The 72,089-nt window shown below is 37.5% G+C and overlaps 1 protein-coding gene across 3 annotated transcripts; it reads right to left on the reverse strand.

Moving 5' to 3' along the window:
• Positions 1-26,950: 26,950 nt before the first annotated feature.
• On the reverse strand, positions 26,951-46,869 carry LOC127129045 (transmembrane emp24 domain-containing protein p24beta3). Of its 3 annotated transcripts, none has more exons than XM_051058369.1 (4): positions 28,548-28,801; positions 28,275-28,461; positions 27,223-27,330; positions 26,951-27,135 (listed from the first exon to the last, which is right to left on the reverse strand). In XM_051058369.1, exons 1-4 carry the CDS (start codon positions 28,752-28,754, stop codon positions 27,002-27,004), a joined length of 636 nt encoding a protein of 211 aa, XP_050914326.1. In that variant the 5' UTR covers positions 28,755-28,801; the 3' UTR covers positions 26,951-27,001. The 3 variants fall into 3 exon arrangements, with proteins under 3 accessions (XP_050914326.1, XP_050914327.1, XP_050914325.1); XM_051058370.1 differs by lacking the exons at positions 27,223-27,330; positions 28,275-28,461; positions 28,548-28,801 and adding exons at positions 45,283-45,390; positions 46,334-46,520; positions 46,607-46,869 and having other exon boundaries at positions 26,966-27,135; XM_051058368.1 differs by lacking the exons at positions 26,951-27,135; positions 27,223-27,330; positions 28,275-28,461; positions 28,548-28,801 and adding exons at positions 45,052-45,195; positions 45,283-45,390; positions 46,334-46,520; positions 46,607-46,869.
• Positions 46,870-72,089: the final 25,220 nt, after the last annotated feature.

Here is a 72,089-nt window from a genome sequence, read left to right on the forward strand (position 1 = left end):
TTACGGCATGGATGCGGTACTCCCAGTAGAGGTGGAGATCCCATCAATGAGAGTTTTGATGGAAGCCAAGTTGACTGATGCTGAATGGGTTCAGAGTCGTTATGACCAGTTGAATTTGATAGAAGAAAAGAGATTGACTGCCATGTGCCATGGTCAGTTATATCAGCAAAGGATGAAGAAAGCCTTTGATAAGAAGGTCAAGCCTCGTGTGTTCCGAGAGGGTGACCTTGTGCTCAAGAAAGTCTTGTCTTTCGCGCCCGATTCCAAGGGGCAAGTGGACTCCAAACTATGAAGGTCCATACATTGTCAAGAGAGCCTTTTCAGGCGGTGTTTTGATACTTACAACTATGGATGGGGAGGATTTTACTCGTCCCGTGAATTCAGATGCAGTCAAGAAATACTTCGCCTAGAAATAAAAGCATAATAGCTCACTAAGTTGAAAACCCGAAAGGGCGGCTTAGGCAAAAATGAGCGTCTCGGTGGATTGAAAACCCGAAAGGGAGATCCAAGCAAAAGTTAGAGACATAAAAAAATGAATATATATCCCGCTAGATTGAGTACCTCATCCTGGGGGAATCTAGGCAAAAATTAGGGATTTGGCAAGTAACTGCATCCTGACAAGGCTGTGTTCTATAAACTGTCATCCGCCAGAGATTCTCGCTCAGTCATCATCAACCAAAGCTTCAAATACATCGGATTCAGAATTGGTGGAGAAATGGTCATTATGTTCAATGTAGCCCTTTTCCAATATATATCACAAATCTCAAATTTATAAAGATCTATGGAGTCTTGCGATTTGCAGACTACCACTCCATCAAATAAAATTGAGCCTTTATCCAATTATTTACACTCTTACTTGTTTCTATTCAACAAATGTTTTGCATGTTTTAATTGAGAAATATCATTGTTTTTAAATAATTAAACTTTTCACAAAAGTTTTTTAAACAAAGTGAACATTCACAATGATAAAAGGATACTGGGGATGTCTTCAGTGCTCTCCCAAGGATGGTAGGATTCTCGACAAGGTAAGACGATTGTTCGTATTCCTGGTTGTAACACCTCAAATTTGCACCTCCCATTTTGTACATTCATTTTCATTTTAGGTTATTAACATTAGCATTGTCCACTGCATAGCATTGCATTGTCCATTGCCCAAGTGCAAGTCACCAATCAAGATTGGTCAGGAGATCCAGTTGTGCAAGCAAGCAAGTGCAATTTCTATTGAGGCAAAGCCCTAAGGTTGGTTCAACAAGTTCATATGACTTAGGGGTCATTTTGAAATGGTTTGACCAGAGGTTGGATGTTCAGAAGTCATCAGTCATTGCCCAATGCATCTGAAACCCTAGAAAGTCAACCAAAGTTAACTATGCATGAAATCATGGATTTGAAGGTGGGAGATGGTTAGAGAGGCCTCATTCATGTCCATACAAGTCTCATTTGACATTGCAAACATCAACAATGAAGAATTTGAGGTCAGATGAAAAGTTTCCAAAAATAGTAAGTGACCTGTAATTGGAAATTGCCAAAAATAGAAAGGTTTTCTCCTCAAGTTTACATCATCAAGAAAGCTCCAAATGAAATTTTGTCCAACATGAAAGTTGAAGATCTTGTTCCCAGATTTCCAAAAAGTCCAAGAACATGAATTTCTCATGTGTGGTTGAAAAGATATGGATCAATCATTGCCAAGTCAATTTGAACTTCACAAGTGCATAACTTTCACACCAAAAGGCCAAATGGAGTGGTTCTTTTTTGTACATTCATGTCTTAACATATACTATCCAAATCATGCATCATAAGCCATGTATTTCCATCACATAAACATTTGATTTTTCACTTGATTTTTGGATGGAATTTTCAAATCTTAAAATAATGCATTGTTTACACTTGGCAACATTTCCATTGGCTTACCAACAGAATTTTGAGTGGATTTAGGCCCAATTTCGTGTACTGTTCCATTCATACCATGCATAGAGGTGGAAATATCAATTTTGCATAAACACTTGTTTTCACTAATTCCACTTACCACATGGCTGAACATGATTAAGAACTTGATTAACAGATGATATATAAATGAAACCCTAACAGATTTCAGCAGGGACAACTCATAATTTTCAGATCTAAAACTTTTTTCCACTTTGCTCTCAAACTTTTTCTTCATTTTTTCTGCAAATTTCTTCGAAGGCATTGCTTGGTTCTTGACTGATCTATGATCCATAAGCATTTCTAAAGAAGGTTGAGGCAATATTTCAAGGATTTCGTGCACATTTTGGAACTGTCAAAGCAAGCTTCATCAATGGCAAGTGAGGATTTGAGCTGCATTAAGCACAACTGAGCAACATTCCTTCATCCATTCATCTACTTGAGCATTGGAGAGCAACTGTTTCAACATCACAAGGCCTGAAAACTGCAAATCCGATTCTGCATCTCTTTGAAGGTTGGAATTCGAATCTTGAAATTCTTGAAATTATCATGTGTTTGTTGTAGATCTTTGATTATAGAACATGTTAAGCTTTGTTTCGATGATTTTCATTGAGAAATAAGGAAGTTATGTTGAAAATAAGATTGATGAGTGAAACTTATTTGACTCGATCCAAGCATGTTAGTGAGAGTTAGGGCAAATGGATGTTAGATTAGTGATGTGCTTGGAAAGACGAAGCTATTGGTATATTGGTTGTCAATTTCTGAGACATTTGTTCATAATCTGGAAATTGGTGAAGAACACATATGAACTTCTTAGGGTTTCGTTTTCCAGGCGCGTTTGATCTTGTAATATGAGTTTTGCATGAAATTTCCTGTTTACCGCCATGCATTGGTTGGTTTGAGTACAGCGTGGCAAATTGAGTGGCTGAGGGCGCATCATCCAGCCTTAAGTGAAACACAACGTTTCACTTAAGGGCGCCACTTTTAAAAACCAACACGGTTCGAATCCTGCTTGGGACGTTTTTAATAATTGCTTTGCATTTTCCATGTTACGCCATACTATGTTCACACCATGCCTTTCCATGTGATTTTTTTATTTTTTCACTCATTCCAAAATTCATAAGTCCATGAGTATTAATCCAATTGAGATGAGGTTTTTTGCATGATGTTCCTCATGATCTCTAGAATTTTTTGATGATTTTTCCAGAAATTGTGCATGCATGGATTTTTATTTTGGCTAGGGATTGTGTGTACATGTGTTTTCTTGACATGCCTTGCCATTTTGATTGTGAAATGATGAGATTTTATCCAACACTCTTGAAATTTTGTGTGCTTAAAATAGACATCTCAATGAACATTTTAGTATAGAGTTTGCGTTTTTCCCATTCCGGGTTGATGAGATATGATCTGTTGAATGTAGGTGTGACAATGTGTGTCACACCTTTGCTTTCTTGATTTGTTGATTTTCATTACCATGCCATATGAATGCCAATTAATCGGATTTTTTGCATGTTGATTCTTCTGGATGTTAAGTTTGATCATGAATGTTTATGTAATTTTTGGATGCATTTCCAATTTGTTTGAGATTTTCTTTGCTGATTGGTCATGTTTGGACTTTTTGATAGTCGTGAACTTCTAGGATTTGTGAAATTCTTGATGTTTATCATATGGACTTGGAATTTTGCACATGTGTTCTAGATACTTTGAAGTTTGCTATGGCTTTGGTTTGAGTCATTTATCATGTGTGGATTCTGTTTTATGCTTGTGTGAAGTTGATGCATCTATTTGTGCTTCATTTGAGTTGCTTTGTGCATACCTTGCCTTATGGATTTTATTTGCCATGCTTCCAATTTTCCATATGACTTGAATTTTGGTATGATGATCATGTGATGAATGCTGTTTAGCCATGATTTTTCTTGATATTTATTGAATTGTTTTTGAGTTGATGTGGATTGATTCATTCTGTTTGGTTCTATGAGCTTTGAACTTGCATGCTTTGCACTATCTGCTTTATGAAATGATTTTGGTTGATGCTATGGATATGAGACCACTTGGACATTGTTCTTATTTGATTAAGCTTGATTATTGTCAATTTTCATGTTCTATTTTGGTTTATTGCTCCCTCTTTGACCCTAGGCCTTGTCCTAGTGGTTTGCCTCTCACATTTGAGCTTTGTTTCAGGTTAAAAGCACAATTGCCATACTTGATGATGTCCACTCAATTGGAGTTGATCCATTGCTTGTTGATGACTAACCTTGGATTGTTTTGTAGGCTTTGAGACTTGTGCTTATGCCTTGTGGCTTGCACCTTTGTGCATTGATGCTTGTCTGTCTGTTTGTGTACAGTTGACTATTGGATTGTCTGTTTGACTTTTGTTTGAGTTGTGTACTGACTGAGTTGGATTGTTTTCAGGTACCTTAGTTGCTATAGTTCCTTTGTGAACTTGCTTTTTCTTTGCTTGATAGCTTAAGCATTGAGGTATAACATCTCTTCTCCATGTAGCCTGGAAGACCTGGCCTGTTATTTGGTCAGGCACTTGTCTGAAGTCCTCCTTAAGAGGCAATGCTTGTGATTGTTTACATTTGTGCCAAGCAGGAAAAGACCTTTGATAAGGCAATTGGCAGATACAAGAGATGTGCAATCCATCTCTTGCTATTCAGTTGAGTCATCCTTTTGCTCACACAACTGGTGTTGATGCATTGTGGATATTAACCCAAGATCTATGTTGAGTCAGTCATAAGTGTAGAAGGGTTCCAACTTTCTGAACCCACACTTTCATCTGTTTGAAGCTCTCCCAGGCCAGGGATAAGAGCTGTGAGATCTTACTCTCACTTCCCATTTCATCTGCTTCACCCTAACTCTCAATGTTAGGGTTAAGAGGTAACATCACCCGATTACAGTTGGTTTGTGTTTCATAGCCTAACCCTTGTGTGAGCCCACTTTGCTTGTATATAGTGTGTGCTATTTGTGTGATTGTTTTCTTTGCCTGTGCTATTTAGGATAGCTTGCTCCCTGTGCAAGTTAGATAGCAACCTTGACTTAGGGATGATTTTGCATGATAACATCTAGGCTCGAGTCATAGTCTCCCTAGTTGTGTCTCCCTTGGTATCTGGTTAGGCTAGTCCTTTGTCCCTGTGTAGGGGAACTACGTTGCCCTGATCCTCATACCAGATGAGGGACGTAGGCAGGAGATGAGCAGATCTCTCCGGGCGCCCTTTTGTTTTGTTTGTGTGAGTTGTTTCTCCTTTTCTGGTTGGAGTCCGATGTAAGTCCAGCGATTGGCATTCGGTTTCCGGTTTCTTTGTTGGAGTCTGACATAAGTCCAGCGATTGGCAGTTGGTTTCCTGTGTGTGTTTGTTGGTTCAAAGTCTGATGTAAGTCCAGCGATTGACATTCGGTTTCCATGTTTGCTTTTTTGTGTGGAGTCTGACGTAAGTCCAGCGATTGGCAGTCGGTTTCCTGTGTGGTTTTGTTTGGCGTGCGTTAGCCGAGCTACGAGTGCTCTGATTCTTCTTTAGTCCAAGAAGATACGTATGCATAGGATGCGACATCCTAGCGAGCACGTTTCCCCCTGTCCCGAACTACGTCGACTCTGATGTCTGTGCCTGACAGACTACGTAGGCCCAGGATGCGATATCCTGCCGAGTCAGTTTCTTTTGTTTTCTTGTGTCTCTTTCAGCCAATGTGTTTGTTTGTGAGCAGTGTTTAGCAACCATATTCCTTCCTTTTGTGCGTGGATCCCGTCGAGTACGACGGATGCGTAGGGGTGCTAATACCTTCCCTTTGCATAACCGACTCCCGATCCCATTCTCTTTGGTCGCAAGACCATGTCTTTTCAAGGTTTACTTCGAGCGTTTCCTTTCCCTCTTTTGGGATAAATAACGCATGGTGGCGGCTCTGTTGTTTTGTTTTCCCGCCGGTTTTTCGCGTAATGCGACACTGGCATGTTTGTATCCTCTTCCTCCGGAGCCTTTTATGGTTTTCCCTCCCGAGCAGAGTGTATGGTAAAGGTATTCAACCCTCCTTCCTCCTCAGTAGATGTGAGCTCTTGGTTAGATGACCTTGGAAGCTTCTGATTGGTGGTTGTTCCCAAGGGAAATCCATCCTCCACTTTGATAATTTCCCCGGTGGAGTGGCTTCCCCAGCGAAGCTTATGATCCTATACCCAGTTGGAATGGTTGTTGTTCATTCCCCTACGGAAGTCTTTGTCTCCGGGTACCCCTGATCCCTAGTAGATGGGATGTTCTCCACTGAGTCTGGCTTTATCTCACGAGATGTAGTACTGGATGTTTGTTCAATCAATCAGAGGACTTGTTTGTGTTAGATATGTCTGTTCTGTCAGCATTCATCATACATAAACCACGCATATATGCATAGTTTTAACATTCAGATATTCATGTTGCATTCTTTGCCATATATCTTTACTTGTTATCTGTTGCTAGTGGGTAATATGCTTCCCCAAGCAGGTTGTTTGTGTTTGATCTCCCCATGACGAGTCATCCCCATAAGCGAAAAATGTCTACACTTTCTTCCATATTCCCCACCGAGTTATGTCCTCGTGGATGATGGTTGTTTATGTTTCCTCCTAACACATATATTGGGATTGAACCCCCCATTGAGTTATATCCTCATAGGGATGAGTCTTGTTTCATTGCACATCTCTAGTTTGTTCCTAGATTTGGCTTCTGGGGATTATCCTTGTATTTCCCCCGTAGTTCGGATGAATGATTACTCAGTAACCAGTAATTATCCATCCTTTCCGCGGCGGAGTCTGTGGTTTTCTACCTTTATACCGGTGGTTGTAAACCCTATTTTTTTTATCCCCTTGGCAGAGTTAACCATTTTGTTCATCCTAACCGGTGACGGTTACTTTTCCGTGGTTTTCTACCCTGTATCTGGTAGATGTAATCCACTCCTTGACGGTTATCATTATCCAATATTCGGTATTGATAGTCCTTCACCATTTTTGAGTATATCTCCCGGATCATTGCCTTTGTCAATGTATCCCCAGCGAGTCGTCTTTCATTTGTCTGTTCGTCCGCAATGATCGTTTCTCCCTTTGATTAGGTCATCATTGTATACCCAGTATTTGGTATCCCAATGCCTTCTTTCTTTCGGATGATTTATCCTTCATTAACCTAGTAACCGGTTGTGGATAATCTTCCATGCGAGTATGTTATCTATGTTCTGACAGTAATAGATAATATATCTCATGCGCTCTTCAGTCGAAGTCTTTGTTTTTCCCCAGTCGAGTAAGATTCATACCCCTTTTGCGGAGTCGAATGTCCATCCTATAATCGAAGTTGGCTTTTCGGCCCTCCTTTGGATGATGAATGTCTTGGGAATATTCCCCAATTCATGCCTTGGTTGGTCACCTGTTATATGCCTAGTAACCGATATCCTTGGTGTTCCTTCCCTTCTGCTCCCTATTATGACCTTTGTCCCCTATGGAGTCAGATTTCCTTGAGTTGAAATATACCTTTCTAGGTTTTCCTCAGATGATTTTGGATGTTTGATATCTCTCACTTGTATACTGGTCTTAGATATTCATTCTCCCAGAGCATGTTGTTCTTTCACCCTTATACCGGTGTTTTGGTCACATGTCTCCTTGAGCTTATTACCTAGTAACCGGTAATACCTCGCCCTGGTGTTTCCCCGGAGGAGTCCCGTTTGGATGTTCCCCAACGAGATCCCTTAGTGGATTATCCCCATCTAAGTCCGGATTTTCATCTGAGGTATCCTTGGTAGATAATTCCGCCGTACTGGCATATCCCCTAATGCATGCATCTTTGAGTCAGCTCGAGTCCTTCCATTGATTTATTCTTTGGAATTCTGCTCATGTCTTTTACCAAGGTTTAAGTCGTGACCTGCTCACGCAATTTACCCCCTTTTCTATCCCCATAGGAGTCCAAGAGTCTCTGTCCCATGGAGTGAATTACTCATATGGATTGTCTTTTTCTCCGGATTTCTTTTCTCTTTGTGGATACATATCCCCACGAAGTATTACCCTTTTTGCATACATACATCTACATCATGAGGTCTCTTAGGGACCAAAATTCGTCTCTTTGTTATTATATAAGCCCATTCTACCTCGTCGAGACGAAGATTTTAATCTTCACTTATCCTGCTAGAATGACCTTAAATAGGGGCATCTGTAAGACCCCAATTTTGGCCCTAAGATTCCTCATGGCATCATAACATTGCATTTGCAAATCCTCAAGGATCATGAGCATCTTGGCTCCTTACCTTTGGGTGGGACCTCTTGTGAGTGGGTTTGAGATCACCAAGCATGCTTGAATTGTATATCATCGCTTTTCTCATTTTATTTACTAGCCAAAAGCACAAAAGTATGTCGCTAACATTTCTTGTTTGTAGCTTGAGCAGTCACAAGATCCAAAGCTTCTAGGAGATCCTTTGTGCAATGATAAGGTCAAGAGAAGATGAAAGCAAGCATGGTAATGGTCCCCAAAGCTCTCATCCATCAAATATGCATCCCAAGTATCTCAATTCATCATTTTGATCAAATCAAGTCAAGGGGTTTGAGGTTTGTTTCCCAAGGAAACCCTAATTCATTTGATCATCAACTGTGCCTTGCTCTTGAAGCAACCTCAACCCATGGTCAAATACAATCAAGGTAAGTTCTTTAGTTCATAATTTCATGCATATTTGAACTTATTTGAGTGCCCCCAATCATCAATTCATCAAGGTATGAGTTGTGGACATGAGAAGTTGATCAGTCAATTCATCTGACTATCTTGAAATGCACTGAGACCTAACGTTTTATGTGTTGGTCAAATGGAGATGACCCCAAGAGAAAAAAATGTTCTTAAAGACAATATGAACAAGTTTCATGTTCATCAAAATTTGATTTGAAGCTTGGAAGGTCATCTTCCATTCCAAGACATTTGGTGGGCTACAGACCCAAATGATCTGCCCAGTCAAAATTAGGGTAAACAAAGCAAAAAAGAAAAAATGAGGGGATCAATATCAAAATCCTCAGCTAAAGGAAATCTCTGTGTCTGCAAACAAAAGCAGAAGGTGAGTGCCTATTACTCGAAATTCTCATGGCTTCCTTAACCATCGTTGCTAATATTCAAAATCATTTTCCTTTCTTTCTAAAACCCTGAACCAGACCATGTTACAACTCTCAAAAGACCTAATTGAAGCAGGGTTTATTTTGAAATCTTACTATGGTAAGATTGTGTTAAGCTGACTCCTAAAGATTTGCTTATCAATTGTACTAATACTGATATGGCATTCTAATCGGTGATTTGTTCATTATATGTCATAATCTTAGTGAACACACTTGAGTTTCAAAACTTGCATGAGCATGACATTACAATTATCATTTTCAAAATGAACATTCTACCTGCGAACAGACATTTGACTTCAAGGAAGCTTACACAATGGGAAGATTGAATAACTTTTCTAGTATCCCATAGCTCAAATCTCTTCAAGAGTCAGTCAATCTAGAGCAACCATGTCAAGATTCTCCAAATCTCTTTGAATCAGTCGGATAGGGGCAAAATTACTTCAAGGCTCATATTGGGCTAAGCTACCCCGAGAGCACGAGAACTCAACCACTCCCCAAGAATGGTTAATCAACAGGATACGATTTCAATATGTTGGGGGCAAGCCAGTTCGAAATCTTCAGATGATAAGACCATTCTACGACTTATGACTGGAGGAAATTGGTACAGATACCTAGTATATTAGGGAAGACGCAGGCTACACAGGTACAATTTCTCTCCAAGTTTCAGATCAAATTTAGAGATGTTACAACAACTATCAACTTGAAGTAGGTTTCGGAGATTCATGTTTGTATGACCATTATCCTAGCCAAAAATTCCGACCATCCTCTATATAAGCATCTGGCTTAACCATTGCATAAATCACATTCATGGATAAATCATGTCGTTTCACTCAGAGCATGGAACCTTGCAAACGAGAATAGACAAAAAATTTGTTATTGACTCACCTAAAGCCCAACCTTTGCTTGGCAAACCATAAAACTCTAATTACATTACATCCACTCTCAACGGGAATTTTTTTGGATAATCATGTATTTAATCCTCTTTTACCTTGAATACTCGAAAATTTATCGCAATTCATATATTTAGGTTTAAGATGATTAAATAGGGGCAGCTGTCATACCCCAGAATTTTCCCTACCTTTTGGAATTTTCCTTCTGGCTTATATCCCATTGCATCTGCAAATCCATCCACCATTGCACATTAATTTACAATTGTATTTTTAAACAAACATCATCAATTCAAAGTTTTTACTAAAGTGGTACCGGCATAACAATTTTGGTTTGGTTTCTCCTTATGGATCAAGTCATGTGGGACTCTAATATGTGGTATATGTTGGTAGTTGTATTGATTTCAGCATGACATTGGATATTGGGGTTACTAGGGACTATCTCGGTCTTTGATATATTGGATTCATGGCACAAATGGTCACTCAAGTTAAATTGGTACAGATACCCAGTATATTAGGGCAGACGCAGGCTGCACAGGTACAATTTCTCTCCAAGTTTCAGATCAAATTTAGAGATGTTACAACAACTATCAACTTGAAGTAGGTGTCGGAGATTCATGTTTGTATGACCATTATCCTAGCCCAAAATTCCGACCATCCTCTATATAAGGATCTGGCTTAACCATTGCATAAATCACATTCATGCATAAATCATGTCGTTTCACTCAGAGCATGAAACCTTGCAAACGAGAATAGACACAAATTCTGTTATTGACTCACCCAAAGCCCAACCTTTGCTTGGCAAACCACAAAACTCTAATTACATTACATCCACTCTCAACGGGATTTTTTTTGGATAATTATGTATTTAATCCTCTTTTACCTTGAATACCCGAAAAGTTATCGCAATTCATACATTTAGGTTTAAGATTGTAATTCTGGCGTAGTCAGAATTCAGATGTTCTACTCCAAGTCATGACATCTGGTCCAACATTGTCACTAATACAGCAAGACAGTTATACAATTTAAACCCTATACTAATATACACATGTACACAGATGTCACGACTTCTGCTTCTATGTCACCCTAGAATGGAGGAACCCCTAGTTCTATGCATCTGGTAGAAAGACTCAGTAGAGAGCAACCATAGCTCTAACTTCTGTTATTTTCCTACACAGTTATCAGCAAGATGTCTCAATAGTGATTTGGACATCATCTGTTACATTAATCCAGTTTGCTGGCCTTGTACTTGTATAATCTAAAATAAATGTTGAACAAGTTAATCTAATTTCCACTTATTAGGGTGCTAACAAATAGGCTATTTGTTAGGTTCATTACATGTAGTTCAGTTGTTAGTTTCCTGGATTTTAGCCTGAGAAAATTGCTGAAATAGAAAAACTAATTATCCTACAATTTAGCACAAAATGTCAGGTGTGAATGTCACAACATTCAGTTTGACATCCAGAACATATACCTCATGCTGATTCTGTTATGTTCCTGAAAACAGACTGTGCTAACTTTGTTATACTGTAAAAGACTAACCAGTCTCTACTTCAGTATCAACCTACACGAACAACTGTCAAGACATCCAGTTTGACAGTTTCACTATGATCCTTTGGACAGGTCTGTTATCCTCTTGAAGACCAAACTTAACTAAATACTGAACTGAGATCAACATGCCTATTATTCAGTATATGTTGTTAATGATGAATGTCAAAACATTCTGATTGACATTCAAACAGAAGGCTATGTATCAGGTCTGTTATTAACTTGATAAACAGACTGAAATACAACCTGAGTTATGGCAGATAGGATTATAACATGCAGAAGGTAAACAAACACAGGAAATTGTTAACCCAGTTCGGTGCAACATCACCTACTCTGGGGGCATACCAAGCCAGGAAGAAGATCCACTATCAGCAGTATTAATTCAGAGCTAAACTCCCCCATTTACAACTCTTCACTTAATCCCTACCCAATGCAATCTATGCCTAGGAAATCCTAGATAGAAATCTCAAGTTTCCATTCCTATCACTACAAATACACTGTAATGTTAAATAACTTGAACTTGCTTCACAACTTCATTCAAGAACAAACAACTCTTACCTACAAGTTTTGAGTTACAAATACTCTCAGCTTTGAACACTGAGAAACACATGGTAACCTTCCCACAGGTTGGGAGGTTTACCTCACACACACCCCTAATTTTTCATTCTAAGAGGCTTACAAAAGCTAGGTTACAATATGCTATTTATAACCTAATCACCCAAATGGATTTGGGCCTTCAGAAATCGCAACAAACTTCTTCTTTGCTGTTACAAATACAGCAGAAAATTTCTGCTACAAATAAGGTCTTCAATCCTAAAATCTCTCCATATATATCTCCATATTTGGAGCATATATATATTCTGATTTAGTCTTTAAGACCTCCACATGGGAGTTAGGATATTCACCAAATATCCTTACTAATCCCAAAATATATACTGAATTAATTAATTCAGTTTTCTACACATGTACAATGTCACAGGCATGATGTCGTGACATCGTACATGACATGTTGGTCCAGATGTTGAACTTCTTCAACCCAACATATCAAAACAACAGAGATGATTACATTATTTGTTTTACAAAATTAATGCCAATCCTAAGGTATTAACAATCTCCCCCTTTGGCAAATTTTAGCTAAAACAAATAAGCCTCTGTCATTATCTCCACCACCACAAACACCAAAGTTGGTGTACATGAGGAAGTAGAGGTAAAAGAATCAGTTGCATCAGAACCCTTCCCCTCAACGGTAGAGCTTCCAGAAGAATATGTAATGCTGAGTACATAGATAATGTAACTCAGATCACAAGACACAATTGTCCTCTTAACTCAGATCACAACACACAAGTGATATGCCCAGTTAGTGACTTCTGTGCCTGAAGCCAACTTCTGTTTGCTACCACATTTTACTTGCTTCTGGTACATTCTCAGGACTATATTTCTCTCCCCCTTTTTAGCTAAACATTTGTAAATGAACCCCTCACAAAACCAGATCCAGGCGCAGTTTGCCCAAACCTTAACATACCCCATGGTTTAGAGGGAATGGAGTGTTTCTCTTGTGAGAAGAAGAGGGCTATTACATCCTTTAAATAGTCCAGCCCGTGCTTAGGAATTAACGGTAGGAATAAATGCTTGGTCAAGATTCATTAATATTTGCTAAGAAACAGTCAGAGAATCACCAACAAAATCTCAGACTATCTATGAATACCTTTTATAGCTCTTGACTGTTTCTTTTCCAAAATAACATTTCCAGTGCATGGAGACTATTCCCTATATGCAGTCAGACACGTTGCACGCGATGTCTTAACATTCAACGTGGCTTTTGCCTGCATTCTTCAAGTATTCTTCCTATCAACATTTCCTAAGACCACTTTCGTACCTCCAGTAGAGACTTGACATCTGGCACCACTAAAGCCAAACTCAAAAACACCAGTAGATGGTTACTCCCCCTGTACCACACAACTGTAACAATCAGGCTTATTCTAATTTATCATAATTAGACACACCACATCCATATTTCCTCATGACTTTAAGGTTCAGAAGGAAATAACAATATTATCCAAGGCAATGTCATGACATCCGGTCAGACATTCTTCTGCTCCCTCAGCCTTGACACACATCACATCAACCCAATAACTAACAAGGTGCCATACCTTGTCATCATAGACCACAAGCTTGATGATTACTTGCAGCACAAAGATAGAACTCCCCCTGTCATGAACAACCAACTCTCCTCTTGAAACTTGGAGATCACACATGAACATATCCAACACCCCAAAGTTGGACCTTCACATATTTCCTGATTCAAAGAGAACCCAAACCACTTGATGAATGGAAATCATAATACACATCTTCATGTCTTCAAGAGCACACCCTCTATTCAACCCTCTTGGCTGAACACATCCACACTCTGTGTCAATCTCTCTTCTAACCAGAACAGAAAACCACTTCACAAAATGTTCTAACATTAGTTAGGACATCCTCACAACATAACAAGGAACACCATCTGATAATCTTCAGATATCACTGAGTCACCAGCTTAATCCAAAAGGAACCAGACACAAATTGGGACATATACATTCTCATCCCATTACAAGAGATAATCTTCCATAGATAGCTTAGAACTCCTACCACAAGCTCCAAGAGATGAATAGAAAACACCTCCTTTTGTCTTCAACTTACTACTTTTCTGCTCAAAAGTAATTTGTCTCAGACTTTCCTCAAGAATAATCAGCTGCCATATGTTGATTATCTTGATTCTTCGAACTCACTTCTGAGATAGACCAAATGCCACTGGTTGATTACCTCCTTCATGAATCCTCATATGAAGAAGTCAAATGCCACTTTTTGACCTCTCCAATTTTATCAGACTTCTCCCAAAGATATGCTGACCTTCCAAGTGAGACTTGAGCTTCAAGCTACATGTTAAACAGAACTTAGATTCTCTAAGACATGAACATGTAACCTCTTCTCCATCCAGCAACTCCAAAGAACTGCAATGAGAACGACCTTTTTGAAGTACCCAATCTACAACTCTGTAGACCCTTCTATCTTAAGTTGATGTGCCATTTCACCAACTAAGATTCTGATGTTAAACCAAATGTCACAACATTGTGTTTTAACATTTAGCTGTTGAATTCAGCTCCTTCTTCTGCCACTTGAAAGAACTTCCTCCCTACACAGAACAAGAGTTCAATGCTCTCATAGACTTGATTGTGGAACCAAGTTTAGGTAAACAACCTCCATCCTGCAGGTTTGCAGTTAAGTCATCCAAGCTCACATTTTGATGAATTCCTGCTTCTTCTCCAAAGACATCAGACACTCTGATGCATGAGTCTTCAGAAGGACCAGTTAGAGACTAACCCTTCAGCTATACCAAGGATTCTACTTCCTAAAGTAAAGCTGTTTCCATGATGTTAAGAATGTTGCCACTTGTTCTTAACTCCACAGTGTGCATTAGCCAATGCACTTCCTTACCTAGATCAGAAATAAACTGATCCAAGTAACCACCATCAAGACTATGATGTCTTCTTCTTCTTGTACACCCCAAGGCTGAACATGTTTCTTGCCAGGAAACCTTTTCAGAGATCATATGCTCTTGCTGCCACCAAGGAGATAGATCATAAACCAATGTACTATCCTTCCTGTGATTCTGCACAGGGTCTTGAAGAAGAGATGTTCCAACATCTTTAAGAACATCAGTTATCTGGAGCTCCAAGGATAATCAATTAAATACTTGTACTTGGCACAAGTAGACATTGATCTTAAATCTTTTCCTGATTATCCTTTCAGATACTTCCACCATAAGAATACTTTTAAAATACTCTTCTTGTGACAAGATCTTCTGCTTGCAAGCACCTCAATAGTTTTGAGAATCTTTCCAGATTCGATTCACCCTTAGGAATGAGAGAGATGAATCCTTCCTTGCAAATGTGTCACACAATAACCAGAACCCATGTGACACAGGTCAATAGCCAACCAGACCCTAGGCTGACCAAACGTGAGGAGGTTAATCAAAGCTCCCCCTCAAATTAACAATCATGGAAACTCCACACCAATATCAATGCATTGTACACAAATGTCTCAACATGACATACACCATCCCTACCAGTGGCAACTAACTCTATGAGTTATGCCTATACGTACTTCAATCACACCAATCAGACTCCAGCTGACCATAAGAACTAGTGACAACAAGGCAACACCTGTTGATAATAGATATGCATTGCCAAAGCATACTACCTCAACCAACCTCTGAATCTTCATATTCTCACTCCTTGAAAGAACTGCCAATTCTGAGCGTGGTGTTTGAATACCAAGATTCTAACATCCAGGGGACTTGTCTTCCATAGTACTTCAGGGAACAACTATTCAACCCTGATCAATCTACAGGAATAGGACAAACAGCAGGAAATTGCACAATGTCACATCTCAACCACCTCCACTTCTAGAGATCAGATGTCTAGAAGTGACCTTCTTGAGCACACACACAGTTGACCCTACCCTTGTCAACTTAGCACACACAGATGTCTCCTCTTCCAGGTCAGGAGTAGGTTCCAAACCAAAGTATCCCTTTGTTTGACACCTAAAAACATCTGCGCTTCAACCGGTAGCTGCATACTTGTTGAACAACATGTTCTAACATCACATAGAACATTAGTTTAACCTCCTTGGAACAAACCATCCTTGAAAGTCTTCAAGGTCTTCATATACACTACCCAGGAGAGTACAAGAATCAGTGATCAGATGATTCTTACCATTAAGAGCGGACTTGATGAGACTCAAGCATCTTTGACATCTTTAGTAGATTATGATGAAATCTTGAATACAGAAACCTTTCATCCACATGAGGGGAAACTACATCAGAGTTTGAGTTTTGCCAGGTATTACGCAGCGGAAATCATAATACAACTCAACCAATGAACACACACTTCACCAAATCAGCCTCCAAGAACATACCAAGTTTGAATATGATTCAATACTAGCACAGCTGTCCCACACAAAGGCCAATTGCCAACCTCCAAAGACAGGTACACTCAGTTCCTGTCATGAATAGTCCTTCCACCTACTTCAAGGGACCATTCAGGTAAATCACAGAACCTTCCACAAGTTCCAACATCAGTACTAACATAACTCCTTGCAAGATACCAGAAAGTATCACCCATGGATCTCATCCAGAAACAGAACAGGATGCCTGCTATGATACCATTTGTAATTCTGGCGTAGTCAGAATTCAGATGTTCTACTCTAAGTCATGACATCTGGTCCAACATTGTCACTAATACAGCAAGACAGTTATACAATTTGAACCCTGTACTAATATACACATGTACACAGATGTCACGACATCTGCTTCTATGTCACCCTAGAATGGAGAAACCCCTAGTTCTGTGCATCTGGTAGAAAGACTCAGTAGAGAGCAACCATAGCTCTAACTTCTGTTATTTTCCTACACAGTTATCAGCAAGATGTCTCAATAGTGATTTGGACATCATCTGTTACATTAATCTAGTTTGTTGGCCTTGTACTTGTATTTCCTAAAATAAATGTTGAACAAGTTAATCTAATTTCCACTTATTAGGGTGCTAACAAATAGGCTATTTGTTAGGTTCATTACATGTAGTTCAGTTGTTAGTTTCCTGGATTTTAGCCTGAGAAAATTGCTGAAACAGAAAAACTAATTATCCTACAATTTAGCACAAAATGTCAAGTGTGAATCTCACAACATTCAGTTTGACATCCAGAACATATACCTCATGCTGATTCTGTTATGTTCCTGAAAATAGACTGTGCTAACTTTGCTATACTGTAAAAGACTAACCAGTCTCTACTTCAGTATCAGCCTACACGAACAACTGTCAAGACATCTAGTTTGACAGTTTCACTATGATCCTTTGGCCAGGTCTGTTATCCTCTTGAAGACCAGACTTAACTAAATACTGAACTGAGATCAACATGCCTATTATTCAGTATATGTTGTTAATGATGAATGTCAAAACATTCTGATTGACATTCAAACAGAAGGCTATGTATCAGGTCTGTTATTAACTTGATAAGTAGACTGAAATACAACCTGAGTTATGGCAGACAGGATTATAACATGCAGAAGGTAAACAAACACAGGAAATTGTTAACCCAGTTCGGTGCAACATCACCTACTCTGGGGGCATACCAAGCCAGGAAGAAGATCCACTATCAGCAGTATTAATTCAGAGCTAAACTCCCTCGTTTACAACTCTTCACTTAATCCCTACCCATTGCAATCTATACCTAGGAACTCCTAGATAGAAACCTCCAGTTTCCATTCCTATCACTACAAATACACTGTAATGTTAAACAACTTGAACTTGCTTCACAACTTCATTCAAGAACAAACAACTCTTACCTACAGGCTTTGAGTTACAAATACTCTCAGCTTTGAACACTGAGAAACACATGGTAACCTTCCCACAGGTTGGGAGGTTTACCTCACACACACCCCTAATTTTTCATTCTAAGAGGCTTACAAAAGCTAGGTTACAATATGCTATTTATAACCTAATCACCCAACTGGATTTGGGCCTTCAGAAATCGCAGCAAACTTCTTCTTTGCTGTTACAAATACAGCAGAAAAATTCTGCTACAAATAAGGTCTTCAATCCTAAAATCTCTCCATATATATCTCCATATTTAGAGCCTATATATATTCTGATTGAGTCTTTAAGACCTCCACATGGGAGTTAGGATATTCACCAAATATCCTCACTAATCCTAGAATATATACTGAATTACAGTTTTCTACACATGTACGATGTCACAGGCATGATGTCGTGACATCGTACATGACATGTTGGTTCAGATGTTGAACTTCTTCAACCCAACATATTAAAACAACAGAGATGATTACATTATTTGTTTTACAAAATTAATGTCAATCTTAAGGTATTAACAAAGATCATTAAATAGGGGCAGCTGTCATACCCCAGAATTTTCCCTACCTTTTGGAATTTTCCTTCTGGCTTATATCCCATTGCATCTGCATATCCATCCACCATTGCACATTCTTTTACAATTGTATTTTAAAACAAACATCATCAATTCAAAGTTTTTACTAAAGTGGTACCGGCATAACAATTTTGGTTTCGTTTCTCCTTATGGATCAAGTCATGTGGGACTCTAATATGTGGTATATGTTGGTAGTTGTATTGATTTCAGCATGACATTGGATATTAGGGTTACTATGGACTATCTCGGTCTTTGATTTATTGGATTCATGGCACAAATGGTCATTCAAGTTAAAGAAACCAGATTCAAGACTTGTTCAAATTTACTAAAGTACAAAACATAGGTTAAATAGTTGTTTCAGTACCAAATGGTCGAATAGGCCAAAATCAACAATAAAACCAAGTATATCCATATTCCATATTTTGAGTCTCTCCAGAACATACAAGTGTCAGATTCGTGAATGCCATGCTCCGTGCCATTAACCAACACCAAGCCTTGATCATACCAATCCTGCAAAATTACACACAAGAAAGAAAGTTAAGCCATTATGCCTCACACATGAGCCCATGCATCAAAAAAAAAGAAAAAAACCATTTATACATGATGGTAATCGATTACCATATTTTGCGTAATCGATTACCCTGCTTTTAGTAGCCAAAAAACCATTTTTACGTGATGGTAATCGATTACCATGTTTTTGGGTAATCGATTACCCATCTTCTAGTAGCCAAAACAACCATTCTTCATGATGGTAATCCATTACCATGTTTTGGGTAATCAATTACACCTTGAACAGTGAGCCAAATGCTGCATTTTTCAGCAGTAATGCAGTTTCCTTTACACTCCAAACCAGTCTTAATGTTTGTATCAATACACATTGCAACCTTTACATGATTATACAGCAACCAACCATATCATTCATGCATTGAACCTAGATCTTAACACTTCAATTTACCAAACTTCTCAGTATTTGTGAGTTACTCATAACAGTCCCAAACTAATTCCAAACCTCTTAAAACTAATTCCAAACCATTTTAACTAACTTTAAGCCTCATTTAACCAATTCCAAACCATTTTAACTAACTTTAAGCCTCATTTAACCAATTCCAAGCCTCACAAAACTAACTCCGAACCTCCATTTGGTCCAAAATTATAACCTATATAAACACAAGGGGGAGCAAAAAATGGGAACTGGATCATTCTCTCAAAATCACTCATTGCAAATTCAACCTTCACTCTCTCACTTCATCTTCTCTAATTCCTCTCCCTACATCAAAGTTCAAATCACCACTAGAGCAAGCTTCACATTGAAGTTTGTTATCAATTGAGCAAAACCTCTTGCATTCAACATTATTCCTACATTCACATAATCAACATCAACAACAACAATTCAATTCAGAATTTTTGAAGTTGATTCTTGAAGAGGAGGATTTCATAGTAGAAGTAGAAGATTTAAGGTTCAAAGTAACATACCTCTGGTTTTCACTTCATCTTCTCCATCTCCAACACAAAATTCCAAGAACAAGGCTCCGTTCTTGCAGGTCGGTGAATTTTTATCCTTGCTTGTTTGCTGAATTTTTGTTACCATAATGTAGCTTATATAGTGGAGAATCAAAGCCCCAAGGTTTGGTGGTTTGATTCTCCTGCATCCCCATTTAATTTCAGATTTTGTGATTAGGGTTCTTGACTTTAATGGCTCAATTTTCAGAATTGATTAACTTGTAGTTAGAATAGATGAAAGATTAGGATAGAAGAGGTTGAGAAGAGTAGGAAGATAGTGCTTTTTCTTGATTTCGACCAACTCCGCCGCCTCCGGTGTCGGAGGTTCCGGAGCTCCGATGGTGGTTACTTTTTTACATGAAAATTGGAAGATGATGTGTAGAGAAGGCAAAGTGAGTTGCTGAATTTTTACACTTCCCTTTGCAAATTATGTTGGGCTTATCCATTAAGCCCAATATTTTGCTTTCTACACCCTTGTTTCACTAGACACTAGCCATATTGTATCCAACAATACTTCTTTGTATTTGGGCTTATTCTGTTGGGCCCAAAGCCCCTATTGCTGAATTCCGGACTCTATGTTCAGGTTCTGCACCTCTTTCCCTGGACTTGTTTATGTTGTTTGTTAGTTTTTTAGTGGATTAGTTAGAGATCTTATGATTACTATATTGGAATTAGATTTTAATCTTAATTAGTTTAATTAAGTTTTAGAGTTATGATTACCCTAATTAGGTTAGTTATATTGAGAGTATTAGTTTTAGAAATTTATTGGGATTCTGGATTTTAGAATAGATTAGAAATTTTAGAAATTTTGAGTTTTGATTAGTAATAGAATTTTTAGAAATGTTGATAATTAGTTTAATTAGATATTTAGGAAATTAGAACTAATTAGATTTAATTGATTTTCTTTAGGATTGCATGATTGAGATTTAATTCAATATCAATATTATTGTGAAATACCCATTTTTCCCCTTAAGGGTTTATTTTGTTATTTTGACCATATAAATGCATGCCTCCTTAGGAATAATTTTGACTTATGATTTTAATTAGTTTTAAATCAAGATTTAATTAACAATTGCATGCTCCCTTTGGAATAGCCTTTGAATTCAACTCGAACCTTTAGATTAGGATTAATCATAAATTCCAAATTAATTCAAACCCACAATTCAAGTTGATCAAAAGAAATTTTGACCAACTAAACCCTTTGATCTTGTATAATCTCACAGTCTAATTCAAGTGATCAAAAGACCCTTGATCACTTGATAAGACTCTTCCTGTAAGCTGTGGAGCTCGAAGCCTTAAGTCAAACTCTCAATCAAGGCATCCCCAATCATATCAAGCAGTAGATCATACAAGATACATTAAAGGTGATTCTTCAAGAGCTTGTTAAACAAAGTGGAAATCGTGTGGCACGATCCTTAAGCAATAGAAAATGATTGAGACTGGAGAATCCCATTAAATCAGTCTGAGTATCTTTGGGTACGAGACGCTTGACCCAGTTGCTCATCGTATTCACCTTTCTTCATAGACTTCAGCACAATTTAAATCATATGATTGGCAAGTCTCTCCCTTTACAAAGCAGTTGTGCGACAAACAAAGGACTCCACCAACAACTTATCAATCATAATTCAAGTTGTACGACACGAGCCTTAAGAAATAGAGAATGAATGAGACTGGATAATTCCATTAGCTCATTTTGGATAACTTTGGGTACGGGACGCTTGATGCAGCTGCTCATCATATTCACCTATATTCATAGACTTTAGTGAAATTCTGATCAAATGATTGATAAGGTCTTCATCATCACAAGGAGTGGCGAGGATTCTTCTCCAACAACTTGAAAGTTATGATGAGAATTACTTGCCATGAGCCTTAAGAAGTAAAGAATGGATGAGAGTGGAGAATTCCATTAACTCGTTTTGGATATCTTTGGGTACGGGACGCTTGACCCAATTGCTTATCGTAACCACCTTTACTCATCGACTTTAGTGTGGTTCTTACCAAGTAACTATCAAGCCTTTCTCATTCAATCAATCACTCATTTTGCCTCAATCATCTTGTTGTCAGGTCTAGTGGGCTGAACTATGAAGCCTTTGATTTTCATATTGCACAATGAGAATACGTAGGCAGAAGAATTCAGATTCTTCTCGAGATACCTTATTAATTAATCCATCATTCATTCATTCAATCAATACCATCTTTTTGAGATCGAATACATTTCTCCTTGGATTCCATAGTCAATATTATTCTGAACCAAGAGTTGTTTGGCTTGTACCCAAACATTTAATTCCCTTTGTTTTTGGTTATGACAAGAGTGTGTATGCGTAGGTACCTCCAAATCCTAGTTTGTACCTCTTTTCTCTTTGGTTCAGGATTTATTCCTTCATGGATCCAAGACAATATTTCTATTTGATCCCAAATTATTTATTCCTTAACAAGTGATACATTTTTCCTTGTATTCAAACAATAGTTTTTGTGGGTCCCATGCCCATCCTTTTAGAAAATTTATCCATCTTGTGAATCAATAGTTGTTTGGCTTATACTCAAACACTTAATTCATCCTTTTTGGTAAGATAATATAGTGGGTATGCCTCTGTCCTTTCATATGTTAGTTTGTACCTCTTTTACTCTTGGGTTCAAAGCCAGCTTGCCTTTGTGGGTTCCCATGCTACCATTTTATTGATACAAGTTATATTATTCATCACAGTAATCTATCCTTGAAGTGGTTTGTCTTGTTAGTCCTAGTTTCTTAGGCAAACACTTCCTTATCTTTCCTTTGTTTTCGTAGTTCCACGAACTACAAATGCTCTAATTTTCTCATTGTACAATGAGAATATGTAGGCACGAGGATGCGAATCCTTGACAAGCCTAACCCTAATTATGCATCCTTCCGCCTTAGGGAACCATTCATATCTTTCACGATCCATTACCTACCTTCAATCACTGAACCCTTCTCCCTAGTGACATACTGTTTCTTTAAAACCAGAATACAGTTTTCTTTGGAATTCCATATACACCCTTTTAGGACATTCGTTCACCTTTGTGCCAAGAGATGTTTGGCTTGTACCCAAACGCTAAATTCATTTTTTTGGTTATGACAACACAGTGGGTATACCTCTGCCCCTCCACATGTTTGTCGTGCCACCTTTACTCTTGAGCTACAAATACCACTTATCATATGGATTCCAATATACCTTACCTTTGGTTTCAAATTTAACCCTTCAGTCACTTATTACCAAATATTCAATTATGTGACTTTGGTCATTCAATCAATTCATCTCCACGATGCATTCATATTCTACCTTCATTCATTTCATGTGATATACCCTATTCTTTGAGCCAAATACAATATACCTTTGAGCTCCATCTTATATCTCTTTGTGAACCAAAAACCGATTTGTTTGTCTTGTCAATACTTTTAACTTAGACGAACATATCATTACTTACTTTGCAGCTATATACAGGAAATCCTCTTTGTTTTGGGTTATTCCAATATATGACGCCATGCCTTAGGCCCCTCACTTGTTGGTTCATGCCAGTTTTACTCTTGGATTCATATTTTCACCCTTTTTTGGAGTTAAAATCACATTATCCTTTGGTTCAGACCATACAGTTATCATAATTCTTTCCATATCCCACCACTAGTTCTATGAACTACGAAGCTCTGAATTTCTCATTGCAATATGAGGATACGTAGGCATGAGGGCCTCAATCCTCACCGAGCACTTTATCAATTCTTTTTCCTTTTCCCTTTATTCTTTCGCAAGTAATCTTTAGATATCACACATATTCTAGCAAGAATGATCAAAGCGGTTCCCATGGAGTACCATGGATGTTTATATGCTAATACCTTCCCATAAGAAAAAAAAGAACATTACCGGGAAAAAAAGATACGTTATGGCGGCTATTGATGTTTTGTGTGTATTTAAGAAGAGATCAATCCTATTTTTTCTTTTTAAATAAAACTATTTTTCTCTGTGTTTTTGGTATTGTGTTTAAATTGAAAGAGAAAGATAAGTGAGATGGTGCACTACTATGTGAAAAGATGAATTATGTTTTGCTTTTTTTTTTCTTTTTGAGGAGAAAGGGCTTACGGATGTGTGTGTTGTCAAATGCAAGATCTTTTTCACAAAGAATCAGCCTTTAAAACATCGATTTTTTCCCTCTTCCTTTCAGCAATATGAAATGTATATAGTGTATCATTAGGTTTTCAATTTTACAATATGCCAATAGTAACCTTAACGAGTGTTAGTAGTGTAAAATAAAATTAGAAATAAACTAAAATAAATAAAATTAAATTATTTTAAATAATCAAAATTAAATCGAAAACCATAGAAAAAAATATTTAATTAATTCGAAAATTTTTGACAAAGAAATAAAATTAAAAGGACTCAGGATGAAGAAAATTCGAGCACAAAAATTCTCAAAAGCTTAAAATGAATGCGCTAAAATGTTCAATGCAAAATAAACCTCTGAAAAACAGGAAAGTTTTGATCAAATTTTGAAGTAAAAAATGATCGGTTAAAAAGGCTTAGACTGATCAAAATGCGATTGAAAAAAGAGTCAAAAAATAAAATGAGCACGTCAGGTTAAACTACGCGAACCATAGATTAATAATAATGACGTCTGCAAACTCGATTTTGAAATTTTCTGCCCACTAATTTTATGTACATTTGAAAATTAGTTCGAGCAGTATGCCTGTAGATTGAAAATTTGATTCTAGTTGATATTTTAAGCATTATGCGAAATGAAATTCATGATATCATATGTAGATGATGCAAATGTATGGTGAATGCATTGCTTTATTGATCGAGGGATTTAATTCTGGTTGACTTTTTAGGAATTAGGCCTAAAGAAACGCATGTCATAATATGCAGATGATGCAAATGTCCTATGAATAAATCAATTTATTGAACTTGGAGAAAATTTAGGAAATGACAACAATGTCAAAGAAGTATGTTTTTGTCAGTTAGACAAAAGTTATGAATGGAATCATTTTAGGGATCCAACTTCAAAGAAGATGTTTATCATCAAATATGTTGTCTTAGATGAACAATTCATGTTAAAGCAGTTAGTCGGGAAAGATGTGTCAACACCTTAAGGGGAAACTTCCAACAATGGTGTAATCTAGGTGGATATTGATATGTTATTAGTAAGAAATATGTGCATAGTACTCGAACCAAAATAAGAACTAGATTGTGATACTAAAATTCATCATGAACTTGAAGATTTAGGTGGATTACATGATTATTCTCTTGCGTGTGTCAAAGATCTCCATCGCACCAAACCACCAGAAAGATAGGGGTATGAAGACTTGGCAACTAAGGCACGTTTTAGTATTTTTGGAGATTTTTCGACCTTTCGAGGAGCTATAGTTAGGTGGGAGAAAGATAAATACATGGGTGTTATGGTCAACTAGACAGGGTCCTTGAAGAAAAAAGAAACATGGGATCTTGTAGACCATTCTAAAGGGAAAAAGACTATCGGTTTCAAGTAGTAGTACAAAAGAAAATCAACATTATTAGAAAAAGAAAGAGATAAGTTCAAGGCTCGTCTTGAAGAAAAGGAGTGCTCACAACAAAAGAAGATTGAATATGATGATATTTTCTCCTCTTTCTTCAGACATACTTCAAAGAGAGTGGTTTAAGCTTTGGTAGACAACTGAAACATACATATAGAGAAGATAGACTTGAAAATAACATTTCTTCACGATAATATAGATGAAATAATTTACATGGAGAAACAATAGAGTTTGAATTATACTCGACAAAGAAGACTAGTTTGTAAATTCAAGAGATTTTTATATGGTTTTAAGTAATCTTTGAGATAGTGATACAAGAAACTTTGATTCTTATGTATTTCATATTAGTAAAAAAGATGTGAATGTGATTGTTGTATTTATGTTAGGAGACATGATGATGTTTATTTGATTATCCTTATATTGTATATGGATGATAGGTTGATTGTTGCTAACCATTTACGTAATGTAAATGAATTGAAAATTTTGTTAGGAAAATAGTGTAGCATGCAAAACTTACGTGTTGCTAAAAACATTATTGAGATGTAATTTCAAATGGGAAACATGAGCCTTGAAATTTTCTTACTGGTTTTTATTGCAACAACTTTGACCATCCCTTTATGATAATATATCGTCTCTTTATTCAAATTATAGCCTCTCTTGATTCACATGCTTAAATCAACACCCTCAAAGTAAGGTCTTGTATAAGCCAAAAGTTATTAGTAAATTGAAAATGTAATTAGAATTTTTTAGCAGTCCAGACACTGATATAAGATTGCATTGCGGACTAGGAACATATAGGACATTAGTTAATCTTAGTCTATCATTGAGCGTGAGCACCATTATTACTTCCTTTATTTCCATTGTCTCTTCACCATTTAAAAATATACCAATCATCAAGATCTGAAGATCCCTCACCAGGTTTGTTGATTGTTTCATCAATAAATCCAAATTTATTTCTTGTTCGAAGCGAACGAGTACATTCATCATACTTTTTCTCTTTAATTGAATCTGAGTTATCAAACTCTTAAAATTATCATTGGACGTAAATCATACATAGATGATTTTTGTTATGACTACTCCATCACCTTTGTTGATTGAGTTTTCTTTTTTGTTAGAAAATTTCTCCATATAGGTACCTTCACTGTCACACTTGGACATTATTCAAACATAGTATTATTTATGATAAATAATGCTAGCTCATGGTGCCATATAGGAACCTTCACTATCACACTTGGACATTATTCAAACATAGTATTGTTTATGATAAATAATGCTAGCTCATGATACCATAACAATTTGATTTAAGATGGAATATCATATATTTATTTGAGTTTTCATAAGAATGAAAGTTATTTAACACAAAAATAATTGCTAAAATATCTTCATTTCTTAGTTTTTGCATAAATAATAAAGAAATTGATCACATTTAGGTGAGTTACAAATATAAGTAAGAAAAAAGAAAAGAAAAACAAAAATGATCAATGTTAGAAAATTACAAAGTGAAAAAACAAATTATCATTGTGATACAATGTACCATTTCTCTAAGTATAAAGCCTACACTCGATTGTAAGAAAATGATTTGCTGAAGAGACGACGAATGTATATAACTTGTAATACACTTGTAGTCACAAATAAAATGTACTCCAAAAGTGTGTAAAATACAACACGTTTTTTGGTGCTCTCATTTGCTACAATTACAAAAATTTAACGCATCAAAGTTAGAAGAAATTTACCATCCACATAAACTCAATCACTAGTAGGAAAGAATAACTTACTATTTCGATGTCTAGCATCACGAGCTTTCAAGTACTTCTGTTCTGTTATAACAGATTCTAATGCTTCTCTTAACTCAGCAATCTTGACATTTATTGGATCCAAATGCTCTAAACAAAAAAGCAAAAACGAGTAAATGTAAACCTAGACTGTGTAGTATGAAACTAGTTGAGAAATTAAATGAATCATGCTTCCATGGAGATTACATCATCAGTATGTAGAGTCTTGTAATAAATTTGTCAAGATTAAATCCTAACTAAATATGATTCATATTTATTTTGTCACAATTGAACCCGAGCTAAATATTCATATTAACTATTCATTATTCTATAACATTTTAGACAATATCCATTTGTCTTTGAAGCCCGTGAAAACAAATAAACACAAAAAGGATACTGGCGCGTTTAAAATTGAATGTGTCAGTAGCCAAGACGGTCTTTAAGAACGTGTAAAGCATCCTATGGCACCTGTCTAAATTTTTTTATGATTTAACTGTTATTAAATAAATCTCATAAAATATTTGTCATGATTAAAACATAATTAAATAGACTTTTTATTTATTTTTTCTAATTAAACAGTATCTAATTTGCACATGAGCTTTAAAAGCTTGAGACAGACTCTACAAGTAACATATAAAAACAAAAACAAGACTTTTTGATAAAAACATTTCGATCAAAAGTATCAATCCTACATAACCATTCATGCATATTGAATTAAATTCATGTTTAGTTATACCGACAAAAATTATAAAAATATTACCATCTTTAGCTAAGTCATGTTCATTGGGAATGTGGCCAACATGAACATAAAAATATTACCATCTTTAGCTATGTCATGCTCATTGGGAATGTGGCCAACATGAACATAAAAATATTACCATCTTTAGATAAGTCATGCTCATTGGGAATGTGGCCAACATGAACATAAAAATATTACCATCTTTAGCTAAGTCATGCTCATTGGGAATGTGGCCAACATTAACATAAAAATATTACCATCTTTAGATAAGTCATGCTCATCGGGAATGTGGCCAACATGAACATAAGAATATTACCATCTTTAGCTAAGTCATGCTCATTGGGAATGTGGCCAACATGAACATAAAATGACACAGTTTCTGGCGTAGAAATAGGATTATTAAAGCAAAACTTGTACATTCCACTTTTCTTTGCTTTGAATTCAAATTTGTCCCCTGATGTTCCCTTCAAAGAATGCACCACATATCCTTCAGGAGATGTCACCTACATATCATACATTCATCAATAAAAAATAGAAAATTTCATTTCATTTCAAATGATTTGGGTGAAAATAATAACAAATCATTTACGGTGAAATCGATTCCCGGATGATCTGAGCTCCAAAAAATATCATGATCCATTACAACAAAGTTTCCGGAAATAATGTCATTTTCATGTGGAACATGCTCGGATATGCATTCAACATCGTGTAAACTGATCGAGAGAGAAAATGCATGAGAAATTATGGTACCGAAGAAAATGATCACGATTGTACAAATTTTTGAATGAAAATTCATTTCTAACTAGTTTGTTATGATTATTTTGGATCTCTATTTTGTAAGAACAACAATGATTATTGGTCAAGTGAGAACTTTTAATGGCTTGAAATCTGGTTGGTTAGTATAACAAGTCATTACTAGCATCTAAAGTCACGGTTTAGAATAATTACGTTGTTGGAGGAGAAAATTAGTTTTTCCTATTAAATCAAAAGGAGAAAAGAAAAGACAGAAAAATTAAAATAAAATTGTATAACTTCCATAGTTTTTTCAATAAAAGTGAATAATTATAGATGTAATGTAATATATATTTTTTTTAAATAAGCTATCATATTATTATATATAATTTGGGTTGTTATTGGACCTTTGGTCAATATATGTACAAATGAGATTTTTATAGTTATGCCCTTCTTAGCAAGGAAATTAGACATCTGATTTTGGTCCCTAGTAATCTACCTTATGGCCCAATTTCTAAAAAAAAGTTAGGATTTCATACGCTCCTATTAATGATGTCATGGGATGGCAATAGGGCGGGGCGAGGGCGGTTTTTATCTCTCCCAAATCCAAACCCAAATTTTCAAACAATCCTCGTTCCCCGCCCCAAACCCAGACGTGGATGGAGAATTAAAACACAAACTCGTCCTAAACGGGTTCGGATTGGGTTCAAGTATCCTCGCCCCGCCACCATCCATTTAATAAAATCAATTATTTTAACCAAAATATTTATTTTTTCCAAAATCAAATTACATTACAAATAATAAATTAAAACAATATGAAAAAATTTCATACTTACATTTCAAATATTTTAAATAATTAATACATATCAAAATATCAAAACATTTGCTACATATTTAATATTCCAAATTATCAAAACTAAATAATAATGTACATAATGAAATAAACGGGGTGGGTCCAGGGTGGACACTAGTGTCCTCATTACCCGACCCGTCCCCATATTTTTTAACCGGGGAAAACCCAAACCCAGTCAAAACGGGTTTTCCCCGTCAACTTCGGGGTGGGTTCGGGTGGGTACCCGCGGATATGGGTTATGTTGCCATCATGGTACCGAAGTGTGTCATGTCCTCTATCATCACTGTTTTTTAGTATTTGTTCTCGTGAAAGCTACCCACATCTTATGTGTTCACCGTATTATCTTCCTTATGATTATGCCACTTCCTTCTTTCTTATTGGTAAAATTCCAAGTCTCACATTAGTTAGATATAAAGCTTTGAAAAACTTTATATAGAGTGACACTCTTCACCTTGGAAGCCGTTTTTATAGGATTGAGTTAGACCAAACTCTAATTTGGTATCAGAGCCTATCGATCGGACCATGGGTTGCCCACCTTTTAAATCCACGCATTAAGACCAAAAGAGTGCTAGTCGTGAAGGGTATTTGGGAAGATCTCAAGCCCCACATTGGTTAGAGATAGAGCATTGTAAAAGTTTATAAAGAGTGACACCCCTCACCTTACAAGTCGTTTTATAGTGTTGAGTTATGTCAAATTATAATATGGTATCAAAGAAAGGTCTTGGGTTTGACCCTCCCCCCTGTTGGATTTATTTATCTAGTACCACTAGTGTGATTTGATGTGCTTAACATCCCAACCCATGACGCATATGATGTATTAGGCATAGTGTAACTCCCGAAGTCAAAAAGGATGGGGAGTGGTTGTAACACCTAAGGTCGAAGAGGGAAGGGAGTGGTCACCCAGATTCACGTTGAAATGAGAGGATCCTGAGATTGTGCAGGTATGGGAGTGCATGGTTAAAGGAAGTCTTATAAGGATTGATTGGTACTACCTATACCAACAAGATGCATATTCTTTTCGGTAGCCTCATAAATAATAACTTTGTAGTTAAGCACATTTGACTTATAGTAGTATTTAGATGAGAGGCCTTCTGGAAAGTTTCCCACAAAGCATGTGAGTGAGGATAAAGCATGCTAAAAAGTCATGTAATGGTTTGTAGGATCTGTCGGTAATCCTAAAAGCAGTATAGGGTGTTAGAAATGGTATTACAGCATACCTCTCCTAGAATGATGTAGTTCGGGGATGAACCAAGCGGAAGGTGATGGATATGTAACACCCGAGGCCAAAGAGGGTGGGGAGTGGTCGTCGGTATTCACTTCGGAATGCGAAAATCTAGAGGCTATGCGGGTATGAGAATGTATGGCTGAAGGAAGGCTTATAAGGATTGATTGGTACTACATATACCAAGAAGATGCATCTTTGTTTCCATAGCAAAACAAATAAGAACTCCATAGTTAAAGTTTTCTTGACTTGGAGTAGTATTTGGATGATGATATTGTGGGAAGTTTCCCATAAAATATGTGAGTGTGTACAAAGCATGTTGAAAAGACTCATGTTGGTTTGTCGGGTCAGTCGGTAATTCAGAAAGGAGTCTGGGGCGTTACACGCATCCCGTATAAGCCTATTTCATATAAAGAAATATAGTTGTGCCCATACTAACAACATTTGCTTTTAGCACGATGGTAGGAACTTGATCCAAAAATAGCACGGTGGTAGGCGTTTGATCCAAGAATTGGTATCAGAGCCTATCGATTGGACTATGGGTCACCGACCGGTTATTTCCATACACTAAGTCCCAAAACAGGTTTGGTTGTGAGTGTGTGTATTGGGAAAATCTAAAGTCCCACATTGGTTAGACATAAAATATTGAAAAAAGTTTATATAGAGTGAAGCTAGCAGAAATATACCAGAGTCGCCATCGAACTTTATTTCTTCCTAAAGGAAAGGGAAAACATCGATAAAACCCAGGAGAAAGAGATATGTTGGATAAGGAAGTCAGTTATGCAAGGGGAAGGTATTAGCACCCCTAACATCCATGGTACTCCATGGGAACCGTTTTGATTGTTCTCGCTTGAGTGGGTGTGATCTAAAGACTACTCGCAAAAGAATGAGGGAAAAGAAAAGGAATAGATAAAGTGCTAGGTGAGGATTGGGGCACTAATGGATACGTATCCTCATAGTGCAATGAGGAATCCAGAGCTCCATAGTTTATAAAACTAGTGGTGAGAGGTGAAAAGAGGTTGTGGTAACAATATTTGTCTAAACCAAAGGATAATATGATTTGAACTCCAACAAGGGGTGAAAACATGAACCCAAGAGTAAAACTAGTATGAACCAACAAATGAGGGGTCTAAGACATCATATCACTGTATTGGAATAACCGAAAAAGAGAGGAATTAGGTGTTTGGATACAAGCCAAACATCTCTTGGTTCACAAGCTGACAAAAATGGAGCGCAATGAAATAATGTGTTTGGCTCAAAGAATGGGGTATATCACATGAAGTGAATGAATGTAGAATATAAATTTATCACAAAAATGGATGGCATGAATGACCGAAGTCACATTGAATGGTTTGAGTAACAAGTGACCGAAAAGGTATAGTTTGAAACCAAAGTCAAGGTATATTGGAATCCATAGGAGAAATGGAATTTGTACCACAGAGGGAAGGTGGCACAAACCACAAGTGAGGGGTCTAAGACATGGTATCACTGTATGGTTAGGCCAAAAAAAAAAGAATTAAATGTTTGGGAACAATCCAAACAACTCTAGATGCAAATGCGGACTTTTCATTAGGCGCCCTAAAAGGATATATATGGAATTACAAAGGAAGTGTATTTGGTTTCAAAGAAACAGTATGTCACTAGAGTGAACGGTTTATGATCGAAGGTGGATAGTGGGTTATGAAAGATATGAGTGATGCCCTAAGACGGAGGAGGAATAAATTGAAGTATGCTCGCCAAGGATTCACATCCTCGTGCCTACGTATTCTCACCGTGCAATGAAAAAATTAGAGCAACCGTAGTTCGTGGAACTACGAAACAAAAGGAACGAGAAAAAAGTGTTTGTCTAAGCAACAAGGACTGACAAGACAAACAACTAAAGGAGTATGACTGAAGTGATGAACAATATAACTTGTACCAACGGAATGGTAACATGGGTTATCCATAAAGGCAATATTGGCTTTGAATCAAAGATTAAACAGAAAAAATGACAAGTGAGGGGCCTGAGGAATGGTATCACTATTATGGAATGACTGGAAACAAAGAGAATTAAATGTCTGGAAATAAGCCAAACAACTCTTCATTCATAAGGTTGAATATTCATTAGGCGTCCTAAAAGGATGAGAATGGAACCCAAAAGGAAGTATTGGTTGGAACAATGAAAAGGTATATTACTTGTCGGGAACAAACAATTTGAGATCAAAGAGAAAAAGTATCTTGGGTCCATAAAGGAATAAACTCTAAACTGAAGAGTAAAGGTAAACCAACAAGTGAGGGGCCCGGGGCATGGTATCACTGTAGTGGAATAACCAAAAACAAAGGAATTAAATGTCTGGCAAAAAGCCAAACAGCTCTTAGCTCTCAAGATGGAATATTCATTTGGCGTCCTAAAAGGATGAACATGGAAACCAAGGAAAAGTAGTATTTGATATCAAAAAGATGGTATTGATTTATGAGAGAAGGATAGATTAATAAATAAGATATCAATAGATAAGGTAGATCGCGAAGAAACTGGATTCTCCTGCCTACGTGTCCTTATAGTGGAATAAAGAAAATCAGAGCTTTCGTAGTTCAGTCTACTAAGGCTGAAAACAAGATGATTGAGGCAAAAGAAGTAGAATTGATTGATTTAAAGAGTGGAATATACTTGATAGTTATTGGATAAGAATTACACTAAAGTCTATGAGTAAAGGTGGATTTGATAAGCAACGAGCCAAACGTCCCGCACCCAAAGATATCCAGAATGAGTGTAGGAAAGCTCCAGTCTTATTCTTTCTCTACTACTTAAGGCTTGTGGCATGTTATTCTCATCCTTACTTTCAAGTTGCTGGAGGAGAATCTTTGTTGTTGTTCATTGTAATGATGAAGAGAGAAAGACTTGACAGTTGATTGATGAGAGTCACACTAAAGTCTATGAATAAGGGTAAATATTTTGAATAGATAGGGCTTACGCACCGTACGCAAAGTCACTCTATACAAGGATAGGAGAAACTCCATCTCACCATTCCTTATTTCCTAAGGCTCATAGCACATGATACTTCTCATAACTGACAAGTTGTTGGAAAAGAATCTTCATTGTTAACCTTGTATTGATGTTGTCTTATATGAAGAAGACTCGGTAGTTTATTTGATTCATATTGCACTAAAGTATATGAATAAGGGAGAACACTTTGAATATCTAGGGCCTACGCCTCGTACGCAAAGTTGCTCTAGACAAGGGTAGGAGAAACTCCGTCTCATCATTCCTTATTACTTAAGACTCGTATCGTACAGTTTGAATCGTATTTACCAAGTGTTAACCTTTGATTTATCTTGTATAACCCGCTGCTTGATGTGAATGAGGATGTCTTGATTGAAGATCTTCCTTGAGGCTTTGAGCTCTATAACTTATGGGAAAAAGTCTTATTAAGTGACCAGGGGTCTTTTGGTCACTCAAATTAGACTGTGGGGTTATACAAGTTCAAAGGAATTACTTTATCAAAATTACTTTTGATCAATTTGAATCATGGGTTTGAAACAATTAGAAATTATGGTTAATTCTAATCTAAGATTTAGAAATGATCAAACTAGTCTAAGGGAGCATGCACTTTGTATGGTAAAAATGACAAAATAAACTCCTAAAGGGTAAAATGGTCAATTCTCATGATATTGATATTAGGAACCAAATTAAATTCTAACCAAAAATCCAGCTATGCCTAAAATGTAAACAACTTCTAAAGTTATTCTAAATGTTAGAAATTAATCAAAATCAATTAAACTCTAAAATCAAATAAATTCTAAAAGGTTAATTAAATTCTAATGTCAATTAAATTCTAGAAATTCAATGAAATCCTAATATCAATTAAATTCTAAAAATTTAATTAAATCCTAAATTCCAAATCTAAATTTAATCATAACGTAATTAACTTCTAAAATCAATCAAAGCTAAATCTAAGAAATCTAATTAAATAAATCACTAAGTTGCTAATTACCCTAAAATCCTAAGATCCATTGAATTAACTAAAAGATTTAACCAAAACCAAATCCAACATTGGGCCTTAACTAAAGAACAGAGATTCAGGCCTAATCGGGGAGTGCACCAACTCGTGGGGTGAAGGTCCATAAACATGGATTCAAGAAAGGCAGGACCATGAAGGCCAAGCAAAGTTGGGGGGGGGGGGGTACGAAAAGCGTGAACATACAGAAGGGAGGTGTGGACAAGAATTTCTATGTTTGGGCCTTAGGGTTTGAATCATCAATGATCAACCACCAGATATGAATGCATGACCGATGCTTATGCATAAAGCATGAAGATATGTATGATTACTCTCCAGTTAAGGATTGAATGAAAATATGGATCAGGGAGGGAAAATTTTAAGGTACAACAGTTTCCCCTATTTAATCTTCTTGAACAAGAATATAAGAATTGTGGAAGCTTTTCAGGTATTCAAGGTAGAAGAGGATGAAATACTAATGTATCCAAAAAAAATCTCGTTGAGGATGTAGGTATTGTAATGAGAATTTTGTGATTCGCCAAGCAAAGGTTGGGCTTTGGGTTAGTCAATAAAAACTGGATTTTTGTCTTTTCTTGTTTGCACGGTTTTATGTTATGCTTTATGAATGATATGCATGAGTGAAACGACGTGGCTTACGCATGATAATGATTTATGCAACGATTAAGCCAAATTCACATATAGAGGGCGGTAGGAATTTTGGGCTAGGATAATGGTCATACAGACATGGTTCTCTGACACCTACTTTAAGCTCAACAGTTTTTATTACACCTTTGGACTTATTCTGAAACATGGAGAGAGCCTGTACTTGGGTAGCCTGTCTTTGCCCCAACATACTGAATGTTTACCCCAATTTCCCCAGTTACCGATTATGGAGTAGCCTCATCATCTGAGTATTTCAACTGGCTTACCCCAGTGTCTTGAAATTGTATTCTCTTAATTAATCATCTTGGGAATGATTGAATTCTCGTGCTCTCGGGGTAGCTTTCCCCAATATGAGCCTTAAAGTAATATTGCCAATATCCAGCTGATTTAGAGAGATTGGTAGAATCTCGACATGGTCGCCCCAAATTGACTAACTCTTGAAGAGATATGAGCTATAGGGTATCAGGAACTTGTTCAACTTTCCTATTGTGTAAGCTTCCTTGATGTCAAATGACTGCTCATATGTAAAATGCTCACTTCAAAAGTAATAATTGTAATATCATGCTCATGCATGTTTTGAAAAGTCATGTGTTTTCACTAAGATTATGACATCTAGTGAACAAATCATTAATTAGAATGTCATATCAGTACCAATATAGATGACAAGAAAATCTTTAGGAGTCAGCTTAACGCGATGTTACCATAGTATGCTTTCGAAATACACCCTTCTTCAATTAGGCCTTTTAAGGGTTGTAAGGTGGCCTGGTTCACGGTTTTAGAAGGAAATGATATAAGGCTCAAAACCTACTCTTACTCACCCATTCTCCATGATGTTATCTAGTCCTACATTCAGTTAGCTTAAAATAAGCGTCCATATTTTAGAAAAGGATTTTGAATATGAGAAATGATGGTTAAGGAACCCATTGAGAGTTTGGAGCGATAGTCACTCACCTTCTGCTTTTGTTTGCAGTCACAGAGATTTGCTCTTACTGAAGATTTTGATATTGATCCTCTGATTTTCATTTTTTGCTTTCCCTGATTTTTGCCCGAGTTGGTCCTTTGGGTCTGCATCCCCCTAAGATACCCTAACTTTTGCCTAAGTTGATCTTGTTTTCAAGTTTTTGACTTAGCGGGCTTTTCATTTGCTTTTGATTTTTTCGTCTCTTTTCATTTCGTATGGAGCAAATCCTGTGACACCGCTTTCTTGATTCGTTACAAGGTTTGTGACTATTTCACTCCTTTTGATAGGTAAGGGATAACCATTCTGACTTTGTTATTCCATCCTCCTGAGAGGGATATGATATGATTGATCACTTGATGAGAGTATTCTCCTTCTGAAATTTGAATGCAAGTCTAAACTAACTGAAGACTACCCTTCCCCTGGTTAAGCATGAGGGATTTATGTGTTAAAGAAAGAAACTCCTACTACAAGGCCCAAAAGGGTTGACTAGGGATTAACTTCCTTATATCTCCGATGTTTAGGGATTTCAACAATGCCTTACATCATCAACACGACCTTATTCAAAAGCATACAGGCAACAATCTTGCGTATTGTGATTGCATCATTCAATTTTGATTTTATTTGACAAACAGTTTGATACTGATAAAATGAAATGTGAGTGAAGACAAATGGATTTAATTAAAACATGCACATTTATTTCATTATGATCATCATTCAGAAACAAACAAGTTCACAATATAACAGTACATTGTCATACAAGAAAATATTACAAATGAAACGATTTAAAAGTAACATGATCTCTGACATAATTGGCGTCATTATTCTTCTGCAGATATAACCTTAGTTCTTAAGCATTCTTCATCAATAATTGCACTTACCCTTTTCGGTCTTGACATTTGGCCCTTATTTGGTGAAAGTCGGAATCTTCTGATCTATAAGTTCTTGTACCCTAGCTTTGAAAACACAGCAATCCTCAATAGAGTACCGCTTATGCCCAACATGATAAGCACATGAGACATTAGGATTGTGCTTTGCATGATATGGGAAAGTGACAGGTGGGATTTACTTTGTCTCAATGAGTCCTTGTTGGACAAGGTAAGGTAATAGATGAGCATATGTTATAGGGATCCGATCACATTGAGGACGTTTTCTATCAAACCTTCTGGTCTTTCTTTGCCCTTGATGGTTATGTGGCACAGTTTGTTAACTTTGTAGAGCTTGAGCCTGTGTAGGTTGTTGATACTGGGATATGACATAGGCATCAAAGGTACTTGCAACGGAGGATGAATCGGAGGAATAGCCATTGGTCAGAATGTTTAAACAGAATGCACCAAGCCAGGATTGGTTGTCTGATGGGAAGTCTGACCATAAAAAACTCCAAATGGGATATAGGGTGCCCCAGTATAGGTGTACTGAGGTGTAACAGCAGTAGAAGATGATGCCCCAGGATAGGCCAACAACATTCCCAGATGCTATCCTTGATTCGGATACTGCATAACAGGATGGACCACAGGTGGATGAACTTGGACATGAATTGAATGACCCTTGTATTCAAACCTTTTTTCAATCGTCGCCTTAGCAGTTACAGGTGTAAAGCTCAACAACTTCTGATTAATGATCTCTTGAACTCTGGCCTTGAAAGGGTAACAATTATCTATAAAATTCGCTATATGTCCAGCATGATATCCACATATGGCATGAGGGTAATGCTTACGACTATAGGGAAATCTAGCAGGATCGATTTATTTAGGTACAATTGCCCCAGTGTTAACTAGTATAGGTATAAGTTATGCGTAACTCATAGGAATTAGATCATTGCGAGGAAGTTTCCTTTCTTGATCGTTGTTCTTCTGGTCGCTTTGAGCAGGCCTCTGATATGGTAGCAAACACAGCTCTTGAGGAAGAAGTGGCAGGATGCCTGCAGCCAGCTTCTATTTGTTATCTTTCTCCAGACTATCTTCAACATGTTCGTCAATCAAAACCTGTTTGGGGCAGTCCGTTGTCATGCTATCCAAGAGTAGCCCTAAAACCAAGTTAGCTCTATTAACGATCTTACTCTCTTCCATTATCCTTCGATGATTGGTGTCGGTGAATTGTTGTCTTTCTGACGGAGGAACGGATAGGGTGACTTTTTTGGTTAACATACATGTAATGAAAATGAATGCACATGCTAGGGATGGAATGCAAATAAATATGCAGCATCCATAGATTCAAAGCATTGATGGTAATAACTCAGGGTCAAAATTTTGGCATATATACAGCAATGCAATAATGATATGCAATAGAGTATGTTAACATCATAGAATAATCCGGATAATCTGCGCATACTGCTTGATGCATGATCAAAGGTTCGACGTCCATGAGAATAAGGGTATGTAGAGTTTATGGTTTCCTGTAGGAAAAACCCATCCCCTTCACAGTTAGGTTCTAGTCTCTAGAAGGTAACCTAGAAGGTTCCTAGAGTCAATGACTCATTTCGAGATACCATTGCCTTAGACGAATGACTCGTCGGACAACGATGCTCCCAAAAGGATCTACTCTAGGTGTGACATCTTGTGTCAACCATAATTGCGGAATAACTCCACAGAGGTCAAACATGACTCTAGTCACGTTACTATCATGTGCGTGTACTCAAACTCGGGTATAGAGCTTCTCTCTCATGTAACCTATCCCAGCCCAACAAGGAGCATAATAGATAACAGCCATAATATAAAGCAAATGAATATAACGATAAAGCGAGTAAAGCGCAAAGATAAACACCCTAAGCAAGCAAAGAAAGAAATCAAAACTAGGCTCGAATCCTTTTAGAGACTAGGAAGTACTCCAAGTAACGGAGCATCCCCAGTAGAATCGCCAGCTGAAGCTGGGGATGCTCAAGAAGAGACCCCAAACTACAAGCAAACTCCCCAGCGGAGTCACCAACTAAAGCTAGTGGAAATATACCCAAACATATCGCATGCTCGAACATACAAAAGAGTCGCCATCAAACTTTATTTATTCTCGAAGGAAAGATAAAACATTGATAAAACCTGGGGGAAAGAGATATGTTGGATAAGGAAGTTGGTTATGCAAGGGGAAAGTATTAGCACCCCTAACATCCACGGTACTCCATGTGAACCATTTTGGTTGTTCTCGCTCGAATGGGTGTGATCTAAAGATTACTCGCAGTATAATTCAAGTTATCAAAAGACCTTTGATCACTTGATAAGACTCTTCCTGTAAGCTGTGGAGCTCAAAGCCTCAAGTCAAACTCTCAATCAAGGCATCCCCAATCATATCAAGCAACAGATCATACAAGATACATCAAAGGTGATTCTTCAAGAGCTTGTTAAACAAATTTTAAATTGTGTGGCACGATCCTTCAGTAATAGAGAATGATTGAGAGTGGAGAATCCCATTAACTCAGTCTGAGTATCTTTCGGTACGAGACGCTTGACCCAATTGCTCATCGTATTCACCTTTATTCATAGAGTTTAGCACAATTCAAATCATATGATTGGCAAGTCTCTCCCTTTAAAAAGCAGTTGCGCGACAAACAAAGGACTCCACCAACAACTTATCAATCACAATTCAAGTTGTACGACACGAGCCTTAAGAAATAGAGAATGAATGAGAGTGGATAATTCCATTAGCTCATTTTGGATAACTTTGGGTACGGGACGCTTGATGCAGTTGCTCATCATATTCACCTCTATTCATAGACTTTAGTGAAATTCAGATCAAATGATTGATAAGGTCTTCATCATCACAAGGAGGGGCGAGCATTCTTCTCCAACAACTTGAAAGTTATGATAAGAATTACATGCCACGAGCCTTAAGAAGTAAAGAATGGATGAGAGTGGAGAATTCCATTAACTCATTTTGGATCTCTTTGGGTACGAGACGCTTGACCCAGTTACTCATCGTATCCACCTTTACTTATCGACTTTAGTGTGGTTCTTAACAAGTAACTATCAAGCCTCTTCTCATTCAATCAATCACTCATTTTGCCTCAATCATGTTGTTGTCAGGTCTAGTGGGCTGAACTATGAAACCTTTGATTTTCATATTGCACAATGAGAATACGTAGGCAGAAGAATTTATATTCTTCTTGAGATACCTTATTTATTAATCCATCATTCATTCATTCAATCAATGCCATCTTTTTGAGATCGGATACATTTCTCCTTGGATTCCATAGTCAATGTTATTCTGAACCAAGAGTTGTTTGACTTGTACCCAAACATTTAATTCCCTTTGTTTTTGGTTATGACAAGAGTGTGTATGTGTAGGTACCTCCACATCCTAGTTTATACCTCTTTTCTCTTTGGTTCAGGATTTATTCCTTCATGGATCCAAGACAATATTTCTATTTGATCCCAAATTATTTATTCCTTAACAAGTGATACATTTTTCCTTGTATTCAAACAATTGTTTTTGTGGGTCCCATGGGCATCCTTTTAGGAAATTTATCCATCTTGTGAATCAATAGTTGTTTGGCATATACCCAAACACTTAATTCATCCTTTTTGGTAAGACAATATAGTGGGTATGCCTCTGTCCTTTCACATCTTAGTTTGTACCTTTTTTACTCTTGGGTGCAAAGCCAGCTTGCCTTTGTGGGTTCCCATGCTACCATTTTATTGATACAAGTTATATTATTCATCGCAGTAACCTATCCTTGAAGTGGTTTGTCTTATTAGTCCTAGTTTCTTAGGCAAAGACTTCCTTATATTTCCTTTGTTTTCGTAGTTCCACGAACTACAAATGCTCTGATTTTCTCATTGTACGATGAGAATATGTAGGCATGAGGATGCGAATCCTTGGCAAGCATAACCCTAATTATTCATCCTTCTGCCTTATGGAACCATTCATATATTTTACAATCCATTACCTACCTCCAATCACTGAACCGTTCTCCCCAGTGACATACTGTTTCCTTAAAACCACAATACAGTTTTCTTTGGAATTCCAGATACACCCTTTTAGGACATTCGTTCACCTTTGTGCCAAGAGATGTTTGGCTTATACCCAAACGCTTAATTCATTTTTTTGGTCATGACAATACAGTGGGTATACCACTTCCCCTCCATATCTTTGTCGTGCCACCTTTACTCTTGAGCTACAAATACCACTTATCATATGGATTCTAATATACCTTACCTTTGGTTTCAAATTTAACCCTTCAGTCACTTATTACCAAATATTCAATTATGTGACTTTGGTCATTCATTCAATTCATCTCCACGATGCATTCATATTCTACCTTCATTCACTTCATGTGATATACCCAATTCTTTGAGACAAATACAATATACCTTTGAGCTCCATCTTATATCTCTTTGTGAACCAAAAGCCGATTTGTTTGTCTTGTCAATACTTTTAACTTAGACGAACATCTCACTACTTACTTTACAGCTATATATAGGAAATCCTCTTTGTTTTGGGTTATTCCAATAGAGTGACACCATGCCTTAGGCCCCTCACTTGTTGGTTCATGCCAGTTTTACTCTTGGGTTCATATTTTCACCCTTTTTCGGAGTTAAAATCACATTATCCTTTGGTTCAGACCATACAGTTATCACAATTCTTTCCGTCTTCCACCACTAGTTCTATGAACTACGAAGCTCTGAATTTCTCATTGCACTATGAGGATACGTAGGCATGAGGGCCTCAATCCTCACCGAGCACTTTATCTATTCTTTTTACTTTTCCCTTTATTCTTTCGCAAGTAATCTTTAGATATCACACATATTCTAGCAAGAATGATCAAAGCGGTTCCCATGGAGTACCATGGATGTTTATATGCTAATACCTTCCCATAAGAAAAAAAAGAACATTATCGGGAAAAAAAGATACGTTCTGGTGGCTATTGATTTTTTGTGTGTATTTAAGAAGAGATCCTATTTTTTCTTTTAAAAAAAATTATTTTTCTCTCTTTTTTTGGTATTGTTTTTAAATTGAAAGAGAAAGATAAGTGAGATGGTGCACTACTATGTGAAAAGATGGATTATGTTTTGCTCTTTTTTTTTCTTTTTGAGGAGAAAGGGCTTATGGATGTGTGTGTTGTCAAATGCAAGATCTTTTTCACAAAGAATCAGCCTTTAAAACATCGATTTTTCCCTCTTCCTGTCAGCAATATGAAATGTATATAGTGTATCATTAGGTTTTCAATTTTACAATATGCCAATAGTAACCTTAACGAGTGTTAGTAGTGTAAAATAAAATTAGAAATAAAATTAAATAAATTAAATTAAATTATTTTAAATAATCAAAATTAAATCGAAAAACATAGAAAAAATTATTTAAATAATTCGAAAAATTTTGACAAAGAAATAAAATTAAAAGGACTCAAGATGAAGAAAATTCGAGCACAAAAATTCTCAAAAGCTTAAAATGAATGCGCTAAAATGTTCAATGCAAAATAAACCTCTGAAAAAGAGGAAAGTTTTGATCACATTTTGAAGTAAAAAATGATTGGTTAAAAAGGCTTAGACTGATCAAAATGCGATCGAAAAAAGAGTTAAAAAATAAAACGAGCACGTCAAGTTAAACTACGCGAGCCGTAGGTTAATAATAATGACGTCTGCAAACTCGATTTTGAAATTTTCTGCCTGCTAACTTTATTTACATTTGAAAATTAGTTCAAGAAGTATGTCTGTAGATTGAAAATTTGATTCTAGTTGATATTTTAAGCATTATGCGAAATGAAATGCATGATATCATATGTAGATGATGCAAATGTATGGTGAATGCATTGCTTTATTGATCGAGGTATTTTATTCCGGTTGACTTTTTAGGAATGAGGCCTAAAGAAATGCATGTCATAACATGCAGATGATGCAAATGTCCTATGAATAAATCAATTTATTGAACTTGGAGAAAAATTAGGATATGACAGCAATGTCAAAGAAGTATGTTTATGTCAGTTAGACAAAAGTTATGAATGGAATCATTTTAGGGATCCAACTTTAAAGAAGATGTTTATCATTAAATATATTGTCTTTAATGAACAATTCATGTTGAAGCAGTTAGTTGCGAAAGATGTGTCAACACCTTAAGGGGAAACTTCCAACAATGGTGTGATCTAGGTGGATATTGATATGTTATTAGTAAGAAATATGTGCATAGTACTCGAACCATAATAAGAACTAGATTGTGATACTAAAATTCATCATGGACTTGAAGATTTAGGTGGATTACATGATTATTCTCTTGTGTGTGTCAAAGATCTCCATCGCACCAAACAACCAGAAAGATAGGGGTATGAAGACTTGGCAACTAATGCACGTTTTAGTAGTTTTGGAGATTTGTCGACCATTTGAGGAGTTATAGTTAGGTGGGAGAAAGATAAATACATGGGTGTTATGGTCGACTAGACAGGGTCCTTGAAGAAGAAACATGGGATCTTGTAGACCATTCAAAAGGGAAAAAGACTATCGGTTTCAAGTAGTAGTACAAAAGAAAATCAACATTATTAGAAAAAGAAAGAGATAAGTTCAAGGCTCGTCTTGTAGAAAAGCAGTGCTCACAACCAAAGAAGATTCAATATGGTGATATTTTCTCCTCTTTCTTCAGACATACTTCAAACAGAGTGGTTTAAGCTTTGGTAGACAACTGAAACATACATATAAAGAAGATAGACTTGAAAATAACATTTCTTTACGATAATATAGATGAAATAATTTACATGGAGAAATAATAGAGTTTGAATTATACTCGACAAAGAAGACTGGTTTGTAAATTCAAGAGATTTTTATATGATTTTAAGTAATCTTTGAGATAGTGATACAAGACACTTTGATTCTTATATGTTTCAGATTAGTAAAAGAGATGTGAATGTGATTGTTGTATTTATGTTAGGAGACATAATGATGTTTATTTGATTATCCTGATATTGTATATGGATGATAGCTTGATTGTTGCTAACCATTTACATAATGTAAATGAATTGAAAATTTTGTTAGGAAAATAGTGTAGCATGCAAAACTTACGTGTTGTTAAAAATATTATTGAGATATAATTTCAAATGGGAAACATGAGCCTAGAAATTTTCTTACTGGTTTTTATTGCAACAACTTTGACCATCCCTTTATGATAATATATCATCTCTTTATTCAAATTATTCGAAGCAAACAAGTACATTCATAATACTTTTTCTCTTTAATTGAATCTGAGTTATCAAACTCCTAAAATTATCATTGGACGTAAATCATACATAGATGATTTTTGTTATGACTACTCCATCACCATTGTTGATTGACTTGTCTTTTTTGTTAGAAAATTTCTCCATATAGGTACCTTCACTGTCACACTTGGACATTATTCAAACATAGTATTATTTATGATAAATAATGCTAGCTCATGATGCCATATAGGAACCTTCACTGTCACACTTGGACATTATTCAAACATAGTATTGTTTATGATAAATAATGCTAGCTCATGATACCATAACAATTTGATTTAAGATGGAATATCATATATTTATTCTAGTTTTCATAAGAATGGAATTTATTTAACAAAAAAATAATTGCTAAAATATCTTCATTTCTTAGTTTTTGCATAAATAATAGAGAAATTGATCACATTTAGGTGAGTTACAAATATAAGTAAGAAAAAAGAAAAGAAAAACAAAAATGATCAATCTTAGAAAATTACAAAGTGAAAAAACAAATTATCATTGTGATACAATGTACCATTTCTCTAAGTATAAAGCCTACACTCGATTGTAAGAAAACGATTTGCTGAAGAGACGACGAATGTATATAACTTGTAATACACTTGTAGTCACAAATAAAATGTACTCCAAAAGTGTGTAAAATACAACACGTTTTTTGGTGCTCTCATTTGCTACAATTACCAAAATTTAACGCATCAAAGTTAGAAGAAATTTACCATCCACATAAACTCAATCACTAGTAGGAAAGAATAACTTACTATTTCGATGTCTAGCATCACGAGCTTTCAAGTACTTCTGTTCTGTTATAACAGATTCTAATGCTTCTCTTAACTCAGCAATCTTGACATTTATTGGATCCAAATGCTCTAAACAAAAAAGCAAAAACGAGTAAATGTAAACCTAGACTGTGTAGTATGAAACTAGTTGAGAAATTAAATGAATCATGCTTCCATGGAGATTACATCATCAGTATGTAGAGTCTAGTAATAAATTTGTCAAGATTAAATCCTAACTAAATATGATTCATATTTATTTTGTCACAATTGAACCCGAGCTAAATATTCATATTAACTATTCATTATTCTATAACATTTTAGACAATATCCATTTGTCTTTGGAGCCCGTGAAAACAAATAAACACAAAAAGGATACTGGCGTGTTTAAAATTGAATGTGTCAGTAGCCAAGACGGTCTTTAAGAACGTGTAAAGCATCCTATGGCACCTGTCTAAATTTTTTTATGATTTAACTGTTATTAAATAAATCTCATAAAATATTTGTCATGATTAAATCATAATTAAATAGACTTTTTATTTATTTTTTCTAATTAAACAGTATCTAATTTGCACATGAGCTTTAAAAGCTTGAGACAGACTCTACAAGTAACATATAAAAAAAAAACAAGACTTTTTGATAAAAACATTTCGATCAAAAGTATCAATCCTACATAACCATTCATGCATATTGAATTAAATTCATGTTTAGTTATACCGACAAAAATTATAAAAATATTACCATCTTTAGCTAAGTCATGTTCATTGGGAATGTGGCCAACATGAACATAAAAATATTACCATCTTTAGCTATGTCATGCTCATTGGGAATGTGGCCAACATGAACATAAAAATATTACCATCTTTAGATAAGTCATGCTCATTGGGAATGTGGCCAACATGAACATAAAAATATTACCATCTTTAGCTAAGTCATGCTCATTGGGAATGTGGCTAACATTAACATAAAAATATTACCATCTTTAGATAAGTCATGCTCATCGAGAATGTGGCCAACATGAACATAAGAATATTACCATCTTTAGCTAAGTCATGCTCATTGGGAATGTGGCCAACATGAACATAAAATGACACAGTTTCTGGCGTAGAAATAGGATTATTAAAGCAAAACTTGTACATTCCACTTTTCTTTGCTTTGAACTCAAATTTGTCCCCTGATGTTCCCTTCAAAGAATGCACCACATATCCTTCAGGAGATGTCACCTACATACCATACATTCATCAATAAAAAATAGAAAATTTCATTTCATTTCAAATGATTTGGGTGAAAATAATAACAAATCATTTACGGTGAAATCGATTCCCGGATGATCTGAGCTCCAAAAAATATCATGATCCATTACAACAAAGTTTCCGGAAATAATGTCATTTTCATGTGGAACATGCTCGGATATGCATTCGACATCGTGTAAACTGATCGAGAGAGAAAATGCATGAGAAATTATGGTACCGAAGAAAATGATCACGATTGTACAAATTTTTGAATGAAAATTCATTTCTAACTAGTTTGTTATGATTATTTTGGATCTCTATTTTGTAAGAACAACAATGATTATTGGTCAAGTGAGAACTTTTAATGGCTTGAAATCTGGTTGGTTAGTTTAACAAGTCATTACTAGCATCTAAAGTCACGGTTTAGAATAATTACGTTGTTGGAGGAGAAAATTAGTTTTTCCTATTAAATCAAAAGGAGAAAAGAAAAGACAGAAAAATTAAAATAAAATTGTATAACTTCCATAGTTTTTTCAATAAAAGTGAATAATTATAGATGTAATGTAATATATATTTTTTTTAAATAAGCTATCATATTATTATCCATAATTTGGGTTGTTATTGGACCTTTGGTCTATATATGTACAAATGAGATTTTTATAATTATGTCCTTTTTAGCAAGGAAATTAGACATCTGATTTTGGTCCCTAGTAATCTACCTTATGGCCCAATTTCTAAAAAAAAGTTAGGATTTCATACGCTCCTATTAATGATGTCATGGGATGGCAATAGGGCGGGGCGATGGCGGTTTTTATCTCCCCCAAATCCAAACCCAAATTCCCAAACAATCCTCGTTCCCCGCCCCAAACCCAAACGGGGATGGAGAATTAAAACACAAACTCGGCCTAAACGGGTTCGGATTGGGTTCAGGTATCCTCGCCCCACCACCATCCATTTAATAAAATCAATTATTTTAACCAAAATATTTATTTTTTCCAAAATCAAATTACATTACAAATAATAAAATAAAACAATATGAAAAAATTTCATACTTACATTTCAAATATTTTAAATAATTAATACATATCAAAATATCAAAACATTTGCTACATATTTAATATTCCAAATTATCAAAACTAAATAATAATGTACATAATGAAATAAACGGGGTGGGTCCAGGGTGGACACTAGTGTCCTCATTACCCGACCCGTCCCCATATTTTTTAACCGGGGAAAACCCAAACCCAGTCAAAACGGGTTTTCCCCGTCAACTTCGGGGTGGGTTCGGGTGGGGACCCGCGGATATGGGTTATGTTGCCATCATGGTATCGAAGTGTGTCATGTCCTCTATCATCACTGTTTTTTAGTATTTGTTCTCGTGAAAGCTACCCACATCTTATGTGTTCACCGTATTATCTTCCTTATGATTATGCCACTTCCTTCTTTCTTATTGGTAAAATTCCAAGTCTCACATTAGTTAGATATAAAGCTTTGAAAAAGTTTATATAAAGTGACACTCTTCACCTTGGAAGCTGTTTTTATAGGATTGAGTTAGACCAAACTCTAATTTGGTATCAGAGCCTATCGATCGGACCATGGGTTGCCCACCTTTTAAATCCACGCACTAAGACCAAAAGAGTGCTAGTCGTGAAGGGTGTATTGAGAAGATCCCAAGTCCCACATTGGTTAGAGATAGAGCATTGAAAAAGTTTATATAGAGTGGCACCCCTCTCCTTACAATTCGTTTTATAGTGTTGAGTTAGGTCAAACTATAATCTGGTATCAAAGAAAGGTCATGGGTTTGACCCCCCCCCCCCCTGTTGGATTTATTTATCTAGTGTCACTAGTGTGATTTGATGTGCTTAACATCTCAACCCATGACGCATATGATGTTTTAGGCACGGTGTTACACCCAAAGTAAAAAAGGATGGGGAGTGCTTGTAACACCTGAGGTTGAAGAGGGAAGGGAGTGGTTACCCAGATTCACATTGAAATGAGAGGATCCTGAGATTGTGCAGGTATGGGAGTGCATGGTTAAAGGAAGTCTTATAAGGATTGATTGGTATTACCTATACCAATAAGATGCATATTCTTTTCGGTAGCCTAATAAATAAGAAATTTGTAGTTAAGCACATTTGACATATAGTAGTATTTGGATGAGTGACCTTCTGGAAAGTATCCCATAAAGCATGTGAGTGAGGATAAAGCATGCTAAAAAGACATGTAATGGTTTGTAGGATCTGTCGGTAATCCTGAAAGCAATATAGGGTGTTACAAATGGTATTAGAGCATACCTCTCCTAGAATGATGTGGTTCGGGGATGAACCAAGCGGAAGGTGATGGATATGTAACACCCGAGGCCAAAGAGGGTGGGGAGTGGTCGTCGGTATTCACTAAGGAATGCGAAAATCTAGAGGCTATACGGGTATGAGAGTCTATGGCTGAAGGAAGGCTTATAAGGATTGATTGGTACTACATATACCAAGAAGATGCCTCTTCTTTTCTGTAGCATAACAAATAAGAACTCCATAGTCAAAGTTTTCTTGACATGGAGTAGTATTTGGATGGGTGACATTGTGGGAAGTTTCCCATAAAATGTGTGAGTGTGTACAAAGCATGTTAAAAAGACTCGTGTTAGTTTGTGGGGTCAGTCGGTAATTCTGAAAGGAGTCTGGGGCGTTACACGCATCCCGTATAAGGCTATTTGATATATAGAAATATAGTTGTGCCCATACTAACAACATTTACTTTTAGCACGATGGTAGGAACTTGATCCAAAAATAGCAAGGTGGTAGGCGTTTGATGCAAGAATTGGTATCAGAGCCTATCGATTGGACTATGGGTCACCCACCGGTTATTTCCATACACTAAGTCCCAAAAGAGGTTTGGGTGTGAGTGTCTGTATTGGGAAAATCCAAAGTCCCACATTGGTTAGACATAAAATATTGAAAAAGTTTATATAGAGTGAAGCTAGCGGAAATATACCCGAACGTATCGCACGCTCGAACATATAACAGAGTCGCCATCGAACTTTATTTATTCCTAAAGGAAAGGGGAAACATCGATAAAACCCGGGGGAAAGAGATATGTTGGATAAGGAAGTCGGTTATGCAAGGGGAAGGTATTATCACCCCTAACATCCATGGTACTCCATGGGAACCGTTTTGATTGTTTTCGCTCAAATGGGTGTGATCTAAAGACTACTCGCAAAAGAATGAGGGAAAAGAAAAGGAATAGATAAATTTCTAGGTGAGGATTGGGGCATTCATGGATACGTATCCTCATAGTGCAATGAGGAATCCAGAGCTCCGTAGTTTATAAAACTAGTGGTGAGAGGTGAAGAGAGGTTGTGGTAACAATATTTGTTTAAACCAAAGGATAATATGATTTGAACTCCAACAAGGGGTGAAAACATGAACCCAAGAGTAAAACTGGTATGAACTAACAAATGAGGGGTCTAAGACATCATATCACTGTATTGGAATAACCGAGAAAGAGAGGAATTAGGTGTTTGGATACAAGTCAAACATCTCTTGGTTCACAAGATGACAAAAATGGAGCGCAACGAAATAATATGTTTGGATCAAAGAATGGGGTATATCACATGAAGTGAATGAAGGTAGAATATAAATGTATCACAAAAATGGATTGAATGAATGACCGAAGTGACATTGAAAGGTTTGAGCAACAAATGACCGAAAAGGTATAGTTTGAAACCAAAGTCAAGGTATATTGGAATCCATAGGAGAAATGGAATTTATACCACAGATGGAAGGTGGCACAAACCATAAGTGAGGGTTCTAAGACATGGTATCATTGTATGGTTGGGCTGAAAAGAAGGAATTAAATGTCTGGGAACAATCCAAACAACTCTAGATGCAAATGCGGACTTTTCATTAGGCACCCTAAAAGGATATATATGGAATTACAAAGGAAGTGTATTTGGTTTCAAAGAAACAGTATGTCACTAGAGTGAACGGTTTATGATCGAAGGTGGATAATGGGTTTTGAAAGATATGAGTGATGCCCTAAGACGGAGGAGGAATAATTAGAATTATGCTCGCCAAGGATTCGCATCCTCGTGCCTACGTATTCTCACCGTGCAATGAGAAAATTAGAGCAACCGTAGTTCGTGGAACTACGAAACAAAAGGAATGAGAAAAAGAGTGTTTGTCTAAGCAACAAGGACTAACAAAACAAACAACTAAAGGAGTATGATTGAAGTGATGAACAATGTAACTTGTACCAACATAATGGTAACATGGGAAATCCATAAAGGCAATATTAGCTTTGAATCAAAGAGTAAATAGAAAAAATGACAAGTGAGGGGCCCGAGGAATGGTATCACTATTATGGAATGACTGGAAACAAAGAGAATTAAATGTCTGGCAATAAGCCAAACAACGCTTAATTCATAAGGTGGAATATTGATCGTTAGGATTCGTAAGTGCACAAATAGCGTCAAAGTAATATAAAAGAATATCGATCCCACAGAGACCAATCGTCAATCTATCGATTACTATCGTTATGGTGTTTATCTAATGCGGTATAAAAGAGATATTAGGTTTGCAAAACAACGGTAAATAATAACTGCAGGTAAAGACAGGTTGAATGTAATTCACGTCAGTTAAGTGATGTTTCAATTGTCTAAATAGAACTACTTATGAGGCAATATTTTCTACTCTTGAAAAGAATCCATTTAACAGGAACTATCGCTTTCGCGTATTCAGAATCGAGTTTAACCTTAAATTAAGGCCTTTTATTGTCACTTATAAAAGGTGCGCAGAACACTAAAGTAGTAAACCTATTTTTAAGAAATGAGACTCGTAAACTTAGTTGAAAAGTGATTTTGATTTGGAAAGTTTACCCAAGGAGCTTCCTGATTTTAAACCTATCAACGCGTCCGAAAACAATTTCTAAAATAGTCTTTCCTTAAAGTGATAAAGATTCCTAGTTACTAAGCCAGGGTGCTTTCGCACTCCTCGAATAGTCAAAACTAACCAAGTCTGTTTTAGAAAACTCAAGTTAAAAATCAAAACAGCCTTTTAAGTATTTCTACAAATTTCAATATGTGAAACATTACAATAACCGCGATCCTTACATTCTAACCTTTAAAAGATTTAGCCAGACATGGTAACACAAACGAACACAACGGTGTTAATCATGAAGAAAAGTTTGTTTTAGAATGTGAGGCATAGAGAGCGAGTAAAGTGCGGAAAATAAATAAAGTAAAGCGAGTGCGGAAAATAAATAAAATAAAAGCGAGTGCGGAAAAGAAATAGAATAAAGCGAGTGCGGAAAATAAATAAAATAAAAGCGATGCGGGAAATAAATAAAATAAAAGCGATGCGGGAAATAAATAAAATAAAAGCGATGCGGGAAATAAATAAAGTAAAAGCAATGCGGGAAATAAATAAATAAAGCGATAAATAAGAACCTGCTACAAACGAAGGCTTCGATTCTGGTACAAAAATAAACCTCTGACTCCTGAAGCTAAAGACGACAATAACTCGAAGTGACCCAACTCAATCTCACAAAGGTGAGATAACCCCCGATGTGACGGATTATCGCTATTACAAATGATAAATATATGCTTAGTGTTGTAAAACTAAGTTGGATGATTAGAAAACGAAATGGAACGAGCTATTTATAGAGGTTTTCAGCAGCTTGTAAAGACCATGGTGCCCTCCAACTTACCCTTAGTGGATATGTGACTTCCAAAGGGGTGGGATTGGATCGTAATCCACCCTACCAAGTTCAGCATCGGATACCTCTGAACAAACAAACAAATAGGTTTGTTATTATTTATTTTTTATTTTTCTCCTGCATGTTCCGCATATGTTTTTATTTTGCTGGGTTAAATGACCGTGTGAGAGTCACCTAGCCTACATTTTCATGCAATTTGAGAACAAAGCAGGAATTTTTGTGATCATTCACTTATTTTCATCAGTCCCCTACGTAGAACATGCTTAAGCCGGAGCTGACTGCTAGGATAAACTACTTAAGGACTTATTTGGAACAAAAACTGGGGCTACAACATATGGGGTATCGGGATCGACTCTTATAATCATGATGCCTAAGGTGTTAAGACAATACCGATTTTTAGAAAAAAAATTCCCAAGTCTTTTACCTCCTATTACAAACATGTCTTATAGCCTGAATGTTCAAGATTTACTATTTTCTTGGCTAAAAATGTTTTTGGTAAGGTTAAAGAAATGGGGGAAATAAGGGTACACTTACACAGATGACTCGTCAGACACATGTTATTTTATTGAAAGGGAAAAACAAGCAACTAAAACATAAAACATACTAAAAATAAAGGAAAACGGTAAAAAGCGATAAAAGTAAAGGAAAGCGATAAAAAGCAATAAAAATAAAGGAAAGATGAAACGCGATAAAATCTCCTCCCACATTTAAACCGAATATTGTTCTCAATGTTTCGATATGAGATAGGGTAGGAGTAACCTGGAAGGAAGAGAGAGAGAGAGAGAGAGAGAGAGAGAGAGAGAGAGAGATAGGGGTGAGCACTGGTACCGTCACCGCCCTGGTCAGGACGCCTGGGTCGACGATGTCTGGTTCGAGTACTAAGTCCTTCCTGCAGCTGCTGAGAGCGACCTATGAATATTGCGCCAAGCACTTTCCTTCCCTTCCTATGAATCTTGCACCAAGCGCGGACCATCATGCCCTTCAAGTTTTGGGGGTCTTTACCTTATTGAAAGAATACACCCTCTAACAAAATGTTATTAGGTTTATCCTTTAAAGGGAACCCAAGCTGACGACGTGCCAAAATAGGGTTGTAGTTAATCCCACCACATGTACCAAGAAGAGGCACATTGGAGAATTCACCACAAGAGTCAATAATCTGCATACCATCATACACACGGTTATACCAAAAGATATCATCATTAGTGAGAGACATAAGTCTCGTGGACCACCGTAGACATCCTTTGTTCTCCTTGAAGGCGAGCGTCTGTGACAAGTGCAAAATAAACCACTTATACAACAGAGGCAAACAGCACACAATGGTACCACCACCCTTTGGATTCCTCATATGCAAAGAGAAATAAGTGTCACCCAACAAAGTAGGAACATGATTAAGAGTAGAGAAAATCCTAATAACGTTCACATCCACAAAATTGTCGATGTTGGGGAATAACACTAGCCCATATATGAGAAGTACAAATATGGCCTCAAAGGCGTCCTCACTCATGGCCTTCCCAAACAAAGCAGCTTGGGCAATGAGAAAATCAGATGGGAGACCTTGAATTCCACCTTTGGTAGTCATATGAGCACCAATAATAGGTTCATCTATATGCAACAGATCATCAATCTCTTGAGAAGAAGGAACCCTCTCCAAGCCACTAAACGGTAACTGATCTAGGATAGGTATACCCACAAGATAGGCATACTCCTCAAGCGTAGGCAAAAGCTGGAAATCCGGAAAAGTGAAGCAACGGTACAAAGGATCATAGAACTGCACCAACACACTCATCAGACCTTCATCCACCTGAGTAGCAAGAATAGACAGAAGCTTCCCATGAGGAGCCTTGAACTCCAAGGGATCTAATACATAGGATGTCAAACTCCTTAACTCTTTCATGTTGGGTTGTTTGAAACTGTACTTCTTCGTATTCCTTCTTTGCTTATCCATGTCTGGAAACTTGAAAATAGACCTCTTAAGTTCCTTGTAAATTTTCTCATTGTTGATGATATTGATGTGTATGAATGCATGAATGCATGGATGCAACAATCACACTCAAGGATCAAGCAAATCACACCACACAGAGGTCACGGGATGGATCAAGTCATCCTTAATATCAATCATCCATTTTGGTGGATTATGGTTTACACCTTATCAACACCCAAGTTCCATTGATATTAAGGATATACGAGAACGGATCAACCGCGAATCAAGGCTTTGTTGCAAGTCACGAGCATGGAGTCTTGGTTAAGAACCACCCAAAGGGAGTGTACAATGGTTAAACCTGACAATCATGTTCTACAAGAGGTTCCCATAGTCATCATCCCATCTTTCGGATATTATCGGATAAATGAGTACTTGTATTCCAAAACTATTCTCAAGAGGGACTCTTATGAGTGTAGTATCGCGTAACAATCGTATCAAATCTTACACTTGAACGACCTTCGTACTACGTCCTAAAAATAGGCCAAGATGGGCTAGGTAATCTAAGGTCCTTGGCTTCTAAGGCATATATTGGAAAGAGTAATGTCTACCCACGACTACTCATGTGACATTATTGATCCCAACATAACCTTCACCAAGTGAATGGGCTTGCAAGTCAACTTGATAAGGAATAACTACACACAAGTCAAAAAGACTATGCCATTCTCCTATCATAAGTGCACTCGAGTTCGGGTATAGAACTCATCTCATAAGAGACCACCAAGCACACAAGCAATTGATATATCAAACAATTCATACATTACAAACAATACAGTCATCCCAAATTTGCACAAAAATAGGTCACAAACAATATAAACATACAATACAACAAAGGTAAAAAGTAGGCAAAACCCACTAGGAAAATGCTCCCCAGCATAGTCGCCACTTTTCTGTAGTGGGGTATTCGTTACCTTTAGATTTATTGACTAAATCAAAAGTAAATCATACAATTCGAGTCGCCACCGCACTTCTATTTATCCAAAGGAAAGGTTAGAAAGCGAACAAAAACCGAGAAGTTTTATCAAATCAAAAACTAATAAAAATGTCAGAGATCTGGGTAAGGGGGTTGGTTATGCAATGGGAAGGTTTTAAGCACCCAAAACATCCTTAGTACTCTAAGGGAGCCCTTTTTACAAATGTTGTAAGGAAGGTTGGTATTTGTGAAAATATTTGTGCAAACATGATTGGAGAGATGAGAAAAGAATATACAAGTTATTTACAATTTTGTATTTGAATGGATAAACTCATTGCCTACGTACCATCTTAAAAAAGAGTAGGATCAAAACCTCGTAGTTCGGGGTAAAAATCTCAAAAGAAGTTGGTGAATTGATTGGTCAAAAGCCTTAAGGTCTTTTGTTATCAAAGGGAGAAAACTCAACCTAAAACCACAAATCCACCATGTGAGGAGAGCTTCAACATGCTAGTGAGGGGTTAACCCTATAATAAGCATGGAAGACTTAGAGTCCATCACTAGGGATACAGGTGAGTATTATATCAACCTCTAGGATAACTCAAACCTAATAGCTAATGTTTATGAAAAGCTTTAACACAAATGGTCATTGGAACAAAAAAAAACAATTTGAATGAGTTGTATTTACAGATGAAAAGTATTCACAAAATAAGGTAAAAGTTGACTTAAGATTCAATTCAAAATAAGTGTTGTGAAAAGAGTTTGAAAAAAAATCAAAGGCATAATGCCGAGGTTTCTAATTTTGAAAGCAATGTTAATGTTTGCACAAAAGTTGGCTTGGGTTAGAGTGGAGAGAAGAAGAGAAGGGCTAGATCCTAAACATGCAAAGATGAGGGAAGAGAAATAAAACCACTTGGAGTTCTCTTCTTGAGATCATAAAGATGATCCAAGTTGCTCCTTTCCTTTGGATTTAGCAAGCAAAAAGCAAACAACTCAAGCAATCAAGCACATATTCAATCAAGCTCCTAGGAATCTTCCAATTGGCTTTTGTCTCTCTTATCTTGGATGTCCATGACAATGGTTCTTCTAATTGGCTCAAGTTTAGGATCCATATCACACAAGAACACACAAATCAAAAAGTTCCACAATGCAATAGAAAGAATGGACAAGAGTGAGTTTAGAATTAGGATCCTTTCAATTCATCTTCAAGATTAAGCATTCTAAAGGCAGGAGGCCTAATTGCTCTTTAACAATTTTAGCATTCTAAAGGCGTGAGTGTCGCTCCCCAGGATTTCCCGAATCCAGGTACAAACGCGAAAAGAGGCAAGGAAAAGAAAGAATAGAGTCGCCAGCTATGTACTTTTATCCCAAGAGGAGGGAAAGGTAGTACTGCATAACCTAGAGGGAACGGATGAAACAAAGTCTCGAACCAAAGGAAACTGGGTAAGGGGGCCGGTTACGTGAAGGGAAGGTTATCGCACCCCTTCACGTCTGTGGTACTCCACAGGATCCACGTTTGCTAGTTATGTCTAAAGTGTGTGTAAAAAAAGTCCTACAAGCAACGCGAAAGAGAGAAAATCAAAGTAGGGAAAATAAGAAGTTATTGCTGCGCACAGGCCCTACCCTGCTGCATACGTATATCAAGAAGGATTGAGAATCAGAGCACCGTAGCTCGGCTAATCTATTTCTATTTGTTTTGTGTTTTTTAGATGGACGACGTTACTACGCAATCTACCGGATGCTCGACCTTTGGAGACTTACTCACCTGTAGTAGAAGGAGTTAACGTGTCCTTAAGAGAAGAAAATCAAAGAGTTTGTTTGTGTTTTAGAAATGCTCATGCAAGAAAGGAAGTCCTAGACGAAGGAACCGTGCTACCTTAATTGACATGCAAACGAGAGCCTATACAAAGTCTAGCAATCCTATGGGGATACAACAAGCAAGTCTCAAAAGAGAACAAAAACTGGAAATGGAATGCCAATCAATGGGCTTACATCCAACTCCAAAAACAAACGGGAAACAGAAAGCCAATCGCTGGTCTTACATCTAACTCCACAAAACAGGAAACAAATAGCCAATCAATGGTCTTACATCTGAAAGATTCACAAACAAGCAAACAAGCAATCTAGCAACACACGCTAGATGCAAACAAGAGGCTCATACAAGGTTGGGCTTTAGTCAAGGGGTCATATCAACCTCGACAAACAAGCAAACACTGTAAGGGTGTCTGAGGCTCTTAACCACTGACATTGACCGTCAGGGTGAGCAGATGAAAGGTAATGAGGACAAGACCTCATTGCTCTTAACTCGGGCCTAGGTGAGCTCGAATCAATGAAAACGTGGGGATCCAGAATGAGGAACCCTACTCCACTTGACTGACTCTATATACAAGATCTTGGGTGTTTATTCAAAAGCATCAGCATGTAGTGTGAGCATAATGAAAGACTCAACTGAATAGCAGGGGATTGATTGCTAATCCCTTCTATTTGCCAATCGCCTCTTCACTTAGGAGGACTTAACAAATGACAATGCCTCATTTAGAGGTCTTTAGCACAAATATAAACAAGCACACACATTGCCTCTTAAGGAGGACTTCAGCCAAACGCCTGCCAAAAAAGCGATAGGGCTTCCAGACTACATGGAGAAAGAGAGTGGTTACCTAAGTGGTATGCCAACCATAAACCAAAGCAAAGCTCAAGCAAGAGCTAAAAGCGACTAAAGTACTTGTGCAAAAGGCTAGTCAATTAGTAACTCAGACAAACAAACACAAAACAGACAAAACCAATCAACAGTGTTACACCAAGCAAAGCATAAGTGCAAGCACTCAAATTGTTTCATCATTACAAATGACCTACAAAACAGCAAGGGTTAGTGGTCAAAGTAATTGGCATCTCAAGAGATGAGGCCAAACCAATCATTATTGCTAAACACCTGAAACATCAAACACAATTGGTGAGTACAAACCACTAGTACCAAGACTAGGGTCAAAGGCAAGTCAAACAACCAAAACAGCAATCAATACTTCACATGAAGCACATTCAAACATCTCACAAGATGTCCTAAAAAGGATCAAAGCCAAATCAATAAGCAAAGCCATCAATTGAACAAGATAGGCAAAGGCAATCAAATGTGATCATCATTGGATATCAAGAATAGAAAATCCATATTAAAACAGAAACACAACCAATGATCATAAATTTTTTTATGTGAGATCAACATGTTAAACAAAACCCTCATGCAAAAATTTAGGTCCAGATGATATCAAATGACATGTAAATGAAAATGATCAAAGGCAGCATCCAAATGTGTGACACAAATTGTCACACCCAAAGTTCATGTGTCTAAAACAGAGATGAAATGTGCTAAAAATGCCAAACAAAAGCTTAAAAATCATGTAACATGTTATGAATAAGCATGTCAAATAAGGCAATTGGATCAGATATGAGCATTTCACAAATCAATTAGCACCACATGTCACATTTTGCACCATGTTCAAACACTCAAGCATATTTAAATATCCAGCCACAATAAAATCAGGCAAATGACATCAAAAATAAAAGATATCAACACAAGCATGTGAAAAAAAACTGGAGTGAAATTGGATCATTTTGCTATTTTTTGTGATTTTTTGAAATGGATGAAAATAAAATGAATTAATATTGAAAATAATGTGGAAAATGATATTGGAAAGAAAACTAGAAGTAGCATCAAGGAGGATCGAACCAAGGAGCATATGGTCAAAGGCGCTTCATGCAAATCAAATAAACAAAATGATAAGTGCCAACGCTGGAATCGACCCCTGGTACTCAAGGTTATTGGCGCGCTCAAATGAAAAACAATTGGAGAATCCAAAACAATCACACGCCAAGGATCGAACAGAGAAACCTAAGGTCATAGGCGCGCTAGCATCAAAACGCATCGTTTGGTTATGGAAAATAAATAAAGAAACACACACGAGGCCAGGAATCGAACCGGTGAAGGGAAGGTTGCAAGCGCTACACAATAAAGCGCTGCGTTTCACACAGAAACCCTAGCACTGTTCATGGCCGGTGGTTGACGGTGGTTTCCACTGTCTTCCTCAATGAGACCGGCGGTGCAACAGTGAAATTTTTTCCAGAATTTTGCATGGGATACACCGTTCGAATCGTCTCATTACCAGAAGTATGAATCCAACAATCATTTGATCTAATCTTCAATAATAAGCACGGATCGAATGAAAACATAATGCACATCAAAAGTTCAACTCAGCATATCTCACTTAATATTTAGCCAAATCCAAAACTATTTATATCAGGATGATTAGTAGTGAAAACTCTACAAGATCATGGCAATAAAACAGTAAATAGTGAGATTCGAAATCTAACCTTCTTGGAGAGCAGTGAGTTGAAACAGTTGATTCGAGCTCCAGCAATGTCCAGATCTTCTCCTCTACGTGTATCTTGAAGTTTGATGCAAGAAATATCAGCTGAATCCACTTGAATGAAGCTTAATCTTCAAGATCCATCTTCATAAGTTTGTGTACGATTTGCTTGATTCTTGGCCAAATCCTTCAAACCAGCTCTTGATTCTTCATCAATGATCCATGCTGTTAATTATGCAATAATATTGATGAATTATGTGAAGAAAATTCAAGTTTCAATTGAGAAAGTTTTTGGAGGGAAATGAAGTTCTAGATCTAGAATGTGTGAAAAATGAGCAAAACAGTTGGGATTATCTATTTATACCACCTATTAATTATGCTGCTAATCACAATTAGGCACTTTCCCTCCAAAATACTCATGCATGGCCAAATGATCATGTGATGTTGTTCCATGCAATGTAATGATGGATTTGGAAAATATTGGTCACAAGAAGCAATATGCAAAAAGAGTGGCTTAAATTGGAGTTTTGAATCAAAAGTTATGCTATGTTGAACTTCCAAGTGCACTTTGCGATCCGTTGGCCATAATTCTTCAACCATTCATTAGATGCTCATGATCTTGGACTTTTTGAAAAGAGGAGGGAAAGATCTTCAACTTTTATGTTCAACAAAAATTCATTTGAAGCTTCTTAGATGTTGGAAAGTCAAGTTGAATGTGGTCCAAAAACTTGCCATTTTTGGAAACTTGAAATTACAGGTCACTTTCCATTTTGGGAAACTTTTGATCTGACTTCAAAATCTTCAAGGTAGATGTTTGACATGATGAATAAGCCTCTTTTGGACAGGAATGAAGTGTCTCAGAAGCAATTCCTAGGAAGAGGTAATTGTGCTAAAAAAAAGAAATAAACTATCCTATTGGCAATGTGAACACGGCATCCACTATTTTCCAATTCTGTTATGACTCACAGATCCTCAATTTTCTTCCAAATTCCTTCGCTTTCTGAGAAGAATGATTGGATCGGTCATATCCTTCGAGATGGTAGACACTGAAGCCCAATGAAGTACAGAAAACTCAGACTGTAGCCTTTTCAAGTTTTCAATCCACTGGGATACCCATTTTTGCCTAAGCCGCCTTTGCTGGTTTTCGACTTACCGGGTGTACATATCATTTTTATTCTTTATCCCTAACTTTTGCCCGAACCTTCTTCTTTTTCTTTGGTTCGCCGGGATGCCCTTTTTTGCCTGGACTCTCTTTTTTTTGTCCAGCGGGTCAATTTATGCGAAGTATTTTTTGACTACATCTGAGTTTAAGGGGACGGAAAATTTTCACCATCCATAGTTGTAAGCATCAAGGCTTCACCAGAAAAGACCTTCTTAACAACATATGGACCTTCATAATTCGGAGTCCATTTGCCCCTATTATCTGTACCGGGAGGAGGATCCTCTTCAAAACCAAATCACCTGTCTGATAGCTTCGAGGACGCACTTTCTGATCAAAGGCCTTCTTCATCCTTCTCTGATACAGTTGTCCATGGCACACGGCTGCCAATCGCTTCTCCTCGATAAGGCTCAACTCATTGAACCTTGTCCGAATCCATTCAGCTTCGTCTAACCTGACATCCAGCAGGACTCTTAGAGAAGGAATCTCCACTTCAACAGGTAGGACTGCTTCCATACCATACACAAGGGAGTAAGGGGTTGCCCCAGTCGACGTACGTACTGAGGTACGGTATCCATGCAAAGCGAAAGGCAACATCTCGTGCCAATCCTTGTATGTAACGACCATCTTTTGCACAATCTTCTTAATGTTCTTGTTTTCCGCCTCTACATCACCATTCATCTTTGGTCTGTAAGGAGAAGAATTGTGGTGTTCGATCTTGAAATCTCTGCAGAGCTCTTTCATCATCTTGTTATTGAGGGAAGAGAAATAAAACCACTTGGAGTTTCCTTCTTGAGATCATAAAGATGATCCAAGTTGCTCCTTTCCTTTGGAATTAGCAAGCAATAAGCAAATGACTCAAGCAATCAAGCAAATATTCAATCAAGCTCCTAGGAATCTTCCAATTGGCTTTTGTATCTCTTATCTTGAATTTCCATGACAATGGTTCTTCTAATTGGCTCAAGTTTTGGATCCCTAGCACACAAGAACACACAAATCAAAAAGTTCCACAATGCAATAGAAAGAATGGACAAGAGTGAGTTTAGAATTAGGATCCTTTCAATTCATCTTCAAGATTAAGCATTCTAAAGGCAGGAGGCCTAATTGCTCTTTAACAATTTTAGCATTCTAAAGGCGTGAGTGTCGCTCCCCAGGATTTCCCGAATCCAGGTACAAACGCGAAAAGAGGCAAGGAAAAGAAAGAATAGAGTCGCCAGCTATGTACTTTTATCCCAAGAGGAGGGAAAGGTAGTACTGCATAACCTAGAGGGAACGGATGAAACAAAGTCTCGAACCAAAGGAAACTGGGTAAGGGGGCCGGTTACGTGAAGGGAAGGTTATCGCACCCCTTCACGTCTGTGGTACTCCACAGGATCCACGTTTGCTAGTTATGTCTAAAGTGTGTGTAAAAAAAGTCCTACAAGCAACGCGAAAGAGAGAAAATCAAAGTAGGGAAAATAAGAAGTTATTGCTCGCACAGGCCCTACCCTGCTGCATACGTATATCAAGAAGGATTGAGAATCAGAGCACCGTAGCTCGGCTAATCTATTTCTATTTGTTTTGTGTTTTTAGATGGACGACGTTACTACGCAATCTACCGGATGCTCGACCTTTGGAGACTTACTCACCTGTAGTAGAAGGAGTTAACGTGTCCTTAAGAGAAGAAAATCAAAGAGTTTGTTTGTGTTTTAGAAATGCTCATGCAAGAAAGGAAGTCCTAGACGAAGGAACCGTGCTACCTTAATTGACATGCAAACGAGAGACTATACAAAGTCTAGCAATCCTATGGGGATACAACAAGCAAGTCTCAAAAGAGAACAAAAACTGGAAATGGAATGCCAATCAATGGGCTTACATCCAACTCCAAAAACAAACGGGAAACAGAAAGCCAATCGCTGGTCTTACATCTAACTCCACAAAACAGGAAACAAATAGCCAATCAATGGTCTTACATCTGAAAGATTCACAAACAAGCAAACAAGCAATCTAGCAACACACTCTATATGCAAACAAGAGGCTCATACAAGGTTGGGCTTTAGTCAAGGGGTCATATCAACCTCGACAAACAAGCAAACACTGTAAGGGTGTCTGAGGCTCTTAACCACTGACATTGACCGTCAGGGTGAGCAGATGAAAGGTAATGAGGACAAGACCTCATTGCTCTTAACTCGGGCCTAGGTGAGCTCGAATCAATGAAAACGTGGGGATCCAGAATGAGGAACCCTACTCTACTTGACTGACTCTATATACAAGATCTTGGGTGTTTATTCAAAAGCATCAGCACGTAGTGTGAGCATAATGAAAGACTCAACTGAATAGCAGGGGATTGATTGCTAATCCCTTCTATTTGCCAATCGCCTCTTCACTTAGGAGGACTTAACAAATGACAATGCCTCATTTAGAGGTCTTTAGCACAAATATAAACAAGCACACACATTGCCTCTTAAGGAGGACTTCAGCCAAACGCCTGCCAAAAAAGCGATAGGGCTTCCAGACTACATGGAGAAAGAGAGTGGTTACCTAAGTGGTATGCCAACCATAAACCAAAGCAAAGCTCAAGCAAGAGCTAAAAGCGACTAAAGTACTTGTGCAAAAGGCTAGTCAATTAGTAACTCAGACAAACAAACACAAAACAGACAAAACCAATCAACAGTGTTACACCAAGCAAAGCATAAGTGCAAGCACTCAAATTGTTTCATCATTACAAATGACCTACAAAACAGCAAGGGTTAGTGGTCAAAGTAATTGGCATCTCAAGAGATGAGGCCAAACCAATCATTATTGCTAAACACCTGAAACATCAAACACAATTGGTGAGTACAAACCACTAGTACCAAGACTAGGGTCAAAGGCAAGTCAAACAACCAAAACAGCAATCAATACTTCACATGAAGCACATTCAAACATCTCACAAGATGTCCTAAAAAGGATCAAAGCCAAATCAATAAGCAAAGCCATCAATTGAACAAGATAAGGCAAAGGCAATCAAATGTGATCATCATTGGATATCAAGAATAGAAAATCCATATTAGAACAGAAACACAACCAATGATCATAATTTTTTTATGTGAGGTCAACATGTTAAACAAAACCCTCATGCAAAAATTTAGGTCCAGATGATATCAAATGACATGTAAATGAAAATGATCAAAGGCAGCATCCAAATGTGTGACACAAATTGTCACACCCAAAGTTCATGTGTCTAAAACAGAGATGAAATGTGCTAAAAATGCCAAACAAAAGCTTAAAAATCATGTAACATGTTATGAATAAGCATGTCAAATAAGGCAATTGGATCAGATATGAGCATTTCACAAATCAATTAGCACCACATGTCACATTTTGCACCATGTTCAAACACTCAAGCATATTTAAATATCCAGCCACAATAAAATCAGGCAAATGACATCAAAAAATAAAAGATATCAACACAAGCATGTGAAAAAAAACTGGAGTGAAATTGGATCATTTTGCTATTTTTTGTGATTTTTTGAAATGGATGAAAATAAAATGAATTAATATTGAAAATAATGTGGAAAATGATATTGGAAAGAAAACTAGAAGTAGCATCAAGGAGGATCGAACCAAGGAGCATATGGTCAAAGGCGCTTCATGCAAATCAAATAAACAAAATGATAAGTGCCAACGCTGGAATCGACCCCTGGTACTCAAGGTTATTGGCGCGCTCAAATGAAAAACAATTGGAGAATCCAAAACAATCACACGCCAAGGATCGAACAGAGAAACCTAAGGTCATAGGCGCGCTAGCATCAAAACGCATCGTTTGGTTATGGAAAATAAATAAAGAAACACACACGAGGCCAGGAATCGAACCGGTGAAGGGAAGGTTGCAAGCGCTACACAATAAAGCGCTGCGTTTCACACAGAAACCCTAGCACTGTTCATGGCCGGTGGTTGACGGTGGTTTCCACTGTCTTCCTCAATGAGACCGGCGGTGCAACAGTGAAATTTTTTCCAGAATTTTGCATGGGATACACCGTTCGAATCGTCTCATTACCAGAAGTATGAATCCAACAATCATTTGATCTAATCTTCAATAATAAGCACGGATCGAATGAAAACATAATGCACATCAAAAGTTCAACTCAGCATATCTCACTTAATATTTAGCCAAATCCAAAACTATTTATATCAGGATGATTAGTAGTGAAAACTCTACAAGATCATGGCAATAAAACAGTAAATAGTGAGATTCGAAATCTAACCTTCTTGGAGAGCAGTGAGTTGAAACAGTTGATTCGAGCTCCAGCAATGTCCAGATCTTCTCCTCTACGTGTATCTTGAAGTTTGATGCAAGAAATATCAGCTGAATCCACTTGAATGAAGCTTAATCTTCAAGATCCATCTTCATAAGTTTGTGTACGATTTGCTTGATTCTTGGCCAAATCCTTCAAACCAGCTCTTGATTCTTCATCAATGATCCATGCTGTTAATTATGCAATAATATTGATGAATTATGTGAAGAAAATTCAAGTTTCAATTGAGAAAGTTTTTGGAGGGAAATGAAGTTCTAGATCTAGAATGTGTGAAAAATGAGCAAAACAGTTAGGATTATCTATTTATACCACCTATTAATTATGCTGCTAATCACAATTAGGCACTTTCCCTCCAAAATACTCATGCATGGCCAAATGATCATGTGATGTTGTTCCATGCAATGTAATGATGGATTTGGAAAATATTGGTCACAAGAAGCAATATGCAAAAAGAGTGGCTTAAATTGGAGTTTTGAATCAAAAGTTATGCTATGTTGAACTTCCAAGTGCACTTTGCGATCCGTTGGCCATAATTCTTCAACCATTCATTAGATGCTCATGATCTTGGACTTTTTGAAAAGAGGAGGGAAAGATCTTCAACTTTTATGTTCAACAAAAATTCATTTGAAGCTTCTTAGATGTTGGAAAGTCAAGTTGAATGTGGTCCAAAAACTTGCCATTTTTGGAAACTTGAAATTACAGGTCACTTTCCATTTTGGGAAACTTTTGATCTGACTTCAAAATCTTCAAGGTAGATGTTTGACATGATGAATAAGCCTCTTTTGGACAGGAATGAAGTGTCTCAAACTATTTCTCCACCTCAAAGCCCTCAGTTGACTGCACAGTTGACTTGTATGGGCCTCAGATGACCTGAAAATGCACTGATGACTTTGGACCTCTACCACTTGGCAAAGTTGCTTCAAAATGAACCCTGGCTCATATAAGATTTCTAGAATAATCATGTGGCCTTCATCTCAAGGAAAAACTTGCTCTTTTGCACTGAGGAATTCTCTTGAAACTAATTCTTATCGATATGATACAATACAATATGGAATGAGAAATGTCCTAAAAAAGAAATGAATGCATGAATGGTGAGGGCAAATTTGAGGTGCTACAGCTGCCCCTATTCAATCAACTGGGGACCTGAACGGATGAAAGCAGCGGCTATCAGACCTTCAAGGTATACAGGGATTGAATACCAAAAGAACCGTAGAATTTGCACTCTGCAGGTGACGAACCAAGGAAAGCGAGGAAACCACGACCAGACATCAACGGATGAATGGGAAGAAAGAAACCACGACTAGACATCAACGGATGAATGGGAAGAAAGAAACCACGACCAGACATCTCTCGGATGAATGGGAAGAAAAAAACCACGATCAGACATCTCTCGATGAATGGGAAGAAAGAAACCACGACCAGACATCAACAGATGAATGGGAAGAAAGAAACCACGACCAGACATCAACGGATGAATGGGCAGAAAGAAACCACGACCAGACATCTCTCGATGAATGGGAAGAAAGAAACCACGACCAGACATCAACGGATGAATGGGAAGAAAGAAACCACGACCAGACATCTCTCGCTGAATAGGAAGAAATAAACCACGACCAGACATCAACGGATGAATGGGAAGAAAGAAACCACGAGCAGACATCTCTCAATGAATGGGAAGAAAGAAACCACGACCAGACATCAACAGATGAATGGGAAGAAAGAAACCACGACCAGACATCTCTCAATGAATGGGAAGAAAGAAACCACGACCAATCATCTCTCGATGAATGGGCAGAAAGAAACCACGACCAGACATCAACAGATGAATGGGAAGAAAGAAACCACGACCACACATCTCTCGCTGAATGGGAAGAAAGAAACCACGACCAGACATCTCTCGATGAATGGGAAGAAAGAAACCACTACCAGACATCTCTCGATGAATGGGAAGAAAGACACCACGACCAGACATCAACGGATGAATGGGAAGAAAGAAACCACGACCAAACATCTCTCGATGAATGGGAAGAAAGAAACCACGACCAGACATCTCTCAGATGAATGGGAAGAAAGAAACCACGACCAGACATCTCTCGACGAATGGGAAGAAAGAAACCACGACCAGACATCTCTCGGATGAATGGGAAGAAAGAAACCACGACCAGACATCTCTCGATGAATGGGAAGAAAGAAACCACGACCAGACATCAACGGATGAATAAGAAGAAAGAAACCACGACCAGACATCTCTCGGATGAATGGGAAGAAAGAAACCACGACCAAACATCTCTCGATGAATGGGAAGAAAGAAACCACGACCAGACATCTCTTGATGAATGGGAAGAAAGAAACACGACTAGACATCAATGGATGAATGGGAAGAAAGAAACCACGACCAGACATCTCTCGATGAATGGGAAGAAAGAAACCACGACCAGACATCTCTCGGATGAATGGGAAGAAAGAAACCACGACCAGAAATCTCTCGATGAATGGGAAGAAAGAAACCACGACCAGACATCAACAGATGAATGGGGAGAAAGAAACCACGACCAGACATCAACAGATGAATGGGAAGAAAGAAACCACGACCAGACATCAACAGATGAATGGGAAGAAATAAACCACAACCACACATCAATGGATGAATGGGAAGAAAGAAACCACGACCAGACATCTCTCGATGAATGGGAAGAAAGAAACCACGACCAGACATCAACCGATGAATGGGAAGAAAGAAACCACGACCAGACATCAACCGATGAATGGGAAGAAAGAAACCACGACCAGACATCAACGGATGAATGGGAAGAAAGAAACCACGACCAGACATCTCTCGATGAATGGGAAGAAAGAAACCACGACCAGACATCTCTCGGATGAATGGGAAGAAAGAAACCACGACCAAACATCTCTCGATGAATGGGAAGAAAGAAACCACGATCAGACATCTCTCGATGAATGGGAATAAAGAAACCACGACCAGACATCAACGGATGAATGGGAAGAAAGAAACCACGACCAGACATCAACGGATGAATGGGAAGAAAGAAACCACGACAAGACATCAACGGATGAATGGGAAGAAAGAATCCACGACCAGACATCTCTCGATGAATGGGAAGAAAGAAAACAGATGCTTGTCGGGGACTAACTGGGGAGATAATCAAGCTTTCCTTTCACGGACGGGTGTGGAAATAAACTTCTCTGGGGTTTTTTCGATTCTGAATGCTGCCAAGAGCAACGACTCAAATGTGCCATACAGATGTTGAAAGATGATTCGCCTCTGCTGGGGATATGATCCAATCTGGTTTAACACATGTATGCATATGTTTGAGTTTTCTATGGCGTAATGCTCCACACTGAATGGAAATGCTACGCGATTTGAGAATGCGAATGCAAATGATGATTAATATATGCAAAATGCAAAATGAGGAAAACTCCTGCTGGGAAAGCACACGATCGCTTTGCTGAGCACACAATTCTGATTTGATCTTCCAACTCTGTGGGGAGATACAACAATCCTGCTGAGGACACTTACTGATCTGACATTCTCGGAACGGCAGAGAAACCGACTCAACTAAGGAGTCACTTGTTGGGAAAACACCAACTCTTGACCATGCCAGGGAATAACACTGCTGCTGGGGAAAGGATAACCCTCAATGGGGACGACCTCCATTGAACCCGATCCGCTTGGGGATTTCACTGGGGAAAAACTACCAATGCACACCTCCGCTGGGGAAACAGCAACCTTCAGACTTGCTGGGGAATAACACTCTCAACCCTGCTAGGGGAAACAACAACCTTCAGACTTGCTGGGGAAAAACACTCTCAACCCTGCTAGGGGAAACAACAACCTTCAGACTTGGCTGCTGAAGCGACACCGATCTTGAATCCGCTGGGGAGATAACAATCTCAAACCTGCTAGGGGAAACAGCAAACTCCAGGCCTGGCTGCTAAGGGAAACAACGATCCAGAAACTGCTGGGGAGACAAGTTCTGAACTTGCTTTAGACGACCCAACCTCTTACAGTACTGGACAGTGTTGAAACACCTTTGAACAAACCGCGGCTCATCTGCTTCAGCCAGCAATCAAAGATAGTAACCTGCAAAACGGCAATTCAGACATGCCCCAGGGGATTGTATGGACAAAATACACTCGAGTGTACTCATCATTCAAAATGATTTTCAAATGTTTTATCTTTCCGCACATTATTGTCTAGCCTTCATGTTTTAAATGCAATGTTTATCAAAAACTCGGACGTTTTTGCAAACAAAACAGTAAAATAAAAACAAGAGAGCAATTTGACTGAATAACAACTTTTATTGATTGAAAATGGCCTAAAAAGGAAAATACATCAGGAAGCAATTCCTAGGAAGAGGTAATTGTGCTAAAAAAAAGAAATAAACTATCCTATTGGCAATGTGAACACGGCATCCACTATTTTCCAATTCTGTTATGACTCACAGATCCTCAATTTTCTTCCAAATTCCTTCGCTTTCTGAGAAGAATGATTGGATCGGTCATATCCTTCGAGATGGTAGACACTGAAGCGCAATGAAGTACAGAAAACTCAGACTGTAGCCTTTTCAAGTTTTCAATCCACTGGGATACCCATTTTTGCCTAAGCCGCCTTTGCTGGTTTTCGACTTACCGGGTGTACATATCATTTTTATTCTTTATCCCTAACTTTTGCCCGAACCTTCTTCTTTTTCTTTTGGTTCGCCGGGATGCCCTTTTTTGCCTGGACTCTCTTTTTTTTGTCCAGCGGGTCAATTTATGCGAAGTATTTTTTGACTACATCTGAGTTTAAGGGGACGGAAAATCTTCACCATCCATAGTTGTAAGCATCAAGGCTTCACCAGAAAAGACCTTCTTAACAACATATGGACCTTCATAATTCGGAGTCCATTTGCCCCTATTATCTGTACCGGGAGGAAGGATCCTCTTCAAAACCAAATCACCTGTCTGATAGCTTCGAGGACGCACTTTCTGATCAAAGGCCTTCTTCATCCTTCTCTGATACAGTTGTCCATGGCACACGGCTGCCAATCGCTTCTCCTCGATAAGGCTCAACTCATTGAACTTTGTCTGAATCCATTCAGCTTCGTCTAACCTGACATCCAGCAGGACTCTTAGAGAAGGAATCTCCACTTCAACAGGTAGGACTGCTTCCATACCATACACAAGGGAGTAAGGGGTTGCCCCAGTCGACGTACGTACTGAGGTACGGTATCCATGCAAAGCGAAAGGCAACATCTCGTGCCAATCCTTGTATGTAACGACCATCTTTTGCACAATCTTCTTAATGTTCTTGTTTTCCGCCTCTACATCACCATTCATCTTTGGTCTGTAAGGAGAAGAATTGTGGTGTTCGATCTTGAAATCTCTGCAGAGCTCTTTCATCATCTTGTTATTGAGGGAAGAGAAATAAAACCACTTGGAGTTTCCTTCTTGAGATCATAAAGATGATCCAAGTTGCTCCTTTCCTTTGGAATTAGCAAGCAATAAGCAAATGACTCAAGCAATCAAGCAAATATTCAATCAAGCTCCTAGGAATCTTCCAATTGGCTTTTGTATCTCTTATCTTGAATTTTCCATGACAATGGTTCTTCTAATTGGCTCAAGTTTTGGATCCCTAGCACACAAGAACACACAAATCAAAAAGTTCCACAATGCAATAGAAAGAATGGACAAGAGTGAGTTTAGAATTAGGATCCTTTCAATTCATCTTCAAGATTAAGCATTCTAAAGGCAGGAGGCCTAATTGCTCTTTAACAATTTTAGCATTCTAAAGGCGTGAGTGTCGCTCCCCAGGATTTCCCGAATCCAGGTACAAACGCGAAAAGAGGCAAGGAAAAGAAAGAATAGAGTCGCCAGCTATGTACTTTTATCCCAAGAGGAGGGAAAGGTAGTACTGCATAACCTAGAGGGAACGGATGAAACAAAGTCTCGAACCAAAGGAAACTGGGTAAGGGGGCCGGTTACGTGAAGGGAAGGTTATCGCACCCCTTCACGTCTGTGGTACTCCACAGGATCCACGTTTGCTAGTTATGTCTAAAGTGTGTGTAAAAAAAGTCCTACAAGCAACGCGAAAGAGAGAAAATCAAAGTAGGGAAAATAAGAAGTTATTGCTCGCACAGGCCCTACCCTGCTGCATACGTATATCAAGAAGGATTGAGAATCAGAGCACCGTAGCTCGGCTAATCTATTTCTATTTGTTTTGTGTTTTTTAGATGGACGACGTTACTACGCAATCTACCGGATGCTCGACCTTTGGAGACTTACTCACCTGTAGTAGAAGGAGTTAACGTGTCCTTAAGAGAAGAAAATCAAAGAGTTTGTTTGTGTTTTAGAAATGCTCATGCAAGAAAGGAAGTCCTAGACGAAGGAACCGTGCTACCTTAATTGACATGCAAACGAGAGACTATACAAAGTCTAGCAATCCTATGGGGATACAACAAGCAAGTCTCAAAAGAGAACAAAAACTGGAAATGGAATGCCAATCAATGGGCTTACATCCAACTCCAAAAACAAACGGGAAACAGAAAGCCAATCGCTGGTCTTACATCTAACTCCACAAAACAGGAAACAAATAGCCAATCAATGGTCTTACATCTGAAAGATTCACAAACAAGCAAACAAGCAATCTAGCAACACACTCTATATGCAAACAAGAGGCTCATACAAGGTTGGGCTTTAGTCAAGGGGTCATATCAACCTCGACAAACAAGCAAACACTGTAAGGGTGTCTGAGGCTCTTAACCACTGACATTGACCGTCAGGGTGAGCAGATGAAAGGTAATGAGGACAAGACCTCATTGCTCTTAACTCGGGCCTAGGTGAGCTCGAATCAATGAAAACGTGGGGATCCAGAATGAGGAACCCTACTCTACTTGACTGACTCTATATACAAGATCTTGGGTGTTTATTCAAAAGCATCAGCACGTAGTGTGAGCATAATGAAAGACTCAACTGAATAGCAGGGGATTGATTGCTAATCCCTTCTATTTGCCAATCGCCTCTTCACTTAGGAGGACTTAACAAATGACAATGCCTCATTTAGAGGTCTTTAGCACAAATATAAACAAGCACACACATTGCCTCTTAAGGAGGACTTCAGCCAAACGCCTGCCAAAAAAGCGATAGGGCTTCCAGACTACATGGAGAAA

Source organism: Lathyrus oleraceus, chromosome 3 (genome assembly GCF_024323335.1).
Source record: "Lathyrus oleraceus cultivar Zhongwan6 chromosome 3, CAAS_Psat_ZW6_1.0, whole genome shotgun sequence".
Lineage (NCBI taxonomy): Eukaryota > Viridiplantae > Streptophyta > Magnoliopsida > Fabales > Fabaceae > Lathyrus > Lathyrus oleraceus.

Bases quoted from the DNA above. Each gene is read 5' to 3' on its own strand.
- LOC127129045 (XM_051058369.1), bottom strand. From the start codon at position 28,754: ATGAATTTTCATTCAAAAATTTGTACAATCGTGATCATTTTCTTCGGT. The intron at 27,331-28,274 runs GTAATATTCTTA...TTTTTTGTTTAG, and splicing joins GCATGACTTAGCTAAAGATG to AGCATTTGGATCCAATAAAT. The intron at 27,136-27,222 runs GTAAGTTATTCT...TTGTAATTGTAG, and splicing joins TGATGCTAGACATCGAAATA to CAAATGAGAGCACCAAAAAA.